The sequence below is a fragment of the Gossypium hirsutum genome, chromosome D07, assembly GCF_007990345.1.
Source record: "Gossypium hirsutum isolate 1008001.06 chromosome D07, Gossypium_hirsutum_v2.1, whole genome shotgun sequence".
NCBI classification, from domain to species: Eukaryota; Viridiplantae; Streptophyta; class Magnoliopsida; order Malvales; family Malvaceae; genus Gossypium; species Gossypium hirsutum.
In genome coordinates, this window is record NC_053443.1 from 91,315 (window position 1) to 152,306 (window position 60,992).

The 60,992-nt window shown below is 33.9% G+C and overlaps 3 protein-coding genes and 2 long non-coding RNA genes across 5 annotated transcripts; all 5 read right to left on the bottom strand.

The window, feature by feature from the left end:
- Window positions 1-12,054: 12,054 nt before the first annotated feature.
- On the bottom strand, window positions 12,055-15,206 carry LOC107932973 (basic leucine zipper 9). Its single transcript, XM_041097709.1, has 7 exons — window positions 15,039-15,206; window positions 13,908-13,963; window positions 13,423-13,616; window positions 13,073-13,220; window positions 12,905-12,980; window positions 12,618-12,743; window positions 12,055-12,503 (listed from the first exon to the last, which is right to left on the bottom strand). Exons 1-7 carry the CDS (start codon window positions 15,204-15,206, stop codon window positions 12,228-12,230), a joined length of 1,044 nt encoding a protein of 347 aa, XP_040953643.1. The 3' UTR covers window positions 12,055-12,227.
- A 3,718-nt stretch (window positions 15,207-18,924) lies between these two features.
- On the bottom strand, window positions 18,925-20,495 carry LOC121219205 (uncharacterized). The gene is made up of 2 exons (XR_005915874.1): window positions 20,270-20,495; window positions 18,925-19,567 (listed from the first exon to the last, which is right to left on the bottom strand). It is a non-coding gene; the product is annotated as an uncharacterized lncRNA (long non-coding RNA).
- A 14,064-nt stretch (window positions 20,496-34,559) lies between these two features.
- On the bottom strand, window positions 34,560-37,438 carry LOC121219206 (uncharacterized). Its single transcript, XR_005915875.1, has 3 exons — window positions 37,374-37,438; window positions 35,087-35,164; window positions 34,560-34,913 (listed from the first exon to the last, which is right to left on the bottom strand). It is a non-coding gene; the product is annotated as an uncharacterized lncRNA (long non-coding RNA).
- A 4,590-nt stretch (window positions 37,439-42,028) lies between these two features.
- On the bottom strand, window positions 42,029-44,496 carry LOC107932947 (gamma-glutamylcyclotransferase 2-1). The gene is made up of 9 exons (XM_016865075.2): window positions 44,116-44,496; window positions 43,703-43,826; window positions 43,521-43,597; window positions 43,243-43,299; window positions 43,060-43,116; window positions 42,922-42,962; window positions 42,731-42,802; window positions 42,568-42,647; window positions 42,029-42,485 (listed from the first exon to the last, which is right to left on the bottom strand). The coding sequence occupies exons 2-9, from the start codon at window positions 43,809-43,811 to the stop codon at window positions 42,292-42,294; spliced, it is 687 nt and encodes a 228-aa protein (XP_016720564.1). The 5' UTR covers window positions 43,812-43,826; window positions 44,116-44,496; the 3' UTR covers window positions 42,029-42,291.
- Window positions 44,497-46,056: 1,560 nt separating this feature from the next.
- Window positions 46,057-54,384, bottom strand: LOC107933012 (cell division control protein 2 homolog A). The gene is made up of 9 exons (XM_016865147.2): window positions 54,158-54,384; window positions 53,912-53,963; window positions 53,642-53,826; window positions 52,995-53,115; window positions 51,308-51,481; window positions 50,634-50,797; window positions 47,098-47,185; window positions 46,943-46,996; window positions 46,057-46,379 (listed from the first exon to the last, which is right to left on the bottom strand). The coding sequence occupies exons 1-9, from the start codon at window positions 54,289-54,291 to the stop codon at window positions 46,290-46,292; spliced, it is 1,062 nt and encodes a 353-aa protein (XP_016720636.1). The 5' UTR covers window positions 54,292-54,384; the 3' UTR covers window positions 46,057-46,289.
- Window positions 54,385-60,992: the final 6,608 nt, after the last annotated feature.

Sequence of the window (60,992 nt, forward strand, 5' to 3'; positions counted from 1 at the left end):
AATTAAGGATAGAAATCTGTTGTGATCTCTTGTAAATAGAAACTAATCTCAGTTACTGATTCTTAGGAAATTAGGATATCAATTACTGATTCTTAGGGATTATGATTTATTTCCTTTAAAATGATTATTTTTCTCTTTATAAAGCTGTAAACTAAAGCAGTAGCAATATAACAGAATTTTTCCTCTGAGTGTTTTTACAAATCACTTACTGCAAAAAGAAAGAAACATCTTCAAAAAGCTGCTTAAAATATGAATTACACAAAATTCGAGAAAACCAGATGCTTGTTAACTGAAAATGACAAGCCACTTTTTTTCAGGTAAGGTGCTATCCTGGAAGACATGAGATTCTTCAAACAGCTTTGAACCGACATTAAGAAAAACAAGAACACTTACAGATGTAAGGAACACACCCTTTTAACCATCAAGCTAACTTATTAGTCCAAGTAATGTTCTAGAGACCAGAGAATTTACAAAGGTCAACATGAAAACTCAAACATCTGTTCTGGATGATTGATTGAAAATAGATCATCCATCTTATGACAAATTTTAAGTAACAGCTTAGATACTAATGAAGAGTTCTCACAGGACAAGCACATTGTACAATTGGATACCTGGCAACGCAATATCCCTATGCTACTCCAAAATAATTAACTATTTTAAACCAACCAAAAGCATAAATTACAAACAAATCACTTTCTGAAACAACAAAGACAAAGAAATCCAAAATCCATTTATGGATTTATAATTCCAATTCACTCAATTGCTTACAATACAAAACAAAAACCCAATTCGGAAACCAGTTCAGTCAACAAGCCTCTAATCGACCCATAATTCCAAACGAAAAGCTGCGTAAAAACGATAATGGCAAAGATTCAGATGAGAGGAATCTGTAGGAGAAGAGAAATAAGGAGTCGAACTGTGAAACAAAGGCACGAATTCTTACACGGGAGTCGATCTGAGCCAAACCCAACAAACGAAGGGAGCTCCGCTCTCTAGGATGGAATGAAACGGTGGAGTTTTATTGCCGGAGATATATCAAAAGAAGAGAGATTGAAATCGAGGTTATTCGTAAAGCTTATAACGAAGGAGAGAGATTCTTCATTTCTTAGTGGCTGGCTTTCTTATTTTCTTCCCTTCATTCAGAATTTCAGACGCTCCATTTGTTTTGAAAAAGTCATCAAGGGCCTAGAGTACTTGTTGGATTTATTATAAAAAAGCCCAATTCAATTAAAAAGAAAACTCACCCTGAATTCTTTTTTTAATAATTTACAAGGTTAGTGAAATATTTGGTTCCTAGCAATTAGATACATTTTGGATTATATAATTTTTCCACCTAAATATTTTCACATCAATCTTTAACTAAATACTAACTCCGATTTTTTGTATGTTACTCAAATAACATGTGCATAAACAACTTATTTAGTGAAGAGAATTAAGGAAAACAATTATCAATTCAAGCAAAACAACCTTTCCACTTTATTACTTTTTTAAATGTTTTTTTTTTGCTTCGGAAAGAGCGAAAAAGCAAAAGAAAATATCACTAATAAACAAAATCATAATTAAATAAAATTCAGCAAATAAATAAAATACAACAATCCTAATATGATTAAAGTTAAATTATGCAAAATGCAGTTCTTAAAAAATGTTACTTGTTTTAAATCTTAAACTTTGGGGGGAGGTCAAGAGGGGTTGATGAGATAAGTCAAGGATTTTTCATTACGCCAGCAATAAATAGTAAACATCACTGTAATACCCCTTACCTGTATTCGTCGTCGAAATAGGATATGAGACATTACCAGATTTTTCAAATAAATTTTTCGTATTAGGAGTTAAATACTATTCATTTATCGAAACATATCATGACGTCCCTTAGATAGACCTCCGAAGCCCAAAACATACATCGGGACTAAACTGAGATTAAATCGAAACCATAAGAAATTTTTCGCAAAATCCCAAAGTTTTTTTTTGAACTCAATTTAACCCCTTTATAAATATCTAATCTTCCCTGCAATTTTAAATCGAGACCAATCCAACACAACCAATTCATTTCAACATATTTTCAAGATAGATTTAACGTATTCAAAAGATAACCTCATCATATACCAAAACCAAAATTTGTTAGCCATACCAATGGCTAACCATACATTCATTTCACATGCCATTGATTTCCAAAATAATGTTTCTTTATATACCGAGATCTTGAGGTTGATAGTGTGATACGTCTCTAACCGAATCTGACCTCCGAGCTCTTAACACTACAAATAGGGGAAAAAGAAATAGGGTAAGCACTTTGTGCTTAGTAAGCTCATGTAATAAGAATTATACTTACCTAATATTTTCAATACAATGCAATAAACATTCATATATCCATTCAATGCATTATTCCCTTAACATGCACAAACTCAACATTCAAGTTAGTTCAATAATTTACATGTATCAATAATATATATACCATTGTACGAGCCCATTTTGCCCGGGCCCATACCAACAAATTAACTCAAATAATAAACCCAAAAGTAACAGCCCATTTACAAACCCAAACTCTGACCCAAATTTTAAACCCAAACAAATCAAAATCCTAAAGCCCAAATGGCCCAAAATCTAAAACATTTTTCAGCAAAATTCAGCAGCAAACCCTAGCTGGCCGCCGCATGCCTCGCGTGGCCTCCTCGTCTGCCACGCCCAGCTCTCCATGCCACCATGTCGGCCACCTGCTCCTCCTCCACTACCAGCACCTCCATACCCTGCAAGATCAAGACAAAAAACAGGATAGAATAATAGAAAAAGGATGTAAAATGGGTTATAAAACCCGAAATGAAAAACGGAAAAAGGGGGGTTTTTTTTTCTTGAGGGGTTCTTCTTCTTTTTTTTTTGTTTGTTTTTTCGGCATTTGAGTACAAAAAAACAGAAGTTAGAGTTTTAAAAAAAAATACATAGATCTCAGTACTGAGATAGCAAGCATTCGGAAAAAAGGAAAGGCAAACGGAAAAGGTTACTTTTTTTTCGATTTCTATATACATATCTATACATTTTTAAAGTTAATATAAACCTAAAATCTATATATTCTAAGACCAAGAACAAATAACAAAAAAAATAAAAAAAAAAATATTTTTTTTACCTTTTCCGGCCACCGCGTGCGGTGGCCGGCGCCGGCGCCGGCGAGCCTCCGGTGGCCGTCCGGTGACCGGCCCCTGGCCGGATTCCCCTCCCTTCTCTCTTCCCTCTCTTTTTTTTTTCTTTCCCTCTCCCCAAATGATTTTTTTTGTTAGTTTAGGCCTTATATAGCCCTCCAAAACGACGTCGTTTTGGGGGCTACACTTAAGCCCCAAAACGACGTCGTTTTGGCCATGCCCGACCCATCCGACCCGACCCGCTAGAGGATCCGCGTGTTTTCATTTGAATGGGATATTTATGCGCGCAGTCCTTCCGCTTTTCTGATGCTTCACAATTAAGTTTTTTATGGTTTTCAATTTGGCCCTATAATTTCTCGCGCTTTTCGATTTAGTCCCCGCCAATGTGCTGCGTTTTAAAGGAAAGGAATAATTGTTGTTTCGGTCCCCCAACGTTTCACGCGCGTACAATTAAGTCCCTTTTCTTTGTTTTCATTTCAAATTGGCCCCACAACTTTGTTTTTAATTCAATTTTAGTCCTTTTTTTGTTGATTTTTATATCCTTATTAAATATCCTTGTTATTTTTATATACCATTATTATTATTATGTATTAGTATATATTTTTATTATGTACGTGTATACCTATATATATTCTCATATTTAATATTTTTATTTCACTTTATTTTAATATTTTATTAATGTTATGTTTGTTTCTTTTATATTCCAATGTTATCATTATTATTATTCTTATTATTTTTACCAGTTTATGCTTTGTTATATATCTATATATTTATAATACATATATATACTTGATATATTTGTATATACCTCGGTAATATTATTACTAGTTTTCAATATACGCATATGTTACCTAAATATTTTAGTATTATGTAAATATTTTAACATTATATTATATATGTATTTATATATTACGTATGTACATATACCTTTTAATATTATATTTTGTATTACGTAAATATTATTTTAAATACTGTATTGTATATATATATATGTCCTTAGTACCACGTTACATATATATTGTGTATATACTTGTTTTCTTACCCTTATTATATTCATTGTTAATACATTTATTTTTTTTTATACATGTATACGTACCCCTTTTTTATAATATTATTTTTTTACACATATATGTATATATTTATCTATGTTTTCATATTCTATAATTTATATGCATTTTTTATTTTATGGCTTAAAATTATATATGCATATACATTTTTACATAAGTGTATTTATTGTCATCATTGTTATTTGGTGTTTGTTTATTTATTCGTGTACACTTGTGCCTTTTTTAAATGTTAGTTCTATTTATTTATTTGTATGCTTTGTTTATGTAATCGCCTCGTCATTTCATTTTGCCTATTGCATTGTTGTTACTCACTTTACTTTGCTCACCTTGTCGTATTCGTTATTGTTTTGTCAAGCATTGACACTAAACACCAAAAGGAAAATTTTTCTAAATAAGGCAATATTTCGCGTTTGGAAACTCGAGAAAACGTGCCCTAACGTGCTGGGTTTCAATTTCTCGTTTGACTAAATAGCCAAATATCCTCTTAAAGCTTCAAAGTATGGTTTCATTAAACTATAAGGTGATCTTGGTTTCGATGGTTTAGAGTATCGTGTCCTAACGTGCTGGATGTGATATTCCTTCGGAACAAGAGAATCTTATGTTTCAATTCACGATATCAGATTTTCTTTTAAGAATCGTATTTTTTTAAAACTCTTCAAATTTTTAATTTTCGACACTAAGACACTAATTAATCAACTAGGTACCAATTTTGGGCGTATCGAGGGTGCTAATCCTTCCTCGTGCGTAACCGGCTCCCGAACTCATTTTTCTGAATTTCGTAGACCAAAATCGTTGTTTTAATAAAATTAAATCATTTATTAAAAACAACCACTTTTTTGAGGTGACCCGATCACACCTCGTCAAAAAAGGATTGGTGGCGACTCCCGTTTTCATTCTTTTTTTTAAATCCAAGTCGACCCCGTTTTCATCCAAAAAATGGTGTCCACAACCATGATTGATGAGCTCATCAATTCCATGATTTCCATTCCCTTGTTATTTTTCCATGTTTATCCCGTTGAATTTCTCAGAATTTCGATGGATTTTCAGAGGTACACTTTAATATACAAATCCGGGTCCGTGAATTCATATTCATGTGCGCACATTTCCATTTCAGAGAGCACACTCCCGCGAACCTCATCCTTATAGTGGGATTACCAGTCCAGGCTAAATTCCCTGTAATATAAACTCATAGAATATTGTCGGGATTACTAGTCCAGGCTAAATCCCCTGCAATGACAATTACTCTAATGAGCTTGGATCTGAATTACCAATCCAGGCTAAATTCAGACCCTAATTCGGATACCCGTCCGGGCTAAATCTATTTTCCACATATTCTTCGGGAGGGCTATATCAGGATAAGATCACTTGTCCGAGCTAGATCCTTTTTACCGTCAATTCCTTTTCAGAGATCCATCGAATTTTCCTTCCATTCAACCGGGATTTCTCCCCTTTTTATTAAATATATCAATGTTTCATCAATTTTCATAAAATTAACATTCAAATCATATTCACATCAATAACAAACATTTCAACCATTTAAGAATATAATTCAAGTTACACAAACTTACCTCGATACTTGTTCGTAAACAAAAATCTACTAATCCCGAACTTTTTCTTTTCCTCGATCTAGCTTCATATTTGAATTTTCTGGATCTAAATAAATAAATTTAATCATTAATCTACTACATTTCATGTTCATATGTAACATTCTCTATAATTCCATTATTATTTATAGTGCATTCAAAGCTGTCTCACTAAGTCATAGTCACTAAATTATTTATATCTTGAGCTACGAAACTCCAAATTAAGATCTGCTAATTTTCCCGGAAACTAGACTCATGTATCTTCTTACCATAAAATTTTCAGAATTTTTTGTTTAGCCAATAAGTACAGTTTATTCTTTAAAGTTTCCCCTGTTTCACTGTTCGACAGTTCCGACCCCTCTTCACTAAAAATTAATTATCTCATTGTATAGAATTTGGATGATGTTATCTTTTTTTTTATTTTGAAAATAGGCTCATTAAGGATTTTAAACATATAAATTTAAACCCCTAATTATTTTCCAAAGTCAGAACAGGGGAACCCGAATTCATTCCGACTTTGTCTCACAAAATCTATTATATCTCACGATTTACAATTCCATTGCTTACACTGTTTCTTTTATAAGAAACTAGACTCAATAAGCTTTAATCTCATGTTTATTCATTTTCTAATTCGATCTCTACAATTTTTGGTGATTTTTCAAAGTTAGACTACTGCTGCTGTCCAAAATTATTTTAGTGCATGATGTTAATTACCATTTTCCCCCTAAGCTTTCAATAAATGATAATTTTATCCCTTCTCAATTAACCTCTCAATTGAGCTTGTTTTTCTCAATTAACACTTTATTCTATTACTTTAAACTACTTTATAACGTTTGGAAATCAGAATTTTAGCACTAGACTTTAATTCCGAACCTTTTCACAATTAGGTACTACAAATCAATTTCTTTTGAAATTACCTAATAAAATCATCTCATAAACAAATTAAAGCTTCAATTTCATGCTATTTTATCATAAAATTACAACACTCAACCATGGTGACTTTCAATTTTATTCATGAAATCAAAAACTAATGAATTTAGTAATAGGACCTAGTTGTAAAAGTCTTAGAAACATAAAAATTACAATAAAAAGGTAAGGATTAACTCACTTGGTGCAAAAATTATGAAAAACCAGCTTGAATAAACCCTTAGGACGTTTTTGGCTGATGAGAATGCAGAAAAATAAAGAGAATTCTAGATATTCCAATTTGGTCCCATTTTTATGTTAGTAAAATTTGTTATTTTCCCATTTTACCCTTATTTCACCAATTCTCCTGATTTTTCTCAGCTTATGCCACCCAAAATATCTTCTTTTGGGCTTATTTACAATTTATGTCCCTCCTCATTTAACAATTGAGCTATTTAATCGTTCTAGTAACTTTTACACCTTTTTCAATTTAGTTCTTTTCACTTAATTGACTACCCAAACATTAAAATTTTCTAACGAAATTTTAATACCATATTACTAACATTTCATAAATATTTATAAAAATAATTTTGACTCGGTTTTACGAGATCGAGGTCTTGATACCTTGTTTTTACCCAATTTCTTCAATAATTTCATTTTCTAATTAACCACTAAATCGGTAAAATTTTTCTATCATATTTTCATACGATTTCCCTATCATATCAATATTCATGCAAAAATATTAAAATAAATTTATTTTTAAATCGAATTTGTGGCTACGAAACCACTGTCCCAATAACCTTGAATTTAGGCCATTACAATCACATACATCAACTTCAAAACATCATACAAAACAATCGCCTAGCTGCTAATCTATGCACCCTTGACAGCTTTAATACAACTACATACAATATTTTTACCTGATTCACACCACCTAATCAATCTTTGTTACATACAATATCTCTACTTGATTCGATCCTCCTAATCAAGCTTTTTACATTAGGTCTATGATTTTACTTATGCATCTACAAACATATTCTTGATTTTGCTAATGCCAACAACATCATTTTCATTTGTTCAATTTGGAATGGATCTTCCCAAGTTGCAGCTAGCATTCTTGAAAGCTACTTAAACTCTAATATATCAATGAGTGGCCTTCACCAGTTTTCATCATCAAATGACCGAAAATTTCAAACAAGGTACAGTTAACTTCTCTTGGATGTGATAATCTCTTCCCAGTAACAATTATGCAAGCAATTGAATTCTTTCTAGCTCTTACTTGAACATGAAAAAACCTAGAAGATACTCAGAACAAAGATGAAGAAATATTGTCAATCAAGAAACAACTTAAAGATGGGAGAAGTAATGAAATTAAAGTTGGTAAAGATGGGTATTTGAGATTTCATGATCGGTTATGTGTACCTAATAAAGGAGAGTTGAGGCAAATTATACTTTGGGAAGCACATTGTGGTTCTTTTTCCATGCATCCGGGGAGTAATAAAATGTACCAAGATTTGAAACAGTTTTATTGGTGGAAGAGGATGTAAAAGGACATCGTAAAATATGTTATCAAGTGTCTAGTTTGTTAGCAAGTAAAATCAAAATATCAAGTTCCATCAAGGCTATTGCAACCAATAACGATACTTGAGTGGAAATAAAAGAGAATAACTATGGATTTTGTGATTAGACTGCCGCTCACTACTAAAAAAAAGGATGTCATCTGGGTTATTATGGATAGGATATTAAATGCTAAAGTTACATATTTTATGTAATTAAATTGGTTAATTTATGATAGTGCACCACTAATTTTTTCATGTTTTTGTTGAATTTTGTGCAGGGATGCAATTTGGGGCTAAATAGAAGAAAAATGAAACAATTGGGCTAGATTGAAGAAATGAGCAAAGAAGACGGGCCAAAGCAGAATTTTCCAAGATTAATTAGCTTAAATTTTTGTTGACTTAGTGGGAGATTATGTTGGGATATTTTTTATATCATGGAATATTTTTCCTTGATTTTCTATGGCTAGTTGGCTCTTAATTTAGCAAAGCCACTAGTTTAAATAGTGGACTACTTTGTTCATTTTATCATCAAGTTATGACTCAAGCTTTCATCTTTGAATACATTCTCTTCTTCATTCTCACGAAGCTACCTGTTGTATTTAGTTTCTTTTTCTTCAATTTATCAATTTCTAGTTTGTCACCATTTACAATTCATTTTTCAAACTTCCTTTTCATTTCCAGTAGCTAACCATCTCACTTTAATACACTACGAAAATTCCAGCCCCCATACTTAATCATGCTACCCATTCTTTTCACCCATTTTTACCTTATTTAATTTATCCAACTCCAATATGCCACAAACCTTAGTTAACTAAATCCATTTTCAGCTTTAGGTTAGAATTAGCCTCGTTAAAACCCGTGAGTTACGGACCCGAGCAATTTAACTCCTAAATTTCGGTACTTATTATTTCTCCGGATTAAGAGTATGATTTTGTCAACTCACAAAGTCAGATCAACACTAAGTAAAAAAAAGACGTCGTTTGAGTTAGTGTGGTTAGACGTACAGTTGGGATTCCGAAAGGATCGATTGTCTAATCGATTTTCTGTGAACGCATTGGCGTGCCAAGTGGAGATTGTTGTTTGGTTCCGTCAAGGGAAGTAGTAACCAGATTTAAATGGCCCACGCGGTTGAGGGCATTGGTTCGAGCTAGGCTCTTCTAAAATTCAAAGTTGCCGGAGTTTTAAATCACGAACGTTTTGTTGGTTGTTCGATCGGTAAGGGTTAGTTATTGGACATTTCATAACTAATTTACACAAGGAAGAGTTGGTATCCGAGGTGTCCTTGGTAGCTATAACTAGCTTATTGGAAAAGAGGAGTTCATCTAATTTTGAGGATCGGTTCAAAGACGAGGAAAAACCCGTGCCTCAAGCTGAGCTTAGTTTAATTCATTTTTCTTCAGATTTATTTAACTGCTTTTTATTATTTTATTTTTAGCTTTTACTTTTTACGCAATTTATTTATTTATTTTAGGTTTCAAATTTTATCCCCCCGAACTTCTTGGGCACGACAACTGCCCCGACATAAATCTGGTCAAGAAAGCAACAATTTGCAGTAAACCCAGTCTCTGAGGGATCGACCCTACTCCCTATACTGCTTAAATTGCAAATTAGGCGTAGTTTTATATTGGTGGAATCGAAAACCATCAATAGGTTGACAAAATCTGCCCATTTCTTATTAGTATGAACAAACTTTCCTATGGAAAAATATGCAGAATTGTATATATAAGTGAGATAGTGAGATTACATAGGGTACCAATGTCTATTATTTTTTATTAGGACCCAAGATTTACTTCCAGGTTTTGGAAAAAGTTGCATGAAGAATTGGGAACTCGGTTGAGTTTTAAGGTTTAGGGTTTAGAAAAGGGTGATCTTTCAAGTGATGTGAAATCTTTTGAGAGGACTTAATTGTTATAATATTAGCTTTTTGAGAGATATTCTTTGTTTGACATTTATTTCTCATCTTTATGAGTGATTACTTGAGGTTTTTGATAGAAAACCTTAAGGGGATGTGATTCTATCTTGCCTATTAAAAAGATAGTATTTGTAAAGTTTAAACCTTATCCTAAAGAGGTTTCAAATTAGTAAATTTTGGAAATCCTTAGTTGTGGTAAGTTAAGGTAGTGGAGCTTTGGGACCAAACCATATAAATCTTTGTGTTGATTTTTTATTGTTACCTTTCTTTCAAACTTTTAAAAAACAAATCCATCCACTCTATTGGTGTATATCGAGCTTTACAATCGGTATAAGAGTTAGAACTCTAAAAATGGTATCACTACCAAGAGAAACGGTCCTCAAGCAGATCAAGATGGAAGGCAAAAATCAAGAACTTTGTCTCATGGCCTTGGAGCAAGATTCATCAATATTAGGAGAAGGTCATTCCACCATGAGGCCTCCACTTATTAATGGCACCAAGTACTCATATTTCACATTATCAAAGAAACTCTTTAATAGATAAATTGAATTTAAAATAATTATTTATTTGCTACCAAATATTTAATGTAGAATTCAAGATTTTACCGATTCAAAAATTACCAGCACTAAATAAGTAACACAATTTTCATAACACACTGTTGAAATAATTAATTAGCTTAGTCGATATTCTAACACTTTTTACACCACTATTGCTAGTATTAGTATAAGGGTAAAGTGCTACCTTGATTTGCATTGCCTTGATTGATGAGTCACCTTGTTCATATTGTACTTGCTAACACGTTTGTTGGTACAAGCAATGTGTTGTTCAACTTGTTGTTTCCTTTGTTTTAATACAAGGAACCACACACAAGCTATATCTTATGTATCAATATAATTGATTGGTAATATTTTATTTTATAAATATTTTTTATTTAAATAAGTTCTATAATCATAAAAAAATATAATATATTTATTTGTATTTAAAAGTAAACTTACCCTTATAAAAAAAATTAAAACTTTTGAAGAGTTTTAGCCCAAGATAAGCTTGAAATAATTTTAAGTGTATTGGGTGGTAACTCTTCCCACTTTACACAAGTTATATTACGAGCTACAGCAACAAACCTTGAAGACTTCTATTTCAACTATATTAGATAACATTTTTACCCTATTCTCTTAAGGGCTAACTCTAATTAATTATACTTGATTGATTTTCAATCTATTTATAAAAGAGTTATGTTAGTGGAAAAGGTGGAATTTAATGATCACATATGTTTATAGTGATAAAATATCGTTGAGTGTATTTGTAAATCACCTTTGTGTGATAGGAAATTGAGAGTTTTTATCTTCATTGGGAACATTGTTATTAGGTTTTTCCTTTATAATATCAAATATCAATTGAGTGTTAAAAGAGTTTTTAGTATGAAAAACTCATTAAAGAAAGTTTATTCAAAATATACAAGGATGAGATTACAATTATGCGTGAATTTAGGTAGTTTGGAATTAAATAATTATTTATAAGGTAAATTTAATAGTGAATTATTCTTTAGATAAGGCTTTATAGATGTAGGACAAGTTTCGAATGGCATAAATAATCTTTTGTGTTGTTGCTGGTTTGGTTTTTTACTACTTTATTCATATACTTGTGTCATAGTGTGTGCCAACACACAAAAGAGTTAAATAGAGTTCAAACCCTGACTTATAATGGTTCTACTCCATCTGTTGCTACGTTGGCACAATCCCTTCATTATCACGAGAAAAACTGTATGGGTTTCTGTTTTCTGTTTGACTACATAACTTCATATCCAACTATTGACTGATCAATATTTCTTAACTTAATCTATGTTTCTTCAATCTAGTCAATAATTTTGATTTACATTTACATCCACATTCCAAGAAATACGTGAACTATTCAAGCAATTTGGTATATATTCATGTCTACCTACAAATGGCAATATTAATACCCACATTGAAGTCAAAAACAGAGGAAAATATTCCTTCTAGCCATAAAGGGATAAGAATATAATATGTATATGTATAACATTAGCTAGATCTAATCAAACAAAGCAGTCCTTAACGCCAAATTTCAGAAACACAACTCACAGCAGCATCAGCACCAGTTCCATTATTGAGATTGGCATTGACATTGCTGATATCCCCAGAAATAGTCAATCCAGAATTAGAGGAAACATCTCCATGGATAGTAATGGTGGGTGAGACATTTGCCACCCGCCCAAGACTATGATTATGAGAAGCAATTGTTTGCGGTGAAGTTAACTGAGTTTGCACAAGTTGATTCAAACCACATGGGAGGGAGCCTCGAGCAAGCACATCCTCGGCTAACTTTACCTATAATTACATATATATTGATGAAATTACTGATAATTATATTATATTACATAATATACATTCTATGACTTGGTTCACTGGCAGAAAGCAAGCAAATACGAACACCTACGGTACCTTGGCTCTCAGGGCTTCCACATCTGACTTAAGCACTCGGTTACTAGTGTCAGCGTCACGAAATTGTTGATGAGCATTTGTAAGCTGCCTGTAGAGGGAATGATTTTCTCCCCTCAATTGTTCAGCCTTGATTAACAAACCAGAAAGCAAACAATTAAACCTCAACTTTTCTTGATTATAAACAATAATTAATTTCAATAAAGACTATGGAAATCAAGCAAGGAACTTAAGAATTAAAAAAGAAAAAAAAAGATTATTTAGGCATCGTTTTAGTTAATCAGAAGAACCAGAAATTCAAGATCTGTGAGATGCTCTTGCTTTCTTTTTCTTGACCGCCTGGCAGACTCCCTATTCGAAAGCATCCTGCAGGAGTCCGATGAGTAAGTTAATTACATATATGAATTAATTAGCTAGGCATTGGTTAATCTATCTATAGGATATAGCTATAGGTATACCTGCGGAGGCGTTTCAAATGAGAGGGGTCTAAACTCTGTTCAGACTGAGCTACGTCAGTTTCTTCATTATCTGATTGGTGGTCAGGAGAGGAGGCACTCGTAGCTCCTCTAACTTCATTCTCCCTACTTTTGGCTTTGGGGTTATTACCTGCACACAACGAGAAACATTTCCTAATTTTTCAAAGTAATACACTAAATTAAGGAAAGCTGATCGATGATTGATGCTTGATTAGGAAGCATTACTGAGAAAAATTAATGTTGTAAATATATACGTTATGCATTCACGAACGAAGGATGCATGGACTAACTTTGAACTACTGTTAATGTTACGTAAAATAGTAAACTGATACCACATATGGATGATTGTGGATCAAGGGTGGATCTCTTTGGAGTGAGATTCTGTTGGTGTTTAAGGACAGCAGCAGGCTGGTTTGCACTTGGTTGCACAGCAAGTGTCGAGTCTTGCAGAAGAAACAATCGAAGAAGAAAGAAAATTTTGGAAGTGGAAACAAAAAAGAAAAGAGAGAATTTGAATGAAAAAGAACTGAATTTTCATTAACATTAACAAGAGGCATGATGCCAATACATATAAGAGTTAACAAATACAAAATAAACAAGTTATCACCTAATCAATCTACCTAACACCACTTATATGCATTGAAACTTACAAGATTAGCTTGCACATATTGCATTGCTGATTTTTCAATCAATCAACATCAAAATTACACCAAAACATTCACCTACTTAGTTCAACATGAACTAGATTACAAAATAATTAAAAGACAACTAAATGCAGCAAGTAGTTCGGCAACTTCAAGCTCTAGCAACTGCACACCATGGCTCGATTGCCTGCTGCCCCTTTTTTCTTGCATGGCCACCTTTGCATGGGAACTAATCTCAATAGATTCTCATTCAGAGACAGTAATGAATATGCGTCAGCTACTTCTACTTGACTGGAAAATCATTCACTACTTCCTGATGATCGATGACTCCATGAAAAATGTTTAAGCGAAAACTAGCTAGGTTAGGGAGGTACTTATGTGTGATAAATTAAAACTCAAGTGCTATATATATACATATAAATATATTAAGATCATAAATGATGTGATCCGGCTCGGGTTAATCGAGTCGTTTCACGTAGTTGCCCGATCGTCGACGAGGAGTAGTTGAAATTGTCAAAATTGGGTGATTTAGGTTAAGGGTTGCGGAAGCTTTTAAAGAGGTTTAGATGAGTGGTTTGGTGTTGGTAGGTTCGGTTTAGAATAGAAACAAGGTAGGATAGAAAAGGTAGTTGATGGAGTTGGAAAATAGAACTTAAACGTCAAGAAAGTTTCAATACTATAATGAGTATCGCCCCAAATCTTATATGGTTTAAGGTGAAAAGATGGAAATAGGAATATGGACCTCAACACGTTACTTAGCAAAGTATGAACCGAAGGTATATTGAAATGGATGAACACCACACCAGGATTGGTGATAAGTTCGGAAAAAGTTCAGTTGACGCCATTAGCACGCTAGATAAACCAAATCGAGACTTACACTAAATATGAGAGGGAGAAACCTCACAAGAACAATAGTTCATTCAGAAATTTGACAAAAAGTTCTTTTAAAATGAAATTGAACAACTATTTATAGGAAGATGCATGACTAGCTGAATGGGCAACTTAATGGCTAAGAATTCAGCCATGAATATGCTAGAAAATTCTAGAAAGAAATCATTAATTTGTTGTAGCTAAATTCGACTGAATGGGCATAAATGAAGCATTAAAAATTTGGTTCATGCTTGGAGATGATTCATGGATTGATCGAAACATCATGTTGCTTCACTAGATGCATTCATGCATCCTTAATCTTGAAGAAAGCTTAATTCCATGGATGTGCAGCCCCTTATTTGTTCCAACATCTCCCTTGGCTGAATGGAGCTTTAAAGTGCCTTGAAAACTTAAATAGTGATATTGGAAAATACATGGACAGGCCTGAAACGTCCCATAGTATGTTCTTCCATAAATTCGATCCATAAATGTGCAAATGCATGAACTTTCAGCAGCCTCCTCTTGCATGAACGTCCCAAGTACTTGTGCTCCCTTAAATGCCTCCCATTGAACCTCATTTGTGCATACACACTCCCATACATTGCACCAAGCTATTCATGCACTTGGACTTTAAAGCTCATTCATGTATTCGTCCATCCTACAAGAAAAACATGAACTAAATTAGGTTCAAATGTATATTCGGTTGAACTAAATGGCATCAAGACAAATTAAACACTAATTATCATACTAACTAAATTGAGACAAATTAATTATAATCCAGCCACCTAATTAAATTCGGCTAACACTACATAAGTAAAACATGTAATAAGCTGACAAGTAATTAAGAGCTGTAACTAAATTAACTAAAATATTTAACTTATTCCAGCAATTAAAATTAATTGAGCTAAAGAGCTAATAACGAGCTCAATGAGCTGAATTGAGCTTGAATCAGCTAACTTGAGCTCAAATGAGCTGACTTGAGCTCAAGTGAGCTAAACCAAGGACATTTCCGGGGCGTGGCTGTATCATTCCCCCTTCTTCGAAGCGACTTGTCCTCAAGTCGAGCTGTTGGTTCACTTGATCAGAACTCCTTTTACTCGACTTTCCTCGATTGAACGGGGCAAATGACAATTGAGCCCATTGAAAAGAATAGCCATGAGTTAGTAAATAGCAACGCAAACAAACTTGTAGTCCAATCATAAGCATAACAAAACAAGTATAACGCATGCGAATGGACAGATTCAGATTACCATGCAAACAAGCTAATTTACTCGCCAATGCCTCATCAAATATTCGAAACAAAAATTGACATGTTTTAAGGCATTCAAACATCTCAAATTGTTTCCACAAGTCATAACCAGAACGTGAATAATGAATCAAATGGTAGACATAATCTTCACAAGCAGGTATTTGAAAGGATTCACACAGTTCACTGATTTGCACAATCATACCATGCATTAATCGACGGACTATAGATTCACTCACATATGCATCATAAAAATTATCAAAAACAATAATCTTTTTATCAACCATCAAAACAGATAGATCATCAATAAGCAGAATAGGACAGTCAAGCATGTTTCGATCTAAGTGTTTTACAAAAACTAAATCATCAACACGATCTTTGTCACTATCCGAGGAGTACAAAAATGTTTCAAAAGTTTCAAGCATCTTACCTTTATAAGCAGAAGAATAAGGGTCGATTTTACCTTTTCCATTTAATATAAACCTTCTCTCCTCAAGAATGTAGTCTAGTCGAAGCTTCGTGGCTGAATTAACTTTGTCAAAATGAAATACGAACTTCAGGTATAACCACAGAAATGGATTAAGGAATAAATTTAAATTGAAATCAAATTTATCATACCTCATTTCCTTATTCAACAACCAATTATCAAAACAATAGAAATTGTTCGCACATAATCGATGATGCTTGATTTTCCCACAAAATGTACCAAAACAGATTCCGAGTTTAAAAACTTGAGTTTGATTATTCATGCCAAAGTGTATCAAGGAGTTCATTAAACCAAACTTGTCAACCTAAAAGGATTTTTGTGTCCACAGAAACAAATGTTCAAATTTATTTACTTCCTTCGAACTAAATTTGCAAAAACTCGAGGAGTTCAAACAAAATAGTAAAGGGTTCACATAATCACCACAATTAATTAAATTGAGATGTTTATATGAAAATTTGTTGTTACGCAGAATCGAGTTTCGCATTTGCCGATAAAACACGACTTCACCTTTAAACTTGTCAACGCAAAGATTTATTTTGGAAAAACTCGTCTCACCACCATTTGAAATTACAACACTAATCGATGAAGGTAAATCAACCACTTTTTGGCAGGCAGCTTTTACAAAGATGAAGTTTTTGACATTATGTTTACCCACATTCAAGGAAGATAGTGGAAATTCAAGTGCTAGGTGTTCCTTACCTATCTTACCTTCAGGTTCGTGTGGTTTCATTTCAACTTCATTCTTACCTTTTTCAGTCATGCAAAAACGTTGCTCGTCAGGAAGATATTGAAGTTGATAATCGTCACAGGGATTTCTCGGAACCTGAAAAGAAGGAACAGAACAAAAGCAAACATCACGGGGGTTAGTTAAAATTTCGTTCTCCTTTTCTTGATCTCGCTCACTATCTTCATTTCCTCTTGTTTCTTTTTCAACATTTTTTTGTTTTTTAATTTTTTTCTCAATTTCAATTTCTTTTTCAATTTTCTTTTCTTCGTTTTCATTTTTTCTCACTTTTTCGATTTTTTTTCTTTTGTAATTTCTTTTTCTTTTTCGTTTTCTTTTTCTTCTTCACTTTCTTTTTCGATTTCATTACAATGTGCGAACGACACGAAAGAATCAAAAAGATAATCATTTGGCTCAAAGAAAGAGAAAATATTTTCGTAGGCTTCTCGTCCATTTCTTCGGGAACAATCCTTTGGGAAGGACTTCTTTAAAGCATACGAGGAATAACTCGTGCTTTCTCGTTCGTCATATCGAAAAGTAGCAAGCTCGAAGCTGGCGCGTCTTGAATTTCTTGATGAATAGGAATCTCGATAAGAATCTCTTAGCGGGTAGTCTTTAGATGTGTATCGCCGTGATGATCTCGGCTCTGTTTCTCGACTTGGTAGGTTCTGTTTTCGTCGGATCATTTCCTCCACTCGGTCCAACCGTCTTTTTAATGGGCTTAGTTCTTCCTCCAATATTCGACCCATCTCGTTCACCAAATATTGAAATTCATCGGCGGAGAATTCTTCTTGAGACATGATTTCAAAGAAAGAAGAAAGGTTAAAAGAATAATAACAGGAAATGAGTTACCTCACCACAAAATCTCGCAAGTCACTCGGAAAGAAAATTTCACTCCACTCGTGTTTTCACTTGTTTTGGCTTTCATCTTGATGTATTTTCACTCGTTCCTTTTACCGCTTTTCTCATTCTCGTGATTTCATATTTTGTCTCGTATAAACCTATTGCGGCTTCGGGTCGGCTTCAAAATGGTTATAAGGGATAACGTCGGGTGTAGGGTAGGCTGAACAAAGAAAAATTTAGGTTTAAAGTGTGGTGTTGGGAGGGCTAAATAATGGTAGGAAGGGAAATTTGATGATCGGAGTAGGAATAAATGAAAACAGTAACAAACTTTCAACTCTTATTTTTTTGTGCTCGATTTTTTTACTCACTTTTTTTTACTTTTTTTTGAATTTTTTTAAATTTTTTTAATATTTTTCGAATTTTTTATAGACTACAATATACTAACATGCTGAATACAATAGAAAATAATTACAATTAATTTAATTTTTTTTCAATTTTTTTATTTTTTTACGAACCTACTCTGGGATTAACAAGAAACTTCGGTGCTCATCATTTTAGTAGCTCTGATACCAAATGATGCGATTCGGCTCGGGTTAATCGAGTCGTTTCACGTAGTTGCCCGATCGTCGACGAGGAGTAGTTGGAATTGTCAAAATTGGGTGATTTAGACTAATGGTTGCAGAAGCTTTTAAAGGGGTTTAGATGAGTGGTTTGGTGTTTGTAGGTTCGGTTTAGAATAGAAACAATGTAGGATAGAAAAGGTAGTTGATGGAGTTGGAAAATAGAACTTTAACGTCAAGAAAGTTTCAATATTATAATGAGTATCGCCCCAAATCTTATATGGTTTAAGGTGAAAAGATGGAAACAGGAATATGGACCTCGACCCGTTACTTAGCAAAGTAAGAACTGAAGGTATATTAAAATGGATGAACACCACACCAGGATTGGTGATAGTTCGGAAAGAGTTCGGTTGACGCCACTAGCACGCTAGATAAGCCAAATCGAGACTCACACGAAATATGAGAGGGAGAAACCTCACAAGAACAATAGTTCATTCAGAAATTTGACAAAAAGTTCTTTTACAATGAAATTGAACAACTATTTATAAGAAGATGCATGGCTAGCTGAATGGGCAACTTAATGGCTAAGAATTCAGCCATGAATATGCTAGAAAATTCTAGAAAGAAATCATTAATTTGCTGTAGCTAAATTCGGCTGAATGGGCATGAATGAAGCATTAAAAATTCGGTTCATGCTTAGAGATGATTCATGGATTGACCGAAACATCATGTTGCTTCACTAGATGCATTCATGCATCCTTAATCTTGAAGAAAGCTTAATTCTATGGATGTGCAGCCCCTTATTTGTTCCAACATCTCCCTTGGCTGAATGGAGCTTTAAAGTGCCTTGAAAACTTAAATAGTGATCTTGGAAAATACATGGACAGGCCTGAAACATCCCATGGTATGTTCTTCCATAAATTCGGTCCATTAATGTGCAAATGCATGAACTTTCAGCAGCCCCCTCTTGCATGAACGTCCCAAGTACTTGTGCTCCCTTAAATGCCTCCCATTGAACCTCATTTGTGCATGCAAACTCCCATACATTGCACCAAGCTATTCATGCACTTGGACTTTAATGCTCATTCATGTATTCGTCCATCCTACAAGCAAAACATGAACTAAATTAGGTTCAAATGTATGTTCGGCTGAACTAAATGGCATCAAGACAAATTAAACACTAATTATCATACTAACTAAATTGAGACAAATTAATTATAGTCCAGCCACCTAATTAAATTCGACTAACACAACATAATTAAAACATGTAATAAGCTGACAAGTAATTAAGAGCTGTAACTAAATTAACTAATTAACTTAAATATTTAATATATTCCAGCAATTAAAATTAATTGAGCTAAAGAGCTAATAACGAGCTCAATGAACTGAATTGAGCTCGAATGAGCTGAATTGAGCTCAAGTGAGCTGAACCAAGGACATTTTCGGGGCGTGGCCGTATCAATAAATACTTTGATTCTAGCAAAAAAGATAAAAAGAAAAAAAGTTCAAAAATCAATTAATCTTAATTCTAAATCACGGCCGGATGAGAAGTGAGAAGCAGGTAAGCTTAAAGGAAATATACATAGATGATACATTATAGGATAGGATAGCATTGCTGTCAGCCTCTGGTACTGTGAAATAATTGATAAGATATACATATATATATATTAGAGCTGTATATGAAGAGTGATTGAACAGTAAAGCATAAATTAGCAAAGCGTAAGCAGAGCAAGAGAGTGATCGATCTGTAGATTCATCCATCATAAGCATTTGTGTGTATGTGTGGAGAAGAGAAAGAGAGTAACCTGATAATGATGATGATGATCTTTGGAGTGGAAAGAATTAGAATAAGTGGGATCAACAATAGTAATATCGGGCAAGGGTAAGGCTTTAGCGGCGTCGGAGAAGAAGGATAAGGAGAACGTGCTCGTACTCATAGTCTTCCTCATGAACTCAAGAGCCAATTCCGAGGCGCTCCGCTTCATGGCCTCTATCTTATCAATTAAAATTAGCTTTATTTAACTATATATATATATATATGAAAATGAAATACCCACATCACATGGCACCCTCGGCTCTCCTCTCCTGCCACTGCTCTAATTAATTAGTAGTGGAAGTGGGAGTGGACCAAACTAGTAGAAAGAAATGATATGGACTGCCACCGATCTCACGACTGAAAGATCAATGCTTTAGCTTTAGCTTTACCTTTTAGATTGGGTGATGTGTAATACCTAACTTTCTATCGCCATTGAGGTTCACGAGAAAAGCACCACTTCCGCTTCCACTTTTACATTCCAGTGTATTTCATAGATGTTCGTTCAATAAAGATTAATTGTTAGATGATTCTACAATTAATTTATACATTTATTTACACATACATGAAAAGATTGGTGGTCTTAGGCATCCACGGTCACTATAACCGACTTATTGATTGAAGGAGAAAACTTGTTATCAAAAATCGATTCGAAATCAAAATCGAGCCTGAAGCTAGAGCATCATCACATCCGTTTATTTAGTTTTAATTTCATTTTAATTTATTTTATTTTATTGCAATTTTTATTTTTTTATTTTTTTCTATTTTAATCAGATTTAATCCCATTTTTATTTTCACACAGGTCGACACGATGTGGGCACGATTAACCACACAACCTAATTAAATCAAACAAAAATTTTAGATATCCTAATCTCTGTCGAATCAACTCTACTCCCGACACTACTATTTATTTATTGTTTAAATATAAAAATTTATTTTTGGTGGATTCAGCACCCATCACTTTCCATTAGGTGACATCCTTCTTAGTAAAACTACTAATAAATCGCCATTTGTTTGGAAAGGATTTATGCCTACGTTTGACTCTTTACGTGCAAGTTTTTTTGGCTTATTAGTAATGGAAGTAAGGCTCGAATTTTGGTTGGATAAATGGAGGGAGAAAAGTCTTGATGGAAAGGACCTTCCGCCTAGTGACTTCCTTTCCCATGATGTCAGAGTTTCTCTTTTGTTAAGGAATGATGAATCCACTTGGAATGAGCACCTTGTTTGATCTTTGTGGGAGAGTGCTTATGTGGATCCCCTTTTAGATGTTCCTAATTGTGGGGCTGATTGTGATGATATTTTGGTTTAGGGCTACACTCCAAATGTTGTGTATTTTGGAAAGAAGTGTGGAAACTAATGCCCCTACCTAAGATTAAATTATTTGGTGTTGGAGGGTGGGTGATGATATTCTTCCCACTTCAATGAAGTGGATCCCTATTTCATAGGCTAATGACCCTTTGAGCAAGAAATGTGATGCTCTAACAAAGGATCTTATGCACACTATTCATGATTGTCTTCTTTCTAAAGAGGTTTTAATTTTAAGTGGTATTGATAATGATTTATTATGTGTTTCCTTTGTAGGGTAATTGATTGGTTAGAGCATGAAATGAGGAAGCTAGACAATGAGACTTGGACTAGCCTTTTTATGGTTTGTGGCAACTTTACAAGGCGAGGAATTTAGAGATCATTCAAGGAAGAGTTCTGAGCCCCCCTCCCCCCTCCCTCCCCCCAAGATGTGTTGATTCACGCTAGGACTCTCCACAATCACTTTAGGATTCATAAGCTCTTTTATGCACCCTTTCTTCCTACGAGGCTGAGAGTTGATAGATGGGAGCCTCTATGTGAGAAGCAGTTGATGTTAACATTAATGGGAGACAACATTAATGGCAAACAATACAAAGTGGTGCAAGTTTAGCACCCTAAAGTTGACTTTGAAAAAGTGGCATGGGATAATTTTTTTTTTGGTCCTTGAGATAATGGGCTATTTATTGTTTGGTCCTTAAACCTCAACTATAAATAGGCCTTCTCATTTCTCATTTCAATTCATCCCAACCAATCTTTCTCTCTTAGTTTTCTCTCTTCTCCCATTTGAGAATTCTTAAGGAATTCTATTTGTTTGTAATACTTTGAAGATAGTAAAGTTATCATCTGGTGTTAGTGCCCGAGGACGTAGGTATAATTTACTGAACCTCGTTAAAACTCTTGTGTTCTTTCTTGTCCTATTTTTCTTTCAATATTTGAGGGTATAATAGTAGTATTTAATTGTGCTATTAAATTACTATAGAAGGGATATTCTGTCTAAGGAAAGACTTGGTATTTAAGAGATCCATGTGATCCACCTCTCTTTCTTGGGAATTGAACTTTGTGTGATTTTTTAGTACAATAATTTACACGCTTCCGACCCTATTGGAACAACAAGTGGTATCAAGAGCCGAAGGTTAATCGTAGTATGCTCTGTGGTTGCAGTTTAAACTGATCTTCCACATCAGAAAAGATTTCCTTAGGTATATTGAAAGATTATGGAGAAAACGGTCGGTGTAGGAGCTTCAACATCGTCCATGTGGACAAGACCGACAATTGCAAATGCAAGATTGGCCGTGGAGATCTTTGATGGCACGGGCCATTTTGGTATGTGGCAAAGTGAGGTTCTAGATGCCCTTTTTCAGCAGGGTCTAGACATTGCCATTGATGAAGAGAAACCAGATGATGTACAGGAGAAAGATTGGAAGGCGATCAATCGGTTGGCATGTGGCACAATTCAATCATGCCTTTCTCGAGAGCAGAGGTATGCTTTTCAAAGGAGACTTCTGCAAATAAGTTGTGGGTGGCACTTGAAGAAAATTTTTTGAAGAAAAACAGTCAAAATAAGCTCCACTTGAAGAAAAGACTGTTTCGCTTCACATACGTCCCAAGTACCACAATGAATGATCACATCACCAAATTTAATCAGTTAGTCACTGATTTGCTGAATATGGATGAGACATTCAAAGATGAAGATTTGGCTTTGATGCTGTTGGGGTCACTTCCTGAGGAGTTTGAGTTCCTAGAAACTACTCTACTTCATGGCAGGAGTGATATATCTCAGAGCGAAGTCTGTGCGGCCTTATACAGTTATGAACAGAGAAAGAAGGACAAACAGAAAAACTCAATCAGAGATACAGAAGCTTTAGTAGTCCGAGGTCGTTCATACACTCGGAAGAAAACTCAAAAGGGGAGATCAAAGTCAAAGTCCAGACTCGAGAAAGATGAATGTGCTTTTTGTCATGAGAAAGGCCACTGGAAGAAAAATTGTCCAAAGCTGAAGAATAAGGGAAAAGCTGCTGTAGATGCTTGTGTTGCTAAGCATGATACTAGTGACTCTGAACTATCACTGGTTCCATCATCATCGTCGTTCCATTCAGATGAGTGGATATTAGATTCGGGTTGTACCTATCATATGTCCCCTAACCGGGAGTGGTTCTCTGATTTAGTAGAACTAAATGGAGGAGTTGTTTATATGGGCAATGACAATGCCTGTAAAACTGTTGGGATAGGTTCAATCCAATTAAAGAATAAAGATGGATCAACCAGAGTTCTGACTGATGTTCGGTACGTGCCCAGTTTGAAGAAAAATCTCATCTCATTGGGAGCCTTGGAATCCAATGGTTCAGTTGTTACTATGAGAGATGGGGTTTTGAAAGTGACATCTGGCGCACTTGTGATATTGAAGGGCATCAGGAAAAATAACTTGTATTACTACCAAGGTAGTACAGTTATTGGAGCAGTCGCTGCAGCTTCCGGTAACAAAGACTTGGACTCAATGCAGTTGTGGCATATGAAGTTGGGACATGCCAGCGAAAAATCCTTGCAAATTCTGGCAAAGCAAGGATTGTTGAAAGGTGCAAAGGCTTGCAAATTAAAATTTTGTGAGCACTGTGTTCTGGGAAAGCAAAAGAGAGTGAAATTCGGCACTGCTATCCATAATACAAAAGGTATTTTGGAATATATTCACTCAGATGTGTGGGGGCCTTCCAAAACACCTTCGTTGGGAGGAAAACACTATTTTGTTACTTTTGTTGATGACTTTTCCAGAAGAGTTTGGGTGTATACCATGAAAACTAAAGATGAAGTGCTTAGAGTTTTTCTTAAATGGAAAACTATGATCGAAAACCAGACTGGCAAGAAAATCAGGCGGCTTAGGACGGACAATGGAGGGGAATATAAAAGTGATCCGTTCTTCGATGTGTGCCAAGAGTATGGTATTGTTCGACACTTCACAGTTAGGGATACACCACAACAGAATGGAGTGGCAGAGCGTATGAATCGAACATTGCTGGAGAAAGTTCGATGTATGTTGTCCAATGCTGGGTTGGGCAAGCAATTTTGGGCTGAGGCTGTGACATACGCTGGCCATCTTGTTAATCGTTTGCCATCATCTGCATTAGAAAGAAAAACTCCTATGGAGGTATGGTCTGGAAAACCGGCTACAGATTATGATTCCTTACATGTGTTTGGAACCACTGCATATTACCATGTGAAGGAGTCAAAGTTAGATCCGAGGGCAAAGAAAGCTCTCTTTATGGGAATCACTTCTGGAGTGAAGGGATTTCGTCTTTGGTGCTTAAGCACAAAGAAAATGATCTGTAGCAGAGATGTTACCTTTGATGAATCTGCCACATTGAAAAAGGTAGCAGATAAAGATATTCAGACGAGCAATACTCCACAGCAGGTGGAGTGTACTCCAAAACAGGTGGAGTTTGAGCAGATGGGGATTTGCCTAGTTAATAAGTCTAATTCTCCAGCCACAATGGAGGAATTAGAGGTTGAAGAGGTTCTGACCCAAGAACCACTAAGTACACCAGAACCAGTTGCAGTTGTAAGGCCACGGAGAGAAATTCGTAAACCTGCTCGATTTACTGATATGGTGGCCTACGCCCTTCCCGTTGTTGATGATATTCCTATCACTTATCAAGAAGCAATGCAAAGCTTAGAAAGTGATAAATGGAAAAGCGCCATGGATGAAGAAATGCAGTCTCTCCGGAAGAACAATACTTGGGAGTTGCCGCAATTACCGAAAGGTAAAAGGGCAATCGGATGCAAGTGGGTATTCGCAAAGAAAGATGGATCTCCTAGCAAGAAGGATATTCGCTACAAGGCAAGATTGGTAGCTAAAGGCTACGCTCAGAAGGAGGGAATTGACTACAATGATGTATTTTCCCCTGTTGTGAAGCATTCCTCTATTAGAATTTTGTTGGCCTTGGTAGCACAGTTGAATTTGGAGCTAGCTCAACTTGATGTTAAGACGGCTTTCTTGCATGGTGAGTTAGAAGAGGAGATCTATATGACTCAGCCAGAAGGATACACAGATGCTGGTGGTAGAAATTGGGTTTGTAAGCTTAACAAATCGCTATATGGATTGAAGCAATCCCCGAGGCAGTGGTACAAGCGATTTGATAGCTTTATGAGAAGGCAGAAGTACACAAGAAGCAAATATGACAATTGTGTATATTTGCAGAAGCTGCATGACGGATCTTTCATTTATCTACTCTTGTATGTTGATGATATGTTAATCGCTTCGAAAAGCCAAAATGAGATAGATAAGCTGAAGGCTCAGTTGAATCAAGAGTTTGAGATGAAAGATCTAGGTGAGGCCAAGAAGATTCTCGGCATGGAGATAAGTAGAGATAGACCGAGAGGCAAGCTCTGTTTAAATCAGAAGCAATATCTGAAAAAGGTATTACAATGTTTTGGTGTAAATGAAAACACAAAACATGTAAGTACCCCACTTGCTTCTCATTTGAAACTTAGTGCTCAATTATCTCCGAAAACTGAAGAAGAAAGAGAATATATGGCGAAAGTCCCATATGCTAATGCAGTTGGGAGTTTGATGTATGCGATGGTATGTACGAGGCCTGACATTTCACAAGCTGTTGGAGTTGTGAGCAGGTATATGCATGATCCTGGAAAAGGACATTGGCAAGCTGTGAAATGGATTCTACGGTATCTTCGAAAAACCGTAGATGTTGGTTTAATTTTTGAACAGGATGAAGCACTTGGTCAGTTTGTAGTTGGATATGTTGATTCCGACTTTGCTGGTGATTTAGATAAACGTCGTTCAACTACGGGGTATCTGTTTACTCTTGCGAAAGCCCCAGTGAGTTGGAAGTCTACCTTACAGTCTACAGTAGTTGTGTCTACTACAGAGGCAGAATATATGGCAGTTACAGAAGCTGTTAAGGAGGCTATTTGGCTTAATGGATTGTTGAAAGACTTAGGAGTTGTTCAAAGTCACATAAGTTTATATTGTGACAGTCAGAGCGCTATTCATTTAGCGAAAAATCAAGTCTATCATTCAAGAACCAAGCATATCGACGTAAGATATCACTTTGTGCGGGAAGTCTTTGAAAAAGGAAAAATTCTACTTCAGAAGATTCCGACAGCAGATAATCCCGCAGATATGATGACCAAGGTGGTAACAACAATCAAGTTTAATCATTGTTTGAACTTGATTAACATCCTGAGAATTTGAGCACCTTCAGGTGTATGGCGCTCGAGAGTGCATTTGTAGGCACTACAAAAGATAGCTTTATCGAATTTGGGGAGTTGAAGGAAGTGTGTGAAGATGTGATTATCCTAATCAAATCTTCAAGGTGGAGATTGTTAACATTAATGGGAGACAACATTAATGGCAAACAATACAAAGTGGTGCAAGTTTAGCACCCTAAAGTTGACTTTGAAAAAGTGGCATGGGATAATTTTTTTTTGGTCCTTGAGATAATGGGCTATTTATTGTTTGGTCCTTAAACCTCAACTATAAATAGGCCTTCTCATTTCTCATTTCAATTCATCCCAACCAATCTTTCTCTCTTAGTTTTCTCTCTTCTCCCATTTGAGAATTCTTAAGGAATTCTATTTGTTTGTAATACTTTGAAGATAGTAAAGTTATCATCTGGTGTTAGTGCCCGAGGACGTAGGTATAATTTACTGAACCTCGTTAAAACTCTTGTGTTCTTTCTTGTCCTATTTTTCTTTCAATATTTGAGGGTATAATAGTAGTATTTAATTGTGCTATTAAATTACTATAGAAGGGATATTCTGTCTAAGGAAAGACTTGGTATTTAAGAGATCCATGTGATCCACCTCTCTTTCCTGGGAATTGAACTTTGTGTGATTTTTTAATACAATAATTTACACGCTTCCGACCCTATTGGAACAACAGTTGAAGATAAACTTTAATACAACTTAGAGGTCCTGTCAACAAGTGGCATCTTTCGATGCGATTGTTCAAGATTCCTAGGGGGTGGTGGGGTAGGCTATGCCCAGAAACTTATAGGCGCTTTTGATGCTACTTCTGTCGAGGCCTTATAGCCATTGTTGACATGCACAAGTTGGCTTACAAGTTGGGTTTTAGTCATCTTAAAATTGAGTCAAATTGTTTAGTTGTTATTAATAATCTCAATAGTGGTAGTATATGCTTTTCTGTTTATGGAAGTATTGTTGAGGAAACTCTTTCTTTGTGTGCTTCTTTTAACTTGATTTATTTTCTTTATGTCCAGTGTTTAGCCAATGGGGTTTCACACTGCTTGGCTTATTGATCTTTAGATGAAAACTTTGAAACTCAGTTTGACTCCAATTATCCTAACATCATTCACGGATTAGTGTTGGATGATGTTATTGGTTGTTTAAAAAAAATTGGAATCGATGAATGGCATTTCATGCTGTAAGCGCTGCACCAAGAAGGATGCACAGTAGGATTGATGTGAGCGTGTGGTGTTTCAAAGCGTTTGGACGGCCCGGGTGTTCTTTTTGTCCTTGCCCTGCATATATGTCTCTATCATCCATATTTATTTATACATCCATGTCATTCTTTATGATCAAAACAATTAGTATCTACTACCATGTTATATAGTATTGAAAATTTTACTGCAACACAAAGGATATAGATATCGTAGGTATTTTATAACAAGTGTTAATCTTGTGTATTTAGAGTTTATTGGAGAACCAATCAATGCTCATTTAAAAATATATATATATAGGAGTAACTCCACCAAATCGATGCACTTGTAGTAATATTAAACTACTCTTAAAACTCCACAAAATCTTTATTTATAGGAGTAACTCGCAATACTCAAGAATTTTGAATAAAATATAATATATTATATAATAAGTTTTTAAGAAAAATATAGTGTTGTTTGTGCTTCTTTTTGAGTTCTTTTTAAAATACCAAATATAAAATCTGTTTAGCTATTGGTAGAATGGATCCATAAATAATTATTTATGTATGCTCGTGAGTTTATCCCCATCATTGACTAACATCAAAATATATATGAGAGGGATTCACTTATATTAATATAAAATTAAAATAATTTTATACCTTTTAAACAATAAAATAATAAAAATATGGAGAGAAAAGATCCTCATCATTATATATATACAAAAATAAAAAACCTTTAGATGAATAAAATTTAAGCAACCAAGTTTTTCATCTTGAAATTATTTGAACTTCAGTTTTTTATATTTGTAACTGTAAAAAGATAAGCTCTTGAAAAAAAAATTCCTTTAGATGAAAAAAATTTCGGAAGTAACCAAGTTTTCCCATCTTAAATGATTTGAACTTCAACTCTTTGTATCTCTAACAAGGTAAACTCTTAATAGAAATGAACTCCTTCCTTTGGTGGTAAGGCCTTTAATCTTTAGCTGTTGATTTTGGATCAGATTAAGATGCCTAATTGAAAAAATGCCCCACAATTATACAGTTTCCAATTAAAAGCAATTAAATTGGACAGGTTTCTAGTACCATCTAAATTACATGTGATTTTATACGTTGAAGTTTTTTAATTTATTAAGTAATATGATTTTACTTTTTTTAGTTTGTGTAAAAGAAAAAATATTATTCAAAATAATAATTAATAATAATTTTAATTAATTAATTATTCTGATAATTCAAATATTACAATAAAATAATTATTAATCATTATTAAAGCATTTATACGATACAAAAAATTTGACATAGTGTAAATTAATACTCTCCACTCTTTAATTTTCATTTTTTTATTTTTCTTAATAATCAATAAATCAGCCATAATAATTTGTAAATAATATATAATTAACATAACTACAATATGTTATATTGAGTTTTATAAATGAACTATTTATAAAAAAAATTATATGAAATATAAAGTTATTATATAAATAATTAAAATTTGATATTTCAAATTTAAAACAAGACAATATTAGGTATGAGGATGGAGTTATATATACAATTTGAATACGAGTATCCGACTAAAATTTTAACTTTCACTTTATACAAATCAAAATAAAATAATTTTTTTTCTATTTTATTTTTCGAGTCTATTAAAAAGAACTAAGAATTCTAATATAAAATAATAGGATATAAATTTTAACATTTCATGTGTCATCTTATAAACTATTTAATAAAGGTTGTAACATTCCTTTAAAAAGATAAAGGTTGTTTACAACTTACAAGGCAGAGATCGGTAACCAAATGCATGCCTCTGGAATCCCTTACCAGCAACGCCCACAACTTAAGGTTCCGTGAATCGCTGCAAGTCTACCTGATCTTCATCAATGGACTTCGCAATCCGATCTGCTACACCATTCTCCTCCCACGGTATGCATCGCATCACGACCTCCCAAGGCCTCCTGATACCAACTTGAATGAACCGCACCCTGTGTAGTACCATCGGTAACAAGCTTGACCCCCTCGCTGCAGACACTCTCAATGATAATTTTTTTATACTCGCCACGCCTCTTCCATATACTTAGAGTTCACACAGTAATACCGAAGTTCGCCCAATCTGCCTGTTAAATCAAATCAACCACCGGCCTTGTGAGTCCCGAATAATACCACCTAGTACCGCAACACTACTCTGTCCACACTCAACTTCGTATTTTTTGTGAGCTCGCAGGTTTTTTGAGTTTACACTGTGTGGAGAGCTCGCATCTTTGGGTGAGCTCGCAGGTATACGAACTGTGTTCGCCATCGTATGGATAGCCACTTCTCAATACTCCTCTTCGGCTATAATGCTGCAAACTTATATTTTGTTTATTGTGCAGCTTCTTCAAAATTTGCAGGCTCCAACACTACTAAGTCACATCTATGATAAGCTTCAACAATAGACCTAATATCTTTAACAGAAAGGTCATCAAAATCTTCATCTTTAGCTTCATCTTCAACTTTAGTCATATTCTCAACCAAATTTATCTGACTATTATGTGATTTATCCACTGAATTAGTATAGGCTCTCGAGGTCATAAAGTTCCAACCCAATATAAAAATTATATTATTTATTGAGACTTTCACAACTTCTTCTCCCAATGAATAAAAAATAGTGTAACATCTTTCTTTAAAAACAATAGTTTATTTCTTCTCAAGCAACTAACTAATACTAAAGAGATTATAATCTAACTCAAGAACTAAAAACATATCTATAATTACTTTAGTACTTTTCAAGATGCTGATTAGCACATCACCTTTTCCCTTAACCTCAATAATCTGGCCATTTCCAATTTTGACTTTTGAAATGCAGCTTCTGCCAATCCGCTTGAAAATGCTTTGATCTGAAGTCATGTGATTTGTGTAGTCACTATCAATCAACCAACTTTCGTTGACTTTGTTGCTAGAAATAAAATAAGAGGCAGTAAACAGATACTCCTCTCGAGATTGCTTTTCATCTGCAATCTGAGCTTAAATATGGTTCTGTTGTTGCTTCTGCTATTGGTTTTTGCACACTTTCTCCAGATGACCAAAATTTTTACAACTTCTACACTAAATATCTGGCCTAGACAATACCTCTCTTAGTGATTGGCCTTTTTATAGTGAGAACATGGTGGATTTTTCTTGCCACCATCTCTCTAACTATCTTCTTTCTTCTCTGTCTAGCCTTATTTTCTTTATTGCTGGAGAAGCTTGAGCCTTCTTTGTTTCTGGCTTGAAAGGCTCCATCAGCGTGCCTCTTTTCTGTACTTACCCTTCTTTATTCTTAAGTATACAAAGCGCTGATTAGTTCAGAGAGTTAGATGGTTGACAAATCCCTTAAATCTTGCAGTGAAGATATATTTGATTCAATCTCTCAAGAAGCGTGGTAATCACCTTCTCAGCTACTCGACAGTCAGTGAACTGGTCTCCTAATAGTGCTATCTGGTTCACCACTGCCATGGTTCTATCTAAATATTGCTTTATAGTCTTAGCTTCCTTCATCTTGAGGTTTTTGAAATCTCGTCTAAGATTGAAAAATTGTTATTGCCTTGTCTTTTGCGAACCTTGGAACTCCTCCTTGAGCTTATCCCAAGCTTGTTTAGGAGTGTCACAAGCCATAATTCTTGTAAAGATTACATTTTAAACGTTGTAGGCAAGACATTGCCTTATGTTTTTTTTGCAAATTCCTTGAAAGTTTTCAAGAGAGCATTTAATAAAACTGTTCTATCTTTTATTAACTAAACAACTGAATTTAAATAGGAAAAAGAGTCTTAAGCTAATTGGGAAAATGATTCCCTTATTCTAATAAACTACTAAAAGATAAGAAAAATAATTCCCTTTATTCTATAAACTACTAAAAGATAAAATAAACTATTCCTAGAATATCTCAAATGATTTATTCTAATATTTATCTACCTAAATAAGATTTATCTACCTAAATAACTTTAAAATATATCCCAAAATATATGGGTTTCACATATTTCAACACCCTCCCTCAAGTTGGTGCATATATATCAATCATGCCCAACTTGTTTACAATAAAATCAAAGCTTGTCTTAGAGAGCCCTTTGGTGAGTATGTCAGCAATCTGTTGTTTTGAAGGAACAAACGGCATGCACACTTGGCATTCTTCAATCTTCTCCTTGATAAAGTGTCTATCAATCTCAACATGTTTAGTTCTATCATATTAGACTTGGTTATGAGCAATACTAATGGCAGCTTTGCTATCACAATACAACTTCATTGACGAAGTTATTGGTTTCCTCAGCTCTTTCATAATTATTTTTAACCACATCATTTCACAAATTCCTTGAGCCATTGATTTAAACTCAGCCTATGCACTACTTCTTACTAGAACATTTTGTTTTTTACTTCGCCAAGTCACAATGTTTCCCAAACAAATGTATAGTATCCTGATGTAGATCTTCTATCTGTTATTGAGCCTGCCCAGTCTGCATCTGTATAAGCTTCAATTCCTCTTTGTTTAGATTTCTTGAAGAATAAACCCTTTCCAGGTGAACTCTTCAAGTATCTTAGAATCCGAAACATTGCTTTTTCATATTCCTCCATTGGGGAGTGCATAAATTGACTCACTAAGCTCACTGCAAAAGCTATGTTTGGCCTTGTATGTGATAAGTAAATTAACTTACCGACAAATCTTTGGTACTGCCCTTTATCAACTAATCGACCTTCTTTACTTACGAATTTTACATTTGGATCAATTGGTGTGTCAGTTGGGCGGCAACCACTCATCCCAGCCTCTTTTAAAAGATCAATCATATATTTTTTCTAAGAGACTACAATACCCTTCTTTGATCAAGCAACTTCCATTCCAAGAAAGTATTTCAAAGGACCCAAGTCTTTGATCTCAAACTCCAATGCTAGATTCTCCTTGAGATGTCTTATTTCATCCACGTCATCTCTTGTAAGAATGATATCATCGACATAAACTATAATAACTGTTATTCTAACTCTTTGTGAGTGTCGATAGAACATTGTGTGATCAACTTGCCCTTGTAAGTAACATTGTTTTTTGACAACTTGAGTGAACCGTTCAAACCAAGCTCAGGGAGACTGCTTTAGACCATACAAAGATTTCCTGAGCTTACATACTTGAGTTCCAAATTTTTTTCAAAACCTGGAGGAGGATCCATGTAAACTTTTTCTTCAAGTTTCCCATTTAGAAAAGTATTCTTCACATCTAGCTGCTGTAAGGACCAATCAAGATTAACAGCAATTGATAAAGGAACTCTAACAGAACTTAATTTGGCTACTGGAGCAAATGTTTCAAGATAATTTATCCCATATGTTTGAGTGTACCCTTTAGCCACCAGTTGGGCTTTATATCTATCTAAATATCCATCCGGTTTGAATTTGGTTGTGAACACCCATTTACAGCCCACAATTTTTTTCCTATAGGTAATTCCACTGTTTCCCATGTACCTGCTTTTTCAAAAGCATGCATCTCCTCTAAAATAACATCCTTCTACCCAGAAACTTATAAAGCATCTTTCACATTTTTGAGTATTTTCACAGTATCAGACAAGAATCAAAGGTTGAAAATGTCAAAGACAAGGCTTTATAGGACACAAAGTTAGACATGGGATATTTGACAACATTTCTAACACCTTTTCTTTTAGAAATTAGAATATCTAAATCAGAAAATTCATTGGCTGGATTATGAGCTTTACTTGGACTTTTGACAAAATCTTGCAGGTCAGATTCTTGGTGATGAATCTGGTGGATTCCACTTTTTTGATTTCGATTTCTTCTTAAGTAAACAATTAACTCCTTTGTTTGTTCTTTATTCTCATTATCAGACTCTACAACTTCATACTTCTTTTCATTAACAATATTAACATCATTAATTTCTGTGTTAATCATAAATTCATCTTCCCTATTATTAGAATCCTTATGTTGTATATTCCTAGTGTTTTCTTGATCAATTATAGAACCTTCCTTATTATAATTTCCGTAACATTTGTAACCCTTTTTATTAGAAACATAGCCAACAAAGGCGCACTTTTTTGCTCTAGGATCTAGTTTACCTTGATTGTGAAGATGAACAAAAACATTACACCCAAAAACTTGGAGAGATAAATCTATGATCAATTTAGAATTAGGAAAGTTATCTTTAAAGAGACGAAAATGAGTTATATAGTTTAGAGTTTTACTAGGCTCTAGTTACTTCCAAAAGATGTTAGTTTTTTCTTTCTACAACCCCATTTTCTTGTGGTGTATTTGTACAAGAGCTTTGGTGGACTATACCATGTTTTGTTAAGAAAACACCTAATTGGTCATTAAAAAATTCCTCACTATTGTCACTTCGAAGTACTTCTATTCTCACACCAAATTGTGTTTTCACCATAGCATAAAAAGACTGAAACACATTTTTAACTTCAGACTTATCTTTTAATAAAAACACCCAACAAATGTGAGTATGAACATCAATAAATGTGACAAATCAACGTTTTCCTAAAAAAGTTAAGACTCTCAAAGGTCCCCAAACATCACTATGAATTAATGAAAAAGGTTTGGAAGCTTTATATTTTTGAGGTGGGAACAATGACCAATGATGTTTAGCTAATTCCCAAAATTCACAGTGATATGAAGGACTTTTATTGTAACACCCCTAACCCGTATCCGTCGTCGGACTAGGGTAAAGAGGCATTACTGAACAATTCACATCATTATACAAACATTTCATATACATTGATCATGTATCATCATATCACATTCATCCATAATCACATTGTCCCTTAAATAGGTCGATCTAAAACATGATTTTAAGAAGGTTCGAGACTAAACTGGTTTCACATAAAAATTTCTGAAACTTTAAGAATTTTCTAAGTAACAGAAGTCTCACGTTCGTGTAAACAGCCATGTGGACGAATATAAACCATTTGCAAGGCCAATTTGCCAACCATAAGGGTCAACCCTACACAAGCACATTCCAATTATAAGGCCATCTACATATCAAACCTCACATTATAAACAAGCCAAATCTCATGGCTCAATACATTTCAAACATATAGGCACCAATAGCCAAAATCACTTATACACTTAACAAACCAACTAGCCTATACATGCCACATAACCAAAATTACAAACCTTTTAAGTACCGAAACCATAGTTGGATAGTGTGAAGGGATCTCCGACGATTTCCAACCCAAGTGAGCCTTTGGAACACTATAAACATAGAAAAATAACACAAAGTAAGCTATAAAGCTTAGTAAGTTGATATGTAAATAATAAGCAATCTGTTAACCTGCTTTTACCAATCCTCACAACATGTTCTCAAGATAATACAATCAAAACTGCACATAGTTCCACTATTTACTCATGTTCACATCAAGCTGTCTACTTGTGTCATAGTTACTAAATTATTTATATCTTGCACTACGGAACTCCAAATTAAGATCCACTTGATTTTTCCAAAACTAGACTCACATATCTTCTTACCATAAAATTTTTAGAATTTTTTATTTAGCCAATAAGTACATTTAATTCTTAAAATTTGTCTCTATTCTGCTGTCTGACAGTTCTGACCCTTCTTCTCTAAAAATTAATTATCTCTTAATATGGGATTCGGATGATATTTCTGTTTGTTTCTCTTGAAAATAGACTTATTAAAAATTTTAATCATATAAATTACAACCCATAATTCTTTTTATACAAATTTTTAATGATTTTTTAAATTCAGAATAGAGGATTCCAAAATCATTCTGACCTTATCTTGCAAAAACTCAAATATCTCATAATACAATATTTTTTTGCTTACACCGTTTCTTCTATGTGAAACTAGACTCAATAAGCTTTACTTTCATGTCTTATTCAACCTCTAATGCGATTCCCACAATTTTTAGTGATTTTTCAAAATTATACAACTGTTTCTGTCCAAAAATATTTTATTGCAAATTTTACTCTTTCATGATTTCTTTCATACATTTCATAAAATTTCGTTTCCAGTTCCATACGTCCTTATAACACATATCATATTTCATCTATACAATTCACAAAGATCATATTTCATTTCATTTTCAATCATATAATCATTTACATAGCTAACCTTAGCTTTCACAAATTTAATCAATTTAATTCTCATATAACACTCAATTCATACTTCCATATAGCCAAATGAGCACATTTTGGTATACAACATATTTAAACACATACCTTTCTCATTTCATATACATGATACGGTATGAACTCACCAATTCACTTTCATTCGATTATCACACAGGTTCTGTACGTACCTGTCTTGCTTAACTCGATCGTACTTTCATTCTCAACTTTCACTTACTTGTTGATTTCTGTCACGAATACCTTGCTTTCGTTGTACCATCACTTATAACCATGTTTCATCCACTTTTCCCTTTGAACCATTTGCAATACTAAAGGATACTCGGGGATGTCGTACACATAGTACTGTTACAATGTCATATCCTAGATATGGTCTTACATGTAATCTCTTATCAATGCCAAAAGCCCAGCCATGGTCTTACACAAAATCACATATCGATACCAATGTCCTAGATATGGTCTTACACGAATTCTCATATCGATGCCATTGTCCTAGACATGGTCTTACACGAATTCTCATATCGATGCCATATCCCAGATATGGTCTTACACATAATCTCGGTAACCCTAATGTCATGACATTTGTATCCTATCTATTCCTAAGGTTCAACCGGGACTTTTACTTTGTCAAATCTCCGTCAAACATTTCCAAATCATTGTAATCACAATTAAATTCAATATTTAAGCATTCATCATAATTATCTCAATTAAGCATTTAAACATGTATAATTTAATGCTTATTAAATATACGAACTTACCTTATTCGCTAAAACGACAAATTAGGTCGACTAATCCGATACTCTGTTTTCCCCCATTCTAGATCCAAATCTCGTTTATCTCAATCAATATAATATCAAATATGCTTATTTAATCATCATTTCATTTCATTTAGCATAATTTACACATTTTGGAAAAATTACATTTTTGCCCCTATTATTTCACATTTTTGCAATTTAGTTCTTATCACATAAAATCACAATTTCATGAAATTAAACACAAACCCAAGCTAGCCAAATTTTCCATATCTTATTATCAGCCCATATTTTCAATTTATTTCACATTTTAACCACTAAATTTCCATATTTCACAATTTAGTCCAAAATTGACATTTTTCTCAAAAATCACTTTATAAAAGATGAAAATCTAACATCAAATGTTCATAATATATCATAACTCATCAACTTACTCCAGCATTAAATAATGGAAACATGTTAAATCTTTAACATTTTTGAATTCAGAGGCACGAGCTAGCTAGATTACGAAGCAACAATCTCAAAAACGTAAATATCATTAAAAACGGGTTAAGAATTCATACCTAATTAAAGGGATTAGGGTTGCCGAATGTTGAACATAAAAATGGCTGCTTCCTCTTTAAGTTTCGGCTGAAAATGAGGAAAAGATGATGATGCTTTGTTTTTATTTTATTTAACTTATCATTAATTACTTATTTACACTTTTACCCTTTAAAAACATTAATAATAACACCAATTGTCACTCCACTATCATCCACTATCTCATAAATGGGATATTTACTACATAAAGACCTTCACTTTTAAGTTCTATAGCTATTTGATAACTTTAGGTTATAGAACACAACTTTTACGCTTTACGCGATTTAGTCCTTTTTACCAAATTAAACACTTAAACGGTAAAATTTCTTTACGAAAAGTTCATACAATAATTTTATCATGCTTTAAACCATAATAAAATAATAAAATAAATATTTTGATTTCATATTTGTGGTCCCAAAATCACTATTCTGATTTAGCTAAAACCGGGCTGTTACATTTATTTTTAAATAGATCAGGTAACAAATATCTTAAATAGTAAAAATTAGGATGTCCAAGCCTATAATGCCAAATCATAACCTTATCAAAACTAGAAGCTGGATTTAAACATAAAGTAGTTGTTGGTTGACTTAGATGGTCGTCGTCAAGAAAGTAAATTCCATCAGATTCTTTAGCATTGCCAATCATCCTCCCCGAGACTATGTCCTGAAATTTACACATAGAGGAATCAAATATAACATGACAATTCGAGGACTGGGATAACTTACTGACCGATTTGATATTACAAGCTAGATTTGGCACATGTAAAACATCGTGCAAAACCAAGGAAGGTGAAATTTTAACAGTGCCTTTCTCAGCTATTACCGAGAACGACCCATCTGCTACTTTGATTTTTTTGTTTCCTGCACAAGGTGTGTAAGTTGAAAAAAGAAAATGACTACTAGTCATGTGATCACTAGCTCCAGAATCAGCGATGCACATGTTTGTTTAACAAGGCTTGGCACTGAAAAAAATAGAAAAATCAATACCAGATTGGGCAAAGGAGGAAGAAGAACTATTGGATGAGTTAGGAACATAAGAATTCATCTGAATTTGTGGTGATTGAAAAAACTTGTGTAGATGCTCTAGTTGTTCCTTAGTGAATGGAGACCCTTCTAGAGAACTTTGGCCCTCATAATTTTCATTAGTTGTTTCAACGGTAAATCTTTCTTCCTCTGTTTGATTGTTGAATCTCTTATATCCTGTGAAGGTTGTTTTAACCATGATGCTACTAGAGATAACCCAGCTCAGATACCATGAAAGTTTTCAAGAGAGCATTTAATAAAACTGTTCTATCTTTTATTAACTAAACAACTGAATTTAAATAGAGAAAAGAGTCATAAGCTAATTGGAAAAATAATTTCTTTATTCTAATAAACTACTAAATTCTCTTATTCTAATAAACTACTAAAAGATAAAATAAAATATTCCTAGAATATCTCAAATGATTTATTCTAAGATTCATCTACCTAAATAACTTTAAAATATATCTCAAAATATATGGGTTTCACATATTTCAACATTTCTCACTCTATTTTAGCATTTACAACCTCCTAAAGATCAAAGATTTGAAGATAAATTTTTATTTTTACTACCCAAATATTGTATTTTTCATCTATAAAAACAGGGATGAAGGTGGTGAAAATTTTGTTCAAGACTTTTTCATAGAAACAAAAGTTATTTTTTTTTCAACAAAAACAAAGGCCCTTAAAGATAATTGGTTTCAATTGTTTCAATTGTTGAATATTTGATTAAAATTTGGTTTGAGACTGAAAGTAAAAACATATCAAAAATGAAGCAATGAAGTTATGATTTTCTATTCCATTGCTTCTCTTAGTTTACAAATACAACAATGCTTAAATAAGCTAAAAATAAATAATTACGACTTGACAAGTCATAGAACTTGTACAGTACAATTTGTTTCTCTATTGGTTTATTTTAGTTTATTCAACAACAAAACAATATTGTTAAAAAATTTTATTGTTTGAGAACAAGTTGGCAAGTTAGCAACTTGTAGAGAAATGTCTTGCATGTATAAACTAGCTTAACACAGCTTGCACCTATGGTGACTTCGTATTTTTTGTGAGCTCGCACATTTGATTAGTCAATATTTGTGAACTCGCAGATTTGTTGAGATCGCACTATGTGGAAAACTCACAAGTGAGTTGAGCTCATAACTTTAGATGAATTCGCATCTTTAAGTGAGCTCATAGGTGTATGATTTGTATTCGTCATTGCATATATGACCACTACGCAACAACATCTTCAATAATCCAAAAAATAAATAAACTTTGAAACATGCTAAACCAGGAAAAAAATCAAATCCTTGAACAGCATAACAAATCAAAAAGACCTGCAGATACACCCCAATCCCATAGCAAATCAAAACCCTCCAACAAAGACCGGATAAAAACATCGTCACAAGTCATCCAGCGTGGAATCCATGAACTGCTCTCTTCTCATTATTTTTTTGTTTCTAGTATTCACTGTGAATATCCAACTACAAACCGATTTCCTTACTAATCACTTCAAAAATCCACGCACCAAAATTAAGAATCTCCACATCAAACAAGTCACAAGTGGCAGGTAAATTTCATTTTTTGTTTTAGTGTGACAACTTATTTACACCGTCTTGTACATGCTTTGCAGGATCGAGCATCAGTCTAAGAGAGGTTGCCCTGCTCTGCCAAAAGGTATGCTAAACCCTGCAATCCTCCAACTGATATTTTCATTTCTTACATTCAAGACAATATGTTTCGATCATATATGCTGCTTTACCTTTTTCTTTTTGAGTTGTTTATTAGGTGGAGAATCACATTGTAGTAGCCTGCCCCGTGTGGTGATATGGATCAAATAACTTGAGCATGTGGTGAAGCAAATAAATCACTTGCAATCGTTTGTGCTGCAGAATCAATGGCTGTGTATGCAGCCTGCTGAGATGAATGGACTTTGTAGCAATTCCCTGTCGTATCCAATTTTGGGGAATTGATCCTGGAATACGGCACAAGTACTGGGTGTATTAATTCTGTATCTTTTGTTAATATGTCAAGCTGACCGCTTGCACTTGCAGTGTTTGTATTGTAGAATTATAAATTTTTACTCTAATACAAGTCGGTTTTTATGCCAAACTACTTCCTGAATCAATGCTTGGTGTGACATTTTTAGAGAAACACAGTGATCATGATGATACAGTTACCGTAATTGTTGAGAACCGAACATATGGAGTGACAGCTGCTGGCTGCTGCCAAGCATCATCTGTACGAAAATTTCAGGGTTTGGATACGTACAAATTAAAGATTGCAAGTATCTAGGTTTCATTTTCACTTTGAATTTTAATTTAAGTAAAGAATATTACTGTCTTATTAGCTGATGTTATTGAATTTTCCCTTTGTCCAAATTACCAGACATAATTTACCCTTGGTAACTTTCGCCAGTAACTTTATGTGTAGACCTTTAAGGCACTGCTGGCATCTGCACCTTCAGATGAGCAACTTACGGCACTTGGAGAGCTGTTGTATCAGGTATATACATGTACAGGCTTTGTTAACAGGGGTGTTATGCGTTTCCATGCAACGCAACTGAAGAGTTTTTTTAGTAGTGTTAAAAAAAAAATTACTCCAAAAGTACTTTTAGAAAAAAAATTGTACTAAATAAGTTGTTTTTTGTTGAAATTTTTTACTTTTTAAAAGTACTTTTAAAAAGTATTTATGAAAGGGAGAAATTAAAAATTTTAATTTTTCCTCTCCCAAAAATATTTTTATATTTAATTATTTTTTTACCCTTTAAATAATATAGTATTTCTCTCTTTTTGTTGGTACTTAATTATAAATATGTTAAAATCATTAATTAAAAATAAAAAATTATTTTTTAAAATAATACAAATGTATTAATATCTAATTATAAAAATTTAATAGTTATATTTAAATATTTAAAATATAGTTTATATATTCTAATTAAATTTTATAAATAATTAATATTTATTACTTAAAAATATTTAAAATTTATTTTTTATATATTAAAATATTAACAACAAGTTATAATAATTTTTTATATTCTTATTAAAATATAATAATATTAATTAATTTAAATAATTAATATTATTTAAATACATGTTTGTTACATAATAATATGTCTAAAATAAAAATACATTTTATTTCTCAAAAACACTTTTTGACAGCAATGCTAAACACTCAAATTTTACATTAAAAATTTTCAAAAACACTTTTCCAAATCACCTTTCACAAACACTTTTCTAAGCTTTTAGACACTTTTCAAAGCTTTTAGATAACGCTAGCAAGTGATAACTTTGAGAGGACTGTGTTGCAAGGAATACCCATATAGAGAAAATATTTAATTTGTTTGGACGAAGAGTTGAATTGAATGGACTAATCATAATGCCTTTAAATCTTCAATAGAAGATCAGAATTTAGGTATCAACACCATCATAACTTCTCTGTTATCTTATCACTTGCTTTCCTGCGATTCCCATTTGATGACCTCTAGGAGCGAATTTAAAATGCCTATTGCCAAAATAGATGGTTGTTGGTGTCAATATTAGTACAATCAATTAGTTTTTCACCAACAAAATGAGTAAAGCATATGGTTGCTGCAGCCTGCTTGCTGCTAATGTTCAAATGGGATCTTAAAAAAAAGCAATTGAAGAGCAATTTTCATTTCTTTCATCAGAAACCAAGATCACAATCAGGCTATAAATCAGTATTAGTAATACTGGTGAGACCCTAAAGATGCCGCTCTGGATATATACTTGGACAAAAAAATCTTCTCTACTTGAAGAACTAGATTTAGACTGAAGGAATAGGTTAGAAACAGAAACTTAATGGTTGGCCCTTCTCGTTAAGTTACTGGCCTTATCTTTTGTTAGAGACTAGAGAGTTCGTGGAAAAGCTAGGAGTCCATTGCAACAGCTTTGGGAAGCAGAAGCAATTGACTTGTAAGGATGTAGGACTGGGTTTGGGATTTTAGTGGCATCTTTAGAGGAGATCCTACTAACTGCTTCTCCTTGGAAACCCCATTCCCCAATGTTGCAAGCACCTTCCTTACTTCATTTGCCAGCTCTATAACCATGTCCTCCTCATGACCTATTTACAGAAACACAATGCAACCTTCAACGTAATGTTTTTAATTTGATGAAGAAAATAGAAAAATGTCAGAAAGACTAACCTATGTCAAACAAGGCCTTCTCCAGCAGGAAAAGATAATCTCTATTGTTTCCACAGGGTCCAACAGCAGTTGCAATTTGCCTGAAAAGCTAACATCCATGAGTAACATAAAATTTTCATCAAAAGGTTGAAAAAGGTCAAAAAGAAAGGAACAGAATATTTACATAGCCATTTCCTCCAATGGAGCAGGCCCCAAATAATACTTGTTTGAAACTTTGTCTGGAGTAGATGTGAAACTGCACGGTTTAACAATTTTATTAAGAAAATTATGCACCAAGAAACTGCTTTCTGCAGATATCTATCAAACTTGGGAATAAGATACGATGGGAACATAGAAGCATGAGTGGTGACTTACACAATAACTCCGGTTAGAAAAGGCTGCAGGGGATCTGCTTCCTGATAGAAAGCAATCACATATAAACATAAGTACTGAAACAAACAAACAAACATAGACAGATAAGCAAGACAAGAAATTGAAAACACCATCTTGTACCTTGTAAAACTCCACTAGATTCTTTTGATCATATTCACATTCTCTCCGCTCCAAGTACTACAAAATGTGGGTAAAAAGATCACTTTCCAAGCAATATGAAAACTCATCGAGACAAATAATACCTGAAATAATGAGGATGCTTAAATGAAAGAAATAAAACAATGTAAATGTGATGCAAAATACCTCCATTGCTGCTCTTTCCCTTTCAGGACTGCCCCGAACACAATAAGCAGCACCCCACTGGAAAAAGTACTTCACAGTTAGCAAACAAAGAAAACAAGCAGTTCTAAACAAGACTACTAATAATTAGCAATAATTATCAACACACAAATCATGGTATCCAGATTTTTTTTTTAATCAGCACAATATGGAAGTAAACCAGGAGAGAAAAATGAAGGCACAGACTTGATAACTAGTGTATGCCATTTGAAATGAAAGAGTTACTGTCAACTGCCACTTACGCATACGGCTCCTTCAATGTGTTCCAAGGTGCAAGTCCTTGCAGGATTTTCTGGTGTACCTCTATGATCAATGCATGCTGCGATATGAAATAATCAGAATGAATTAAAAAATAAAAGAAAAATTCCAGCAAAAAAAAAACCGACAACTAATCAATGTTGTTCTATATTGATAAAATACTTACCAAGGTCAAAACCACGCTTGTAATCCTTGATGAAGCCTATGACTTTCTCATCATACTCAAACCCCGGGTTCCAGACCAGTGAACCGTAACCAAAAACCCAGAAAACCATAGTTGTAAGAAAATTCTGAGAAAAGGAAGTGGATTATGTTAATTCTTCATCATAGACAATGAGATGAAAAAAAGGACCAGCAATGACAAACAACCATTTATTATGAAATGGTTATTGTACTAGATGTGGCAAGGAAATGAGTTTGGGTAAGCTCAATTTAATAGCAAAGATGTATAAGTTTTTTTTTCCACGGGCTTGGGTATCCTCAAACTGCAATTACAGTGTAAGCACCAGGTCCTCATCAAAGATGTAAACCTTATGAGAAATGATAACGAACAAGTATGCAAAAGAGGAGAGGACTTACAGTAAGAAATGAAAGAGAGAAAGCTGAGGACGGTAGAGGCGGGAAAAGTGAGTACAGAGAGACGAATCACCTCTTTCTCTCTTTCTTCTCCGATTCCGGCTCTTAGTGCATTTGGAATTTGTTTTTGGAGAATAAAAGAGGGAAACAGAGTATTTATAGCTCCCCACCTGCCTTCCACTTGCCCACCAGTGTTTTACTTTTATTATAGGGATGTGCGTCGCAACGCGTGGAAAAGTATATGAAAACTAGATTCATTGAATCTGGACAGAACGGGAAAGAGGCAGGCAGTCTCGTTTTCCGCCAACAAATCTGATTAAAATTTAATTGACATGTCATTCATAACTCCAGGTTTTAAGGTTTGAAACTAAGGCAACCTACTCTGGACTTCAAATTCAATGAATCTGGACAAATATATCACATTAGCAGTTAAGATCAGGAAACGAACCGAAAAAGATGGCAGTTGGGCCATTGACCAATTCTATTTTCCAGCCAAATCCAAAGGAAATAATACCCTACAAACCCAAACTTGGAAGCGTAAACTACAATTATTGTCATTTTTATTTATCTCATGTTATATTTTAGTCATTTATATTTAAAATGTTATGTTTTAGTCACTTATATTATCGTGTTACAATATTTTAGTCACTAAACCGTTAGTTGTTGTTAACAGTATAATGGTAAGTTGACGTAGTACGTTAAATTATCATTTCAAATAAAAAATTGTGTTAAATTATACAATCAGTCTCTAAATTTTTTCGTTTTGAACACTTTAAATTTTCCTTTTGTTTTCTTTATTTCTCATTCTCTTCTATTTCTCTCCTTGTTTTCCTACCTTCTCCATTTCTTTTAACATATAAAGAAATTGAATTGACAGTGAAAAAGAAGGAAGTCGAAAGCCATCATTGCCTATAACCAAAATTCATAAACTCATACATTACTTCTTTCTTCGCTGTCAATTCGACTCTGAAATAGAGAATGTAGGAAAACAGAGAGAGAAACAAAAGAAAATGGAAAAAAAGAGAAAGTTAGAAAGAACATAAAAAAATTTAAATTGCTCAAAATGAAAAAATATTACAATACAATAATGTAAGTGACTAAAACATAACATTTTAAATATAAATAACTAAAATATAATATAAGGTAAACAATTTTATAGGCGTAGTTTACCCAAATTTGGAATTGGAATTTGAATTTTCAAACTTCTAAGTTCGAACAATACATATGGGCGCATCGTCTTTCTTATGTTCAATTCGATCAAATTCAAAGGCCTAAGTCGCCTATTCAATTAAATTATTCCAACCCCGACAAATTTTTCAAATTCAATACTAATAAAAAAATTTCTGTCGGTGAAAAACAATAAATTTTAAAATAATAAATATTATTTATTTATATTTTGAGAAAAAAGCACTCACATTAAAAAGACATCCTTATAAATCATTCGCTGACTAATTATAATCAAATTTTAACATTTTTTGTAATTTCAATGCTAGGTTAGCATCATTGAGTCAAATAACATTAAACTCACCCGCAATATCAGAGACAAATTCAGTCACAATCTTTATAATTGTATATAAGCATACATCTCTCATGAGTTTTTCATTGTGATTTTGCTGCTACTAACATTCCAAACCTAACTTAATTTGGTAGCCATCGCCAGCCGGCCTCTGAAATTAAATGAAATGAAAGTATAGCTGGATTATGGCTGTTTGTTTCAGCGGTCAAACCAAAAGCCATGGAAAAAAAACAACCCAAAGGATTGTATTGTATTGTATAATATTTGTACTTGCAGAGTATCACCATCGCAGTAACTAGGCCAGGTTATAAATAAAAAGTGTTTTTTACCAACACCAAAACAATGGTCCAACACCAAAACAATAACCCAATTACTCATTAGGCAAAGAAACATGCGACAGGCATTGCTTTACTAGACGAGTTCCAAGGTAACTGCAAAAAAGCCAGTTCCATTTAATAAAAGTATATAAAATCTATCTGCTCCGTCCATGGGAAATTGAACACAGCGAAACAAAACAAAACAAAGAAAAATATAATAGACTAGACCACACACCATTTAATTTCTCACAATTAAAATCCCACAAATTGCTACACAATACATTTAACTAATATAGACACTTTCTCAGGAAGATAGTTGGGGGAAAGCGGTTCAAAAGGTATCCTCAGGGTACAAACCCTATATCCTTCAAGTATTCATGCTCAAGAGCACTTCTTGCTGTAATTCTTTTGCTGGGATCCATGCACAGCATTTTCTGGATGATTTATAGACAGAATGTATCATCAGTTAAAATTGCAGAGATGCCATATATGGTTCTTAATTTCTGTGTATGAAGTTATTCCAAAACCATCATCCTGAATAGTAATAATATGTTAAAGACCTCAAAAACTGTTCCATATCAGAAATATGGTAGCCTTTAGATAAGAAAAGTTCAAAAGAAAAGCCACTTTTTTAAAATTTATTAAGATCAGCCACTTTGAAGATGGAATGAGATTGTACTAAAATTTATCAAGTCCAGGGGCTTGGTCTCTTTTGCTTAATGATGTACTGAGTGTTAGGTACATGAACCTTTGTAATAACTAGGCTCAAGTCTGAAGCCTACTCTTTCATTTCGGGAAAAAAAAACAGAGCCGAGATAATAGTCCAAAGCTTTCAATTAAATTTTCTCAAATTAGCATAAGAAAAAATTTGGCATGTCGCTTTAGCTCACAACTCTCAAGAACTATGAAAGATATTTCATATTAAATCAATCTGACTTATACTTTGTAATTCACACTTGGGTGAAGCAAAAAATAAAGACACCAAATAAATACTTACAGAAAGAAGGTCAATGCCAGTAGATTCAAGATTTGGAACAACAGTTGCCAAATCCTGCAAGCAAAAGGTGTATTGATTAGTTCAAACAAACTTGTCTCTCTGATAGGTTCACAACAGAACATACAACCTCTAGATGCCATAAACACAAATGTTACCTTAGCCGGCCACTTTGGAAAAGAAGACTTAAAATCAGGCAATGAAGTCACTCCAGGCCATGTATCCTCATTTGGAGTACCCAAGATTCTTCATAAAAAAAGACAGACATGTTATGATACTAGATCAGTCTAAAAAGAACACACAAGTTTTAGGGGGCAAATTTGCACCAATATTTTCCTACAATCTACACCTAGAAGACAATTCTTTTATATTCAATGACTTAAAACTAAAAGTGCTCCATTTTCTTTGAACATAAATGTACAAAGGTATCCATGGTTATATACACCTCTTAAATACCGGTAAAGAGCCGTAATAGGCCATTCCTGAGGAGGAAATTAAAAATAATAATACGAAATAAATCCAGTTGTCAATGTAAAAATTTCTGACGTCATTCATATCTTCTAATGCCAAATGACTCTTCTTTTAGCCTCTAGTCAGTATAGCTGCAAGTTGCAGCCTAGCAAAATTCAAAACACGTGCGGAGGGTTTTTTGGTAAGGTGAGGAGACACTACAATCTAGTAAAACGAGATGTCGTGAAGAGATGGTCGAGAGAAAGATTGGAGCAGACTCTGGAAAACAAGTGCGGTGGCAGATAGTGGTGATGAAGGCAATAAGTGGCTAAGAAAAATGAGTTACGTTGAAGGTTGTGATGAGCTTCCATGCGATACTTTCCAGGACTTCCTAAAAGTGGAACAACCCAAGAATCCTGCCAACCTTCCAAGGTTGTTCTCGACAAGGTGCCCATGCAAAGAACGATATTTCCCCGAAACAACTATTGATAGAACAATTAATAACCAAAAACAAGTATCTACAAGTATCCATGGTTATGACTTATCACAACGCATTGTCTTCTACATGTCAAGAATAAAGTATGAAATGTCAGAAGAGCAAAATTGTGACTTAAAAAAAGGTTACTACAAAATTTGACCCTGAATTATACCACCTTTCAAGATTTGGAAGGTAAATAATTATCCAAGATTAGGCACCCAACTTACATTCTATCAAGCATTTTGCGCCACTGACGAACAATATTAGTCAAAATGCTGATGTGGCAATATTCACAAATAAAAATGTTCGAAGTGGTATTTATTTTTAATTTTTAACAAAAAATAAAAAATCTAGAATAAAAAATCACTTCATTTTAAAAATCAAAAAAGAAAGTTCCAAAAGAAGAAGATAAAGGAATGTCAAGAAGGAAGAGAAGAGAGAGAGAAGTGGGTAGGAGGGGGAGGGCAATGGATGACCATCGCAAGGACAGTTCGAGCAAACTATAATTGCCATTGATTAGCCCTCGCCTTCTCCCTTGGCCTCTCTGTTGGTGTAAAAGCCCTACAAATCACTCATCATTTGCTTCTACTATTACAAACATGTAATATCATGTATACATACATTATATTTTATTTAACATAAATGGTGTATATTGTTATTACTTATTAGCAATAACTTATGCAAATAAGCCAATGAAACAGTAATGGCCTTGCAAAGGAATTGTAAATAAGTTATGATCATAAGATCCTTATGCATTAAAGTCGTGCTGCTACAAACGTTCCTAGTCGTTGCATAGTCCAGATTAGGCACCAGCAATGCTTAAAGACTAGCATATGCTAAACTTCCATGCATGTAATGAACGCAACCAATCTCATAAGTTGAAGTATAAAAGTACTGCGGATAACATATGGCCACTAGTTTGTTGAACAAGTACAATGAATATGGGTGTGTTTAGCATTGCTTTTGGTTGGCTAGACTCTAGATCACATGACAGTAAAAGCAACACTAAAAAGGGGCTTTTGCCATCCAAAAGACCCTTAAAAGTGCTTTTGGAACCAAACCAAGAAGCCGGCCACTATATGCTAAACTAACCCAAAAACTTGTTATGAAAGTTCCATTCAGTAATTTACACTAGTGTGACACTACTTCAATGTGGATTGTGATGCTTGACTTTATCATGAATCAATCTCAAGGGATGCCCAAAGACTCATCAACCTAAGTGATATATGGGAATCCAGCTTGCTAATGGCCGGTATTAACCTAAAGTCCTTAGCCAAGGCATCACCTAAAAGATTAATATATAAGCTGCTCAAGTAATAAGGAAAAGGTTTAAGAGTAAATTCTACACCATGCTCTTACCATCTCCAAGATATTTGATAAAGGGATCAAATTACACTAAGATACTCTTCACCGAAAGACTTGTCAAACCATATTGACTTTCCTAGCATTTCGGTGGCCTTGATGCATTGCTAGAGTTCACAGTCTATAGATAATTCTAAACCAAATTGATTTAATTCATTGGCATGTTGGGACACACATAAAGGTGACTTGAAGAATTAAAATGAAATAGGACTCAGATTAAAGAAATAATGACTTCTCAAGCACATAATAGAATGGTTCAATTAAGTATAAGGGTCACACTGCAACTAAACCTAGCTATAAAAGCTTTGCTTTGGTTCTCCCTTAATGTGTATGTGAAACATAGTTTGCTTTCCTTGAGAAAAAATAAACCTAGGTGCACCTTTCCTTGAGAAAAAATAAAAATTTGTTTTTCTAAGTTCACGACATAGACAACTGATAAAAGGCTAACGAAAGTTTTACAAAGCCTAAGCTACTGGTATAATTCTTGGCTAGGCAAAATCCTAATACCTTTTCAAAAGGTTTCTTGAGTCAACTGTGTGGATAACTATTAAAGGCTGGACTCTTAGACAGCTTTGGCATAGGACAATGAGGTTAGGTGTGCAAGAAAAGAAGAAACCAGATGAGAGAAACGGATTTCAGCAGTTTTATGAGGTATGATATTTCAGTTTCATGCATCTATTAGAAGTAGATTGATTAAAATGAACAAGTTGATTTGATGGGAAGGATTTGGCTTCTCTATGGCAGGCTTTCTTTCCATTGCATTGTTCTACATTTCACGTTTAATCGGATAAAAACTCATCATTCAAGCATGCTCCTAATTCCAAGACTCGCTTTACCGGCTATCTTTTTTTTTTAACTTCAAATGTTTTTTGAGGAAAAAAACACACTAATGTAGCTAACCAAGTCTAACACATTATTAACAAAGAGTACCTCATCAAGATATTTTTTTCTATAGGCACCAAATGTTAAAAGTGTAACAGCTTAGGGCCTGAAACCATATTGACCCTATCAATTTAGAACATAATCAAGACGACCAATTTATAATTTAAAAGAGTTCTACCAAAGAAAAACTAAAAGAGTTTGTCTAGCTAAGTTAATTTTTTTTTCTTGTTTACAAGGCAAGTAACATTTAAGAGACAGCTTAGCTCTTAATATCCAAATTCAACCCAAATTTAGCTGAAATGCAAATTTAAGAACAGCCATGTTCACTACAAACCCATGACTAAATAATATCCTAAATCATTTTTGAATAACATATTCCAAGATTATCAGAGCAAAGACTTTTAATGAATGCAGTAGCAAAAAAGAAAGATAAAAGAACACGAGAATCAAAAGTAAGAACTTTACCACTTAAACAGTTGAAACTAAAATAAAATGGAGGCTACAATAAGGAGAGTACAACACCTGAAGATCTTGAACAGCTCATCGATCTCAGAATCCCCAGGAAATAATGGCCGTTGATTCACCATCTCAGCAAATATACAGCCCACTGACCACACATCAACAGGAGTAGAGTAATGGCGAGATCCAAGCAGTATTTCAGGTGCTCTGTACCACAAAGTAACAACCTAGACATAACGACAACTTTAGAAGCCGGGCCAATATTGGTATGCTTATGACTGAAATATTGAGCATGCAGATTATAGCCAAGCACTTCTCTACTAGAACATTAGGACATATCCAACTAAAAACTAATTTACTGATGCTCTATAGGGGCCTAAAGTTGCATTAGAGACCCCCAGTAACAACAATCCTAAATTGATGTAAAGGAAACTATTTGATGCTACTAACAAATTGCAGTTCGTCAGACTATCTTTTCCTATTTTAAGCCTTAGAATTTCTTGTCAGAATTAGAAACAAAATACTTTTGTCCTACAAACATGCAGCAAAGTCCAGGCGTTTTGCCAGAAAATTGAAGTTTCTTTGTTCCAACTTGTAATAGTTATTATTTGTATAGAAAGAAGATGAAACATTACTTTTGAGAGATAATCGACAATAAATGTCTAGCAAAACACAGCAACATAAACCATATGACATTGCACAGCCCAAAAAACCACAAACTTGGTGATTCTTAGTACCTCATGTGTAAATGTTCTGACAGGAATACCAAATGCTCGGGCCAGACCAAAATCAGCAAGCTTTAGTGCATTGGTACGGCGATCTATCAGCAAATTTTGAGGTTTTAGATCTCGATGAAGAACCCTATGAGAATGACAATAAGCAACGCCACGGAGAATTTGATAAAGGAATGCCTGCAAGACGATCAAATAATAAAAGTACCATTATGAGTAATATTTATCATCAGCCAAATCCATTAGATAACCAAGGTCAACCAATGACAGATAATAGCTAGGTATTTATGCATTTGGAACAAGATGCTAACCTGGAATAGTTTAATTAATATGATAAAGAGAAGGGTTCTGCAATTAGACATTTCTTGAACAGCAGTTCAAACAGCACCATATTTCTACTTAGTTTTGTCCAACACATAAAAGGTGTAAGATCAAAGATGACATACTCTATGGCTTCTAATAGACACTTCAATGAAAAGATTACCAATGAAAGAGCCACAATTCGTCACACTTCAAAAAATATTTGTAAATCATCTCTACTAAACAGCAGAAAACCAACAGTAACCACTATATTAAGTCTTCCCAAATATAATTTCTATTCTTTTTTTCCCTTCCTATTTTTTTTATTTCCTTTTATTTTACTAGAGTAAATAACAAAAACGCTGGATTCTGCAGAACCCATTTTTATGTTATAACTAAGTCCCTTTGTTGAATACTATCTATCAAAACTCCTATAACACAGTCTTCTGACAAAATGCAGCAATGCTTTAATTTTCAGGATTTTTTATGCTCCTATCTTGTAATCCTATCTTGATTACACTCGATTCCCCTGTTCAACAAAGGGTCCTTTTATATACAATAATTGCATTGTAGCGACTATACTTTAGTCATAAAACTGTGATTCATTCTACTAATCCCCTTAAGAGTTAAGGGTCCCTTGGTTTGATTCATACTCCAAACAAAAAATCTGTTTCTTAAAAGGATTTAATCCTTTACAATTACCTCTCAACTAAAGATTTGAGGGAGTATATACAGTCTCATGATCTGGATCCAAGGGCCAATTAAATTATATATAATTATATAATTATATTATATATTAAAATTAAAAATTTGGATTATGAAATTACAAAACAAACAATTTTTTTTTCACATTAGTTCAATACTTTCAATAGAATGAGGAAATGATCCATGTATAAAGAGGTAGAAAGGTGTATTTCTAATCATAACTAAATCTTCCCCTTTTTTTTGATGGGATAGAAGCAAAATAGCTATTAAACAATAACGTTGGTTTACTAGAGACATTTACATCTTGTTTTAGCTTGGTGGAAACAAATTGCTTTTCCTAAGGATTTTGTCAAATAGAAATAGAGAGCAAAGAAACTAGAAAATTGTATTATTCTAATCCCACTCTTCCAAAAGGATCATGTAGAATGCATTCAGACAAAAAAGCTAACATAGATTTTATGGGCCGAATTCTTATTTCATTTCGTTCCTGACTTATCTTATAAATATTATAATTTTCTTTTTTCTTTTTCTTTTTCTTTTTCTTTTTTTGAATTTATCCATCTTCCATAAAGGAGCCAAATGAAACCAAAATTTCATGTACTGCAGTGTGAAATTTTAAAACTGTTAAACTCCAAAGAGGTAAACCTTGAGCTTATAAACTTTCAAACAGAAGAATAATCTGACTCACTTTTATCATTCGTGGATCTTTCCCAAATTCTGGATATGAATCCATGTGCTTCTTTAAATCCAAGTCCAGATATTCAAATACCAAATATAAACGCTTCTCACTGTGCACTACATCCTGCAACCTGTCACCCAAGGTGCAATCAGAGAAGCTGAGGGAAAAACGATTACAGACATTATACAAGAGAAGGATTTTGCTCATATTCTGAAATATGACCAGAATATATCATGGTTTCAAAACTTTGATATAAAAAAAAAGAAAATTCATGGGCTTAACGAACAAGCCTATGTTGACTTACTTCTTAAAGAAAGTAGAGCAATACCATATGCTTCTTTCCGCTTCCAGAAAAGTGTGGTATTGTCTTTTTGTTTTTTGGTTGCCTTAACTTTTTAATAACTGATTCACACTTCATGTTATGTTAAAGTAGGAGGAGCAAAATTTAAATAATGAAAAAAAAAAGAAACTTAAAATCCTTTGGCAGGCAAGACAAAATGAAGAACTAGCAATAGCACGAGTTCTGTAGTCTGATAAAAATGTATATGCCGACGTTAAAGAGTAGCACAAGCAGGAGAAAAATCAGTGTAAACCAATGAGTGGTGAAACAGCAATGTGATTATAGGATGAGTTGTGCAGTGAAGTGCATTGCATACCTGACGATATTACCATGTTGCATTTCCTTCAAGAGAGAGATTTCTCTAATTGCAGTGCTAGGTACACCCTCGTCTTCCTGCTCTAAGCGAATCTTCTTCAAAGCAATTGTTTCATTGGTGACACGGTCACGAGCCTTATAAACAACGCCATAGGTTCCCTCACCAATCTTCTCTACTTTCTCGTACTGGAAATTTCAGAAAAAAAGCGTAAGGGAGCAAAACTAGAGGTGAATAGAAACAGAATGGAATGACAAGGGTTGAGTCACTTACCTGGTCCATGTGCAGCTCCACCAGACGAGAAGAATCAAAATGTACAAATAAGCTAAAACAAAGAGGGAAAAAAACAATTAACTCATCTCAAACATGAATCTAGGAAATATGAACTGATTGTAATCCTTGAAAAGCCCAACTATAGAAATGAAACAGGGAAGCAAGCAAATGAATAAGAATGCATCCAATTCAAACAAGAGAAAATAAAATCAATAGAAGTAAAATGCAATGTGAGAAGAGAAGTACCTCAAGTGACAGTCGGATTTGATTTCAAGCGAGAGAGTGAGTAAGTTGAGGAGAGGAGAGGAGGTAGAGACGAGATGTATGTATCTCTTATTTCTATTTAAGTACTTAGAGTAAGAAATGATGCTCTCAAGCATCAACCCTAAAAGTAAAACCGAGAGACTCGTTGTGACCCATTTTGAGTTGACTTATCTCTCGCTCTCCCTTCCGATATTTTCTTTTCTGCCAAATAATATTTTTATGGTATTTTTTATCTTAGACAATAATATTAACTGGATAAAATTCAAAATTAAATTGTACCAAAAAATAAAAAATAAATATTAGTATTTATGTCATCCATTAATACATCGTTTCTCGAAACTATGATCTTTACAACAAAGTCTATAATTTTAGGCGAAATAAAAATGCTGAAAATTGGGGCACCATCTTCTTTATTAATAATAGTTTTAAATTTATAGAACGCAATCATAAACGTGACCAACTTAAATTTCAATTGTTAAAATAAAATGTTATCATCATTACCAACAAGAATGAGGAAGCAAAATAAAATGAAATTTCTCGTGAGTAATTTTAAATGGTTACATCAATTTGTGTATAAAATAAGCTATCACAATAAGACATATGCATAGCTAAAACAGTCACAGTTAATATTGACAGTACTACCACAACATAACCAGCCATTTCTCTCTTTTTAACAAAATATTTCATTTGCGCCATACGAATGGTGTATAATGACCGCATGGTAGTGTATGAACACAACGTAAAGAATTAGCAGGAAATATAAAGAATTAAAAGTAACTTTTACTACAAGTGTTTCAAGTCAATTATAATATTTATAAGTGTAATAATGGAACACTCAGAATAAGCTCAAAGAATTGTCAATTTGGTAAATGTGTTTTCCGAGTTAATTATAAGCTAAGCAATTACTAATCTAATCAAGTTGGAAATTATTAGTGCAAACCAGATATGGAAGTACATTGAGACTAATTCTAAATTATCAATTAAACTACTTAACTAAATTTTCTTCCTATTGCCTTCGACTATGCAAATTATAAAAACGATGGTTGATTAATTTGTTAATCATTAACTAAGTTGATAAACTTATACTAATTATATTGTTTATCACTCTTAGCTAGGAATCTCCTATCAGTTTCATCTTAAACTAAAAGATAACATTTAAGTGTTGGAAAAATTCGATTTAGAAAACAGATTTCTATCACAACGAAAAATTAAAAAATTTGAAAATTGAGCTGATTTGTAATATGTATAGTAATAATTTTTTTTCTCGAAAAATACTTGTGTTTTGTGTGAGATAGATCCTAGATGTTCTCGGCTTTCAACCAAACTACCTTCTTCATTTTTCTCCTACCACGAATTGCTTTGAATGTAAGCTCGAACAATCATGAACCAAAAACAAAACCAGAAATGATTTATTACTTTTAGTAGGAAAGTAAATCTCTCTTAATAAAAACTGGTAAAATTTTAATTTTCAAAAAATATAATTTATTTTTAGAATATAAATTATCACTACTTCCCGACAAAATAACAACACATCAAACTTAAGTATAACTTAAGTGTAAATAATTCTACCAATTTTATCTATTTATAAAGAGAGAGAGTAGAATCATGATTAAACTAGTAAAATACAAATAATATTTATTTAATAGAAAGCAATATTTCACTCTAAGTAGAATAGAGTGGGTGTCACACCCTAATAAATAATACTAGGAATGTCTATAACACCCCTAACCCGTATTCAATGCCGGAACAGGGTTACGGAGCATTACCGGACTTATAACTCAAACAATCATACTTTTTATATTCATTTCTCATTCTAAACAAAAGTCATTCAAATTCATTCATATAGCCCCTAATACGAACCTTCGAGGCCCTAAATAGTCATTAAAAGTGGTTTGGGACTAAACTGAGTACTCAAGAAAATTTTTTGGAAAATATGGAAAATTTTCAAAGTGCAGGGGACACACGTCCGGGTGGCCAGGCCGTGTGTCTCACACGGCCAAGTGATATGCTCGTATCTCAGGTCGTGTGGGCATTCGAAATGGGGACACACGACTATGTCCCAGCCCGTGTCCTACCCCGTGTAACTCACTGACTTGGGTCACACGGCCAGACCACAAGCGCATGTGTCAGGCCGTGTACCCTTCGAAATGGCCTCACACGTTCGTGTGTCAGTCCGTGTGAAAACTGGAGGGTATACTGACATGTGCCACACGGTCAAGCCACACGTTCGTGTGCCAAGCCACGTGAAGCTACTAACTTGATTTCTATAATAGTATCAGGGGACACACGGCCATGTTACCTGGCCGTATGTCACACATGGCTGAGACACACGCCCGTGTCTCTGCCCGTGTGGATAAAAATAGGTCATTTTCCAAGCCATATTTCTCACCCAAAATTGGTACCAACCTACACACATCAATATGCATATAAAAATGACATAAATAGGCATTCAAAACTAACCAATGTCAAGTTAATAACATGTAATAATATCACATACTATCATGATACATATAGGCACCTCCAATGGCCACTCATAATCATGCCAACTATGTCTCCAGATATACCTAATTGGTCAAACACTTATATGCAAACTTTGTGCCTCAAAACATAACATGTATGCTACTTATAAATCTCAACCATTTGATACCCAATTACCAATTCACAACCAAGTAATTCACATAGTAGTCATACATCATATACTATAAGGCCATTTATACATATATACATATTAAAATACATGACCACCTTACAAGCCAATTCAAATGGCCAAAACTCAACGAGTCATATAGGCCACATTAGCCAAAATACCTATACATGCCATTTAACCAAAATATAAAGTCCAAAGTACCAAAATAAGAGTTTGATATTATGACACAAATCTCCGATGACTTCCAAATTGAGCGAGCTTCCGAAGCACTAAAAAGCACGAAAAAATAAACAGAGTAAGCAATTAAGCTTAGTAAGTTCGTAAAACATAGAATAAAACTTACCGTATAACCATAAAATTAGGTAAATAACTCAAACCATAACTCAATTCAATTTTGGCCAAAGCCTATCACATAACCATTCACCAAGTTAGCGATGTATACACATAAAGCCGAGAATTATGTATGAATTCAGCAATTATTAATTCTATGCACATGTAACATCTCTACCGTATATCCGTATATCATATATATAAAAACCATCTCTATGTAAATACATGTACTAGTTCGTATCGAACTTATATAATCTCGTAATAACATTATACCCGTTGAACTACTTAGAATCTCGTTAGATACACGGGTAGTACACACGAGGTGTACTAAACTAGAGGTGATAACCTGGCCCAGCCCAAAAAAAATTTAGCCCGCGTCCTAGGCCCAGGCCCGGCTCGGCCCAAAATATGGGCCTGAAATTTTGTCCTGACCCGGTCCGTGAAAAAATTTCTATAGCCCGAGCCCAGCCTGACCCAGTCTTTTTTTTTAGTAAACACCAAAATTGTATAAAAAACCTGCAAAGTATAATCAATCAACCAGAATATACATACATTAACCAATCAACAAATTTAATTTTATAACAAAATATAAATTGTAAGCTAAATTAAATTTTCAACGATTATAAAGGAAGTGTCCTAAAAAGCAACCGAAGAAACATCATCCTCATCGTCCTCATCATCCTTTTTGCAACCAATTTATTATATTCGGAAATGAATTTTAAAAATAAAAAAATAAAAAAAGTATTTTAAAAATACTTTAAAATAAAAAATAAAAAATATATTTATTACATAAATACTAAATGTCTAATGGGAAATGGGGAAATGGGAAATGTATTTTAAAAATAAAAATATATATTTATTATATATTCGGGCCGGGCTGGGCCAAGCTCGGGCCAAAAAGGTTTTACCCGAGGCCAGGCCCGTTTTCTAAACGAGCCTCGTTTTTTGCCCAAACCCATATTTCAGGCCTATATTTTTACCAGATCCCTCCAATATTTCGGGCGGGCCATTGGGCCAGGCCGCCCAACCCATGATCACCTCTATACTAAACTGTAATCTGTCAATTCCTGTACATGTAGTCTTATACGAGCGATAAAAGGTAAGCTCCTCTAAGCTGAATATCGGTAAACACCTACGAGCTACAAATTGGTAAGCTCATACGAGTTGTGGTGAGTCCGCAACACATGCAGAACCTCAACCAAAACGGTAACACTAATGACATGTCATTTGTATCCTACGAATTTTTAAGGTTTAAACGGGGCTTGACATTCTTTGTACTATATCGGTTATGAGTTCAATAATTATACACCGTAATTACTCAATCCAAATACATATATTTCAATTAAAGTATATAAATACACAATGTAAATACACGAACTTATTTTGAATTAGTACGGAGTAAGTCAACCGATCAATCCACTATTTTTTCTTTCCCTCGATTTAATTCCGAACGTGGCTTTTCTTGATCTATATAATTAAATTTAACAAATTCAATCTTTATTCTTATTCAATTTAATCCAAAATTCATTATATGGAAAAATTACTATTTTGCCCCTATACTTTTGACTTCTTTACAATTTAGTCCATAGGCTCGTAAAATGAAATTTATGCAATTTCATCCTTAACCAAGCCCAATAGATTTCTATACATGCTCATAGCAACCCAAAAATTTCATAATTTCACATATTTACCACAAAAATTTTACATTTCTTAATTTAGCCTCTAATTGACCATTTCATTAAAAAACTCTTTACAAAAGTTGTTTAACTAACAACAAAAATTCATTTTCTTCCATTAAAATTCAAAAACAACTAACATTCTCACATGGAAAAACACTAAAAATTTAACCATATTGCAATTTAATCCTCTCTTTAGCTAGATTAAGCTACAACGATCCTGAAAACATAAAAATCAACAAAAACATGACAAATGATCACTTACATGCAAGGGAATTAAGTGGCTTAAATTTTAAGCTTCAAAACGCCTATTTTCCTTGTGTATTTCAGTGGAGAAGATGAAACAAATGGGTTGATATTTTTTTATTTAATTTATCCATTTATTTCCTATTTACCATTTTAACCTTACCTAACTTTCAAAATAACAAAAATTACCAAACCATGCTCATCCACTGTCACTTTTAATGGTCTAATTACCATATAAGGACCTCCATTTTAAATTTCTATAGCTATTTAACACATTTATCTAATAGAACACAACTTTCACACTTTATGCGATTTAGTCCTTTTTCACAAATTAAGCATACAAACGGTAAAATTTCTTAACGAAATTTTTTATACTATCATATTATCAAGCTGTAGATACTAAAATAATATTAAAATGAATTTTAGGACATTAGATTTTTGGTCTCAAAACCAGTGTTCCGGTTTCACTAAAAACGGGTCGTTACAACTTTCCCCCTTAGGACTTTTCGTTCTCGAAAATCTTACCAAAAAATAGGTTAGGGTATTGCTTTTTATGGTCTCCTCGGGTTCTCAAATAGCCTACTCAATCCCGTGTCGTTTCCAAAGAACTTTCACTAAGGTTATTCTTTTATTTCTCGTGCCATAATTCTGATCGGTTCTTCGTTATACGACATATCAGGCTGAATCTCAACTTCTGATGGAGAAATTACATGCAAAGGGTCTGACTGGTACCGTCGTAACATGGATACATGAAACACATTATGAATCTTTTCCAACTCTGACGGTAAATTCAAGTTGGTATGCTACTAGTCCAATTCTCTTGACAATCTCGTATGGTCCGATAAATCGCAGACTTAACTTTCCTTTGCGACCAAATCGAAGAATTCTTTTCCAATGCGATGCTTTCAAAAATACTTGATCGCCGATCTGAAATTCAATATCTTTACACTTCAAATCCGAGTACGATTTCTGTCGATCTGAAGCGGCTTTTAGACTGTCACGAATCACTTTCACCTTTTTTTCGGTTTCTCAGATCAAATCAACCCTGTGTATCTTTTTATCACTAAGTTTGGTCCAGTACAACGAAGTTCAGCATTTATGACTATATAAAGCTTCATACGGTGCCTTCTTAATGCTTAACTAAAAACTATTGTTATACGTAAATTCAATCAATGGTAAATATTTTTCCCAATTGACTTCAAACTCTAATACACAACAACGAAGCATACCTTCGAGAATTTAAATCACTCTCTTAGACTGACCATCGGTTTGAGGATGAAATACGGTGCTAAAATGAAACTGCGTACCCAAAGCTTCTTGCAATTTATTCTAAAATCGAGATGTAAACCGCAGATCTCTATCCGAAATAATGGAGACTGGCATTCCGTGCAATCTAACAATCTAAGAAATATACAACTCAGCTAGTCTATCAAGAGAGAAGTCTGTACACACTGAAATAAAATATGCAGACTTCGTCAAACGATCAACAACAACCCTGATAACATCTTTCTTTTGCATAGATTGGGATAATCCTGATACGAAATCTATCATAACTCTATCTCATTTCCACTCCGGTATCATCATTAGCTGTAGCAGTCCTGAAGGCACTTAATGTTCGGCCTTGACTTGCTGACCAATCAAGCATCTCGACACAAAATCAGAAATGTCACGTTTTATACTCGGCCACCAATACATTTGTCTCAAATCACTGTACATCTTAGTACTCCCCGGATGAACAGGCAAGCTACCACTGTGTGCTTCGTGCAAAATTTTCTGTATAAGCTCAGGATTCTTCGACACACAAACTCTACCTTGGAACAATAGGCAACCATCGGGTCTGTCTTGAAATTTAAAATCAGAAGTTGACTTACACTGTACTCGTTTAGTTTGTAAATCATTATCACATTTCTGTGATTCG

What these genes read in the sequence shown, in the direction of transcription:
- LOC107932947 (XM_016865075.2), bottom strand. Translation starts at nt 43,811, where the DNA reads ATGGTTTTCTGGGTTTTTGGTTACGGTTCACTGGTCTGGAACCCGGGG. An exon ending in ACATTGAAGGAGCCGTATGC is followed by an intron (nt 43,300 to 43,520) that starts GTAAGTGGCAGT and finishes TACTTTTTCCAG; the next exon opens with TGGGGTGCTGCTTATTGTGT. An exon ending in GGGAAAGAGCAGCAATGGAG is followed by an intron (nt 43,117 to 43,242) that starts GTATTTTGCATC and finishes CACATTTTGTAG; the next exon opens with TACTTGGAGCGGAGAGAATG.
- LOC107933012 (XM_016865147.2), bottom strand. Translation starts at nt 54,291, where the DNA reads ATGCTTGAGAGCATCATTTCTTACTCTAAGTACTTAAATAGAAATAAG. An exon ending in AAATCCGACTGTCACTTGAG is followed by an intron (nt 53,964 to 54,157) that starts GTACTTCTCTTC and finishes TCTTTGTTTTAG; the next exon opens with CTTATTTGTACATTTTGATT. An exon ending in TTCCAAAGTGGCCGGCTAAG is followed by an intron (nt 46,997 to 47,097) that starts GTAACATTTGTG and finishes TTTTGCTTGCAG; the next exon opens with GATTTGGCAACTGTTGTTCC.
- LOC107932973 (XM_041097709.1), bottom strand. Translation starts at nt 15,206, where the DNA reads ATGTATGGGAGTGTGTATGCACAAATGAGGTTCAATGGGAGGCATTTA. An exon ending in TCCACAATCATCCATATGTG is followed by an intron (nt 13,221 to 13,422) that starts GTATCAGTTTAC and finishes CGTTGTGTGCAG; the next exon opens with GTAATAACCCCAAAGCCAAA. An exon ending in CATTTGAAACGCCTCCGCAG is followed by an intron (nt 12,981 to 13,072) that starts GTATACCTATAG and finishes GGACTCCTGCAG; the next exon opens with GATGCTTTCGAATAGGGAGT.